A 72,089-nucleotide genomic window follows, 5' to 3' on the forward strand; every position below is an offset into this window, starting at 1 on the left:
AAGAAAAATGCATTTCAACGACCTAGGATCAAATTTGGTGAGTTGGGGGCGAACATCCCAAACGAAACAAGTGCAACAAAATATTTTAGGTTTAAGAGAAAATAAAAGTTGTGTAGGACATAGAGTACCATAAGGTATCTCACCCTTAAGAACTGATGAACGCATGCGATTAATCAAGAAGCAAGTCGTCGAAACAGCATCGGTTCAAAAATATTTTGCAACATGCATTTGAAACATTAAGGCCCTTGTTGTTTCGAGAAGATATCTATTTTTCCTTTCTGCAACTCCATTTTGAGATCGAGTATCCACAGACGAGGACTGGTGAAGAATACCATATTCACTCAAATAGGAGCCAAGAGCACTAAAAAAGTATTCTTTAACATTATCACTTCGTAGAAGTTTAAGACGACCACCAAATTGAGTTCGAATTTCAACATGAAAGTTACTGTAACGCCCCCCAATTTCACTACGAATAATGAGGTAACGATGCCATAATATCTATTCACCCTTTTTCCATTAAAGAAAACATAAAACGGAATGCCCCCGAAGTTTCAACCTGAATCAGAGGTTCAAATAATAATAATAACCAAAACAAACAACAACTCGCCCAAAAAGTATGAAATAAGGAAGAACGTCCCGAGAGTCAACCAAAACCTAGTACACCACTAACAACAAGTCTCTAACGTTACTAGCAATGAAACCTCAATCCAGCTATCCTAGACAAAATGCAGCTAGTGGTCCCTCCTTGGTCAGGTCTCCTCCACGTCATCACCACGGTCGAGGGTCCTGTTTACACCTGAAATAATCAACGTAGAGGGGGGTGAGCATATAAAATACTCCGTAAGTAGTCCTCACCAACCAGTCACCAAACAGCATGCTCACAATCACAGCGACATTATACACAATAATTAAAGAAACAAACATCAAGAATTTATTAACAGTAAATTGACATTTCAACACACCAACCAAACTTCAGGACTCTCGTGACTTTAATTCGCACGACCCACTAGCCTCTAACCCCCTCAAGCTACCACTCATACTAAACCCTGAGTTAGTACTCCAAGTCTAGCTCTTCGAGACGTATCGGCCCTTGAAATTTATCCCCAAGGTACGTACATCTCTCTACCAAAGCTTGGCGTTCGACCTTGCCATTTATCCCCAAGGTCTTGAACTGTTGCTCATAATCACCACCCCATGTTAGTCCTCCAAGTCTAACTCCTCGAGTCGTATCGACTCTTGACATTTATCCCCAAGACCCCGACACTCATCTATGGAAACTTGATGTTCGACCTTGCCATTTATCCCCATGGCCTTGAACTGTGCATCGGTCCATGACATTTATCCCCAAGGCCCCCGACGACTACTCAACGTATTGATCCTTGGCCACCACCTCGTATAGACCCAATACTTATCCTCAATTAGACTCATCATGCCGACTCCCGACCCTTTGTACCCGGAGCCTCGACACTCCTCTCTACCAAACTGGTGTATCGACCCTCGACCTTTTGTACTCGGAGCATCGACACCCCATAGAGACGTATCAGCCCTCGACCTTTTACTCACGGGGCCCTAACACTCATCCAACATCCTTTTCGTAACAAACCAACACTGACGTTCCACTCCTAGATTTCAACGGGGGTTCTAGCACAAGATATCACATCATGCTAATCACAACAATCTTCACAACAAAGAGAATCCAACATGCTTATAACTAGTCAATAGTAACCACAATCAGTCTTTCCATAACATCAGACATTCTACTCACACGTTTAGCAAAACACCCCACTTTCTACCATGCTAACAGATGCAACAAGACCATCATATTACAATCGACAAGTATAATGTATGCTTTATGTACATATTTCATTTCAAACGAATCCACAGCAACCTGTACATATTACTCAACTAGGGATAGCCATAAGGAACCATCCAACATACCTAAGAAAATCGACACAGCAGTCACACTCAGAAACATAAGATCCAACAGATGCTTCACAACATTCTAACCAACCACAACTAACAAAGCTCGGCAACAGCAGACAACAATTAAGCAAAATCGAGTCTAACGTTGACAAATATAATAGTATCATTTTTCCAGAGTCAATACAACAAGACATAAAGCCGGCCAGATTTAATGAAAGCAGACATACGAATCTAGAGTAGCGCAGACAACAACGCAAGGACTTATTCAATATGATCAGCACACAATCACTCATACATACACACCCTTGGTACTACTTACACACTGCTATGCTTCCAAAACACTCGTCGATTCAACACCTAAGCACGAAGAGACAAAAATAGCAATTAAAACAGAAATTTACAGCCATCGAAATTAGTTATAAGGTGCTTTTAATGTTTCGTTACCGTCAAAATCGATTTCGTTCAAGTGCGGGTAACTTAAATCTAACTAGATGGGGCGTGGGTTACATAGATCGGGCTGTTAACAGACGTGGGTAGTCACCGAACACAAACAAAACTATTGTTTGTAATATTCTACTGTCAGCGGCGCACGCCGTTGTCACGAACGGAGCCGCCGCACCTGCTGCACGCCGCTGTCACCAATGGAGTCGCCGCACCTACTGCATGCTACTGTCACAAACGGGAGCCGCCACACACGATACTGTCCCGAACAGAAGCCGCCGCACGCTGCTGTCACGAACGGAACCGCCGCCCTACTGAACGCTGCTGTCGCGAACAGAACCGCCGCACCTGCTGCTGTGGGTTGCGGTCACCGTGTCGTCGCTGGGTGAGGTCGTTGGAGGGTGGGTTTGCCGAAGAGGCCGTCGTGGTGGTCGTGAGGCAGCACAAGAGGTGAGGTAATTTTTGTTTTCCTTGGGGGGCAACATGTGAAGGTGTGAGAGAGGCTACGGTTACTTTTCCCTTTTTCTCTTTTTTTTTATTTAGCAATGAGTTAAGGAACTTAAAAGATTTGTTTAATCCAACCCATGGTCCTATCCTTCGATAAAATTGGGCTTTTAGGTAGGCACACTTAACTAATAATTTTGTTAAAACAAAACAAGGTCCATTGACTTAAAGGCTTAGAATTCTATTTCCCACCTCCTTACACTTAATTAACTCCAATATTAGAAATAAGCAATCGGCCCAACGACTCAGGACAATTGCCACGGAAAACAAACTCTTTGTCAACAACAACTAAATACATACATAAAAACCAATAACTCACAACAATTACCGCAATAGTTCAAAATAACTTAAATAGAGCAATTAAATTAATTTAAAATAATTTCTAAGAAAAGAACCCCTAGGACTCGAGGGTAACCTGACCTGAGTAATGCGGGGCGTTACAGTTACGAAAAGGAGAAAGTAATTTAGAACGATCTTTCATTAGATATAACCAAGTTACACGAGAAAAATCATCAACAAAGGTAAAAAAAAATACAGAAACCCATTTTTGGACTCATTAGGACAAGGACCCCAAACATCAAAATGAACTAATTTAAAAATAGCGGTAGCTCGTTTATTGACTCTAGGATACAAACAAAGACGATGAAACTTAGCAAATTGACATGACTCACAATCTAAAGAATGCAAACTATGAAATTAAGGACGAAGACTTTTTAACACGGAGAGAGATGGATGACCTAAACGACAATGTTCTTCGAAAGAAGATGGTACTCGAGTGCAAACAGTAGTTGTAGGGATTTGTGTATCAAATGTGTAGAGGCCATTGGATTCACGCCCTTTACCAATAGTCTTCTTCGTCCTAAAATCCTGAAATAAGCAATAACCAAGGAAAAATAAGACACAACAATTGAGATCACGAGTAAGTTTACTGACATAGATTAAATTAAATGAGGATTGTGGTAGATTTAAGACATATGTCAATGAAAGCGATTTGAAAAGATACATTGTACCAGAGCCAAGAACAGGAAAAATGGTGTCATCTGCTATGGTAACATCAAGAAATGATGTAGATGGGGAGAAATTAGCAAATAAATTAGGGTTACCTGACATATGATTTGTCGCGCCAGAGTTAATGTCCCATTTTGTCGTGATTCAGCGATTCAGTTATCGGATTAGAGGACGATGCCGTCAATGACTCTTGATACTGTTGGAACTTAGCAAACTCTTCCGCAAGAATCGTAACCAACTTGCCAGTATTATCAGGAGTAGATGCAACATGTGCAGGCTGTGTTCTCTGACCTTTATTCAACAGCTTTCTACATTCTCGCTTTGTATGTCCAGGCTTATGACAATAATTGCATATAATGATATCTCCTGAATTTGACTTTGGAGCACTAGAACTCCATCGTTGAGTATTCGAGGTCGTGAAATTTCCTTGGTAGGTATTACCTCGGTATGCATTTGTACTACGTCCAACCAAAGCACTGTTAGACTGAGATGACAGGACGGGTTGTGACTTCTCAATGCCTCCTCTAAACCTAGAATTTCCGAACCATAGAGTAATTGATCTTTGCCCACATCAAATTTAGGTGGAAGACCAAGAAGAAAACTTATAACTGCTATTTGTTCGCGTTGGACAAGCCGAACTTTTGCATCATTACTATTTGGGAGTAATGCATTAAACTCTGCATAAGTATTTTTGTGTTCCATAACGTAACTCGTAAGCGATTGGTCACCACACTCAGATTGGTAGAAGCGCTTGCAGATTTCAAATATTCGACTAACATTTCCTTTTCCAGAATAAAGGAATTCAAAGTATTTAAGCAATTCTTTAACAAACTCGCACTCGTTGACCATGCCAATAATGTCACCCTCAATCGAATTCTTGATCTGCAGTATCAGTCGACCATCATCCAGCAACTAAGCTTTCTGGTTCTCATCCTTAGGAGAATCTTCAGTTATGTGATTGTCCATATCAAATACTTCGCAAAAAAAGACGAACATTTACTTTCCATGAAGAATAGTTTGATCCATTCAACTTATGCTCTGTAATCTTTTATAGCATTGGGATCATCTCAGATGCTACAGTTAATTTCTTCTCTGCCATAACAAACAATCGAATTGATGCGATCCAAACAAATCAACCGAACCAAACCGTATGAACCGGGCCAACTGAACAAAATCGGCTGAACTGGGTCGACGAATCGAACCAACTGAATCGAATTGGCTGAACCGAAATAACTCAAAAGCAGAAACCCTGACCCATGACACCAAAAGACCAACAGTGACGGTAGCGCACGTTGATGGCGACAGAGGGCGATGGCTAGTGACGCAGGCGCATGTCAACGGTGATGGGCGGCAGCTAGCGGCGACAGAAGCGTGAACGATGGTGAGACGGAAACCCCAAACAGCAACGTCGGCGACGAAAACGCACGACCAACAAACAGCAGTGAGCGACGTCGACGATGGCAATAGTGGCGGCAACGGTAGTGGGCGACGACGACGGCAGTAGTGGGCGACGGTGGCAGCGACAGTGGTGAGTTGGAGTTGGATACTAATGAACAAAACCCTAATGGGCACAAAACCCTAATGGGTACAAAACCTAATGGGCACAAACCTTAAGTTCAAAATTTTGAGAAGAATGGCTCTGATACCATGTAAACACTAGGGTTTGAGAGAATCCAAATGTTACTTATTCTCATTATTAAAGTCTATATATATATAGACAAATATACAAGGTTGGTTTAATCCTATAAGAAGAAGGTAAAAGACAAATTAATACATATTAATACAAGAGAATGAAATATACTAATATATATATATATATATATACTCTAACAGAAGCCTAAGAGCTGCAACACTCCTCCGTTTCTTTCCCCTCCTTTTTGGCTCGTTTTTCTTCGATTTTCCACTATCTTAGGCCAATTTCATCCTAGAATCACATTTTCTACCCTCTATTTCAGGTTTGCATGCACTATTGGGGTGATTTTGAGCGTTCAAGTTGTGGGTATTTTGTCAAACCCACAAGTTCTCCACAACCAAGTAAGATTTCGTTGTTTTGGGGTGATTTACACACGGATTATTGGTTGCTACTGCTGTTATTGAAATTTTTCCACTTTGTTGACTCATTTGTTCGATTTTTGCATTGAAAATAAATTCCTACAGCACTTCTTGTGAGTCTTTATTGTGTTATTGCTGTTATGGATCCCAAAAAAGTACGTGGTGCCTCCTCCTCCTTTAGTCCTTATGATAAACATATATTTGTTAGTGATGAGGAATTCACTTGGTTCTCTACTGTAGCAGCCACAAAAGCATTATTTAGGAACGGGGCCTACTGCCGGATGAGGTCCAACAACAGGCCTTGTATGAAAATATTGTATCTAGAGGATGGGTCAACTTCGTCAAGTAAAGTCTGATGTTGCCATGGTCTCCCTTGTTCATAAATTTTATGTAAACATTTAGGAGGGGTCCAATATTTCTTTTGTTCGAGATAAGCAGGTGGCCTTCGATAATGGTACAATCAATGAATTTTATGAGCTACCTAACATTGATTGTAACGAGTATAATAGGTATGTTAGTGAGGAGCTCGACATGGATCAAATCATTCGTGCATACTTTATATCACCCGAATGCTGAATGAAAAATGTGGGCATGGTGAAACCATTACCTTTAAATCTGCTGATTTAAGTGTTCAAAATAAAGTATGACACAATTTTATTAGTACAAAGTTACTTCCAGTGACCCACATGAGCGATGTCACCAAAGAACAGGCTATATTGTTGTACACCATCATCACTGATAAGTCTATCGACGTTGGGCGAATCATGAAACAAAGCATCAAGCATGCTAGACGTGGTAGCACGACAAGTGGTCTTCCCCACGCCAAGTTGATAACTGACCTCTGTAAAAAGGTTGGTGTTGTTTGGGACCCCATGTAGACAATATTGGGTCTCAAAAGTGTTATGGACAAGAATTAATTATGTCTATGCGTGGGTCAGAACCCTTTATGGAGATTGACAAGACTGTGGAAGAACAACCGGCAGTTCATGTCAATCCACCTCCACCGCCTCCCACCCACCGATCACTCGAGGAGGGTGTTTGTCTTCTGTCAGGCGAGTTTCATTGATTTCAAGTAAAGAATCAGCCACAATTTGACTACCTCGTGCAATGCTTTCAGGCTCAACAATCAGCGCAACCTCTTCCGCCACTTCCACAATTTTATGATTCATTCACGAAGGACGAGGACCAATGATGCTGCATCACCATACAAGGCGATTTCCTTATAACCTCTCCATATTTTTGTTTGGACTGTATTCCCTATTTTTATTATTATTATTATTTACATTGGGACAATCTAACTTCTAAGTCTGGGGTGGTGGAATCTAGTTTGTAATAATTATTTTTAGATGATATGTTTAATCTGATTCATATATGTTGATTTCTTTTTTTTTTTAACTTTGAATTCTGATTAATACCCTTGACTATTTGGTGCATTATGAAATCATCTTTTGGTTGTTTTCTTCTACATGAAAGAGATAAGTTTGGTCGGTTTTTATTTAAAAATTAAATGATGGTATCTCAGTTGATTTTTTTTTAAATAACTATTGACTTGATGCAATTTACACACCCAGTGAGCTTTTTGAGCCTAAGAGCAATACATTACATCCTGCTCAATATGTTTTCATTCTTGTGTGTAGTCGAACTTAGCATAATTATTCTAGAACTTGCTTGTGATTGCATTTTGTGACCACTTGTTTGAATTGATGTCTCAATATGATAAGGGCAATTTAGGCTTACCCAAAATTTTTTATTTCTAAAGAGTCGACCTTTTTATATCTTCTTTAGAAAGCCACTTTTGAGCCTAATTTTTCATTTTTTCTTGGATTACACATCATTTTTAACCCTATGTCCTGTTTCGATTATTATCATCGATAGTTTTACCGGTGTGAAGACAAGGGAGAGAAAAAATTGCATGATCTAACATCCATTTGTTTAAGCCATTTTGAAAGTAGAAAAAGAAAGAGAAAAAGAAAGAATGAAAAAAAAATGAAAAAATATAGAAGAAAAAAAATATAATTTGTTGACTATTAAGGAGAAGATTTTTGGAGAACAATCAATTGATGTTACCTCTCCATTGTCGTGATTTTGAGCCTCTTAAATTCTCATTAAGCTCTGTTACAACCTTTATTAAAGTTCATTTGATTTTGTGCATTTAATTCATATTTGAGTGGAGAGATTTGATTCATTTGCAAGCTTGTGGCGATAATGTGTTAGGCTTTGACTTTGAGAGTAAAAGCAACCTGAAAACACTTTGAGATATTTGAGTGCAATTCTGTGAGGGTGTCAAGTCTTTGCTTTTAATTTCAATAATTCAATGAGATGCTTGAGTTTTTATAAATTAATATTGTTCAATGCTTATTCTCTCGATTGATATCTGGAATCATCTCATATGATGTGTGATTGACTTTACTGGTTTTCTTGGATATTGAAAAGATGAAAAGGTTTTGCAAGGGAAGTTATTATGTAAAGTTATGAGATATTCAGAGAAGAACATGATTTAGGTGTGAGAAAATTTTGAGATGTTATTTACACCTATATTCAGCTTGTCAGTTTTATGCTTATGTTTGTCAAAGCATATGTACACTCGGTGACCGCCTACAACGCGACTTAAATGAACACTCGGTGATCGCGTCGCGGGTACCCTCCAGACTTCTTCACTGGTGTTTTGATAGTGTACTTTATAAGTCACATTTCATGACATTTAGGTGGAAATTATTTGGCAATTTTTGGTTGTTCATGGCATATTTACGTACATAACTTATATTTTTACACGATCGAGCCATTAGAAAGAATTGGAGCATAACTGATCAATTGAGAGGAAAATTAGAGTCAAAGAAAGCTTAATTCACTTAATTCAATAAAAACAATGCCATCACTTAGCGCCATGGCACCTATAGTTCAAAGATGGGAGCAAAAATCCAAAGAAGCAATGCCACAGCGCCATCACACAGGGCCATGGCGCCTGTAGATGAAAGTTGGGTCTTTTTCCATGATGACAGTGTCACAGTGCTGTCTTGTAGTGCCATGGCACTATGAACTTTACACGTTTGTCAATTTTAATACAGCACCATGGCGCTCACTAATGAGGCTATGATGCTGTAACGATGCCCTTTCATAAATAAAGGGTTTCGGCACTGTTTTCGAGGGAGTGGGGGACAGTTTTTGTTGGAGATTTTGAGAATTTAGAGGATCAGTTCGAGAGACCAAGGGTTGAGGGTGAGGATACTATTTTCTCGAGATAGTGGAGATTGGGTCGGGAACTTCTCATTGGTTGTGATTCAGGAATTCTTGCTTATATATTAATTGCTTATTCAATCTTGACATATTTAATTTGTCAACTTGTAAGTTCAGTTGGTGAAGTCAATTCCCTAGGACCTATTCTCCATAAAAATTTTCCTTAAAGTCTATTACTCACATTGCTATTTGGTCTTTGTGTTGAAAAGAAATTTCTTGTTGTTTCTTTAGATAAAATTGGACATTAATATCTGTAGTACTTGAGTGGCTAGAAACCTAATCATGTGAATTATATCAGTAATTACTTACCATCTTATTAAAACTTGACCTGTACACTTGCAGTAAGCAATTTTTGCTAAAATAATTCATCCAGTTGATTTACTTGTTGGTCACTTGTTTAAATCACATTAGTTTGAATTTAATTCTGAAAAGGCTAAAGTCAAACGGAATTCGTTAAGGTAAATTCTAGATAAACAAAAAGTGGTATGAAATAGGAGTCGAACCAGTTTGCATAAAATGAGCAAAAAAATGCGTCTGGCGACTGAAAACTCCATCTTTAGTATGTTTGTGGCTTATCGTCACCACCTACCTTTAGTTTGCTAAGGTTTTGCAGGTCAGTCTTTGACTCAACAATATCATCAATCACTGGAGCTTAGCCTTTTAATGGATCTCAGAGCAATGAGGGTTGCCTTAGATCTTGTTGTTATAGGATGTTCAAAATGAGGGATAAGTTCTGATGCATTCCCTCAACTCTTTATTCCAAAATAGCTAATTTACCCTATTATCGCTCTCGTTCTTGGGCATGTTGCTCTTCCTGATCTATGATAGGTCGACTAATTTCTCTCAAAACTTTAGTGGGTAAGACCAGTTCTCAGCTCACCCTTCTCCTCCGATGGCACTCATCATTGAGCCTTCCTTATCTTCATGTTGATTGCTCATTCCAATATTTATGTCGGTAACCGTTTGGCTTTGGATTTTAGTTGTTTTCCACAGACAGCGTCAAATGTTGATGTGTAAATTTGGTTAGGTTGGTGTAGTAGAAATTGCTTACGCAAATGTTTGGGTCAAGTTTTAATATAATTGGTAAGTGAATACCGATATCGTCCTCTAGATCGGGTTTCTAGCCCAATCAAGTACCATAGATACGATCACTAAAATTTATTTAGAGAATCAAAAATCAAATGGGGGAATAGAATAAAAACAAATAAACATGCACTAAAATTAAGATAAAAACAACAAGGAGAAAGATACCCTAATTCATTTCACCTATTGAATCTATGAACCAATTTAATGAATTACCCAAGAATGAATGAGTTATTAATTGTATAGGCCAAGAAATATTAAATCTCAACTGCCTCTCTCGAGCGCAAGCTAAATCTCCTTACTAATTAAGAAACCAATATCCCTATTTAATTTCTAAAACAAGTTAAGGCTTTATTGAATAAGTCTTTTAACAATCTCAAAAAAAACTTCTAAATCTCCTGATCTTAAAACCCCTTTAGTTATGCATCCAAGTTCTAACTCTGAACCACCTCTCCCGTGTAAGATTTCAAGTCTAAGATTAATCAATGGCTAGTAGATTAAAGGAATTAAGCATACAGATGCATATATAAAACATTCGTAATCATTCAATCAAGAGAATTAAACAATCAATCCATAAGATTCAATGGCTACATCAATCCCTAATATAAAAGACTAAGTTATTCATATTCAATGTAAAACAATAAAATCTCAACGAGAATTTCATAACAAAACTATAAAAGAATAAGGGAAATTGGAAGAAACTAAATTCAGCATGTCAATTGTCCGTCTCCAAAGCAACATTCACAATCTCGAGCCTTGAAAATCTCTTTTCTAAACTCTTCAATGGTCTCCTTGCCCTAAAAATTGGTCAAAAATGTAAACTACCAAAAAATCTCTCTAAAATTGTTCCTCCTTGGCGGCTAAACAACCCTATTCTTATAAAAAAAAAAAAATTGTGCAACAACGTCGAGATGCTATATGAGATTGTGACTCGTTCTGGGTTCTGATACCATATTAAAATTTATGAGATTACATCTCAAAGCTAATTGGCTATAAGAAGAGTAGTTCGTGTCTATTATAAACCATTGTTAGGTCCTTATCTTATCAATGTGTGATCCTTTAACACTTTGCCTGTCAAGTTCGCTTTATTTCTTCCATAACACTTCGATCCTTATTCTTTATTATTCTTGAATGGTATGGTTTCTATTTTATAATAATCATAATTCGAATTTTTAAATTTTTTCAACAAGTCAAACCGATGTAAAGACTGATTTCATCTCAATTCTATAATTTACGAAATCAAAGCTCCATTCGGAAAGTTTCCATCTAGTAACAAAAAGTTTCAAAAATCTATTGCACACACAAAGTTGCAAACCAAGCTCTTGCATTTTTTTCTGATTCTTTTATTTGGGGAAATGATTTCCCTCTGTGGATCATTAATGCCACTAAGGAGGAAAATTTAAAAGACATAATATTTTCAAGTTGGGAAGAAACTCTCTCACAGCTTCATTTCATACCATTTTGTTACAACCAGATCATCAGAGACGCAAATATTATTAAGAATATTTATCCAACAATTTGCATAATAATATCAATCAAGTAAAAATGACACCCACAACAAATAAATTCATCCCTACGCAATGCATATATATGCATTTCACAACAGCCTCTTTCAATAAGAGGCACATAAAAGTTCATTTTTCTATTACTTAGTGTACCCCCAAAAGTCCATCTCTCCCCTCAACGGCAGCTGATTAATCTGGCCAACCGACGACGATCCGTTCTCATTCTCGTTCTCATCCTCGTTCCCCAGATGAGACGTGACGAGTCGATCCAACACCGCCCACGATTCGTTCATCCCATCCCCCGCTTGCCCGCTCTCCGGGTTTGCCATGAGCTGCTTCACCATGAGCGGTGCATCCGGGGGCAGGGACAGGGCTGGGAACTCGTAGCCACCGCCGAGAGGCTTGTGGGTGATGGCGGAGATCTGAGGCTGGAAGAGGTGGTGGGGGTAGTGGGAGGAGGGTGCGGCGGCAGGCATGTAGTGGAGAGCGAGGTCGGATTTGTTGAGCTCGAACGCCGGTTGGGAAGCGCCGCCGTAGCTCTGCGGCAGCCGGAGTTGGTATTGGGAATCTCTGTGCATGAAGGTGCGAGCCGCCATGGCGATTGAAGCTGATGAACTGTTGTTGTTTAGGTTCTGGTCGGAGTTTACACTGGACCCTCCTCCTTCGTGATTTGAGACTTTGAACAAATTTTTCTTCTTAAAAACTCTGCAAACCACCCACCCATCTTCCTGCATGACAAAGAATTGAGATAGAATTCATATTTTTTGGGCTAAGTTTTTATTGTCACCAAATGTTAATCTTGGATGACAAAATGACAATATTAGGATAAGAGAGACGTTATTCAGATGTTAACTACCGTTGGACTAAACTCATTTTGAGAATTAAAAGATTGTCAAAATAAACCAATAAAATCATATATTTAGTTAAAGAAGCACACATCATTTTAAAAAAATATCTAGACTCAGAAATCCTTGAACCTAGCCACGAGATAAGGCAATACAAAAGGCTCAAAACTCAACTATAATTAAGATCATTGAATACAACGAAAACATCAATACCAGCAAAAGTAGTCTCGTTTTGATCGTAAAAACTAATCATAAATGTCAAAGCGAGCCTAACTCAGCGGTAATTGACATATATCTCTAACTAAGAAGTTATGAGTTCGATACCCCAACGCTCACATATTACACTAAAAAAACCTACTCATAGCTCTCTAGTTATAATTGCACCATTTATTCAGCCTTAATAGATTAGATAGATTACTATACTTTATTCTCCAAGTTAAAAGAGTATAAATTGTTTAAGTTGAATATCTATGGTTATAATTATCTCACTACCCAAGTTTAAAGGTAAAAGTCAAACTTTCCTCAAAATTCAAATAAAAGACACCGAGATTAGAAACTAAAACATATATTCACGTTGAAGTTGAAGTGAACGTGAAGTGGAGAGAGTAATGAGAGGCGGTGCTTACAGTGTTGTTGGTTTGAGGGTCGTCAGCATCTTCGAGGCGATATTCGTGCATGATCCAATCAGTCTTCTGGCCATGAGGAGCTCGGCCCCGATAAAAGACGAGGGTTTTTCGCATGCCGATCTTCTTGTAGGAGTTTCGGATGCACTTGTCACGGCCGGTGGCCTTCCAGAAGCCGGCGTTGGTAGCTCTGTTGGTTCTTGATCCTGTTGGGTACTTCCTGTCCTTGTGGCTGAAAAAGTACCACTCGTTTTGTGGCGTCGACCCAATCCTGCATTTCTCTGTTCATAGTATATAACTTTAACACTCTTGATTATAAATTCTCACGGATCACAACCAAAAATTGAAGACGTCTCATATTATATATAATAATTTCAATATAAAATTGTCAACATAGGCATCCTATTCGACCATTCAATTGGTAAATAACATCTATAGATCAGATGTTCAAATTTTCATACTCCATATTTGTTAGAAAAAATCGAATAAAACTTCTTACACAATGAGTATTGTTTTAGCTACCTTTTTCAAAACCTATGTTTTCTAAGCTTAGATATCAAACGACTTCATTGTCATTTCACTAATATTTTCTAAGTTTTTGCTAACATCACCTAGATACCAACCCATGTTTTAGAGCGAGAGGGAGAGATTGATAGCAAGAATGAGAGCCGGAGAAATAGAAGAGAGAGAGGAGAGAGGAGAGAGAGAAACAGAGCGAGGGAGAGAGAGAGACAGACAGGAGAGGGAGAGACAGAGGAGAGAGTAGAGAGTAGAGGAGTAGGAATAGTCATTTGGTATCCACCCAGTATTAGAAAATATAGGTTTTGAAAAACGGTGACTACAAAACAGAAAATGCCTATTTATTATTGCAATTTTCCCATATGTTATACTTAAACTAACCCTCTCTTATTGCCTGTGTTTAAGTAAGTATATTGAGTTGAAGATAAAATTGTAATTAGAAAATAAGGTAAGTATACACATATATGTATGTGCATTGGTTCAAGATAATTATGAATATCATTTAATGTTTCTAAATTTTAGGTTAAATATTATTTTTTTAGTACAACATATGGGGTGTGAGTTTAAAATAAACATGGGGTGGGAGATTGAACTTACAATATTTTTGATTGAGATATATATACTAATTATTGTTGAGTTATACTCGCTTTGATAATTAAATATTATATTTTAGTTTTTAATGTTAGAGATGTTTTTTTCTAATTTTCTCTTTCACTGTTGATAAATGTGTTAAAATTGACCGATGATAAGTTTACTGCATAATGTTCAATGGATTTTTGAAAATTTTATGAAAAAAAATTTATCAAAGAAAGAAAACTCGAAATTTCTATATATATATAGAGGAGAAATTAGAAAACTATCCTCTTATGTGACGTTTTTTTTCTACTAAATTAATTTATGTCAGTTATATTTATAAAAGTTTATCATTAGCTAACTTTAACAATTTATCAACACAAAATGATATAAGTGATCTAATTGAGACTCTGTAAATGATAATTTAAAAAAAATTTAAAAAAAAAAAAACTCAACTCCAACATTACAGACTGAAATATAAATTTGCCCAAAATTTTAAAGTTAGAATTCAAAGATGTGATTTTGAGTAATTGAAAGGTTGAGTGGTATATTTAAAATTTTTAAGTTTAATTAAAAGTAAAATTGAAACTTGATAGTTTTTAGTTCATTCATGGAAAACCTACAATTAAATGTGTAAATTACTAGAATAATTCTGCATAATTGGCTTTGGCTAGACAATTATTCATAATTAATTAAAAAAAAAAACTCACTACCATGAGGGTTAAATTTATATATATTTCATCAACTCCACCCATTAAAAAGGCATTGGAATTCACAACTTCTCTTTGACCACACTTAAAAATAATTCGAATTGGTTTAATTTCAACTTAAAAACTATTAATTTATACACATTTTCACATCTAAATTTTAGCCCAATTATGTCATCTTTCTCGAGTTTTCATGGAGAGAGTTTCATTTTCAAAAGGAAAAGGAAAAAAAAAAAGTCAAAAACTAGCAATCAGAAATTCAGCAAAAGCATAGAGAAATGGGAAGATTTGAGATGCAATGCACATATTACAAGAAAATTAGTGTAGAGCCAAATATAATTTATGCAAGAAAGTAGTCCAAAATTGAACTCATGAGCAGAAGCAGCAGCAGTTTCTTTACGTTACTGCCGATAATTAATATCGTAATAAATTAAATATACTATAAAACGAGTTCCACCCTCTCATCATTTTAACTAATTTATCCTACTTAGATACGATTGAGTGACAGTTCGTTTGGTATTGTTTCCGTTTCTTGTTTTTCATTTTTAATTTTATTAAGAAATCTACATCTTTGACAAATTATTTAGGTTTATTATTTCTTCTTTTTTAGAATATTCTCAAAATTGTATAGGTATTTTTCCAAACAAATTTCTTATTTCTTATTCCAATTTGTTCTAGTATAAATAAAAGTTTTGTTTTATCATTCTTGAATCTAGGGATGTTAAGGTCATGCAATTCTGTTTTTCTTTAAAAAAAAAAAAAAGGGAACATACACCATAAACAAAAACGGGTGTTTCTTGTTCACTTTTCCTAGTAAATAGAAATAGAACGGTGTATGGCAATTATTTCTTTTGGTAACTATTTATTATTTCGTTTGGTAAAATTTTAATGAAATTTAATTTTTTAAATTAAATATTCAAAATTTTTATCTTATATCTATTATGCATTTTGTAAGTCCATAATGGTAAAACAATAATTTTATTTATGTTTTGAAAAAAAATTGGAAACTAAAACAAGAAACTTAATTTTTGTTTCTATAAATTCTACACAATTTTAGAAAATTTTCTTAAACATGAAAATGAAGAAACAAGAATAGTTACCAAACGTCTATATTCCTCAAAAGTTGGAAATAAGAAACAAAAGCGTAATAATCATATTTAAATTTGCATAGTTTCCCATCAAAATTTTTAGGAAAAAATTTAATCCTTCAACCTCTTTTATACCTATGATCTTTCAAAGAAGGTAATTTAGAAAGGAAAATTCTTATAAAATTTGTTTAATATAAGACCAAGTATAATTAGGGTAATTGTTCCTTCCTTTTTTCTCCACCCATATCTTCGATATATACACACACAATCAATCAAGTAACATAGTAATTACCTTGCAAGTCCCAAGGTTCGATCTTGTTTAGGTCGACCTCGCGGATGACCTCCATGTCGAACTTTTGAAACGACACCTTCTTCTTGAGGTAGTAGTGGAGGAGCTCTTCGTCGGTCGGATGAAACCGAAAGCCCGGGGGAACGCCACCGCCGGAGGAGCCCATTTACATGCTAATGATGAGTACAAGGAGTAGTAGTAGTATGGAATTGGGAATGATTGGTAGAAAGAAAAGTTGAAAGAGAAGTTTTGGAGGAGGAGATTATTGGGGGATATAAATATGGGATGAGAAGTCAAAAGGGGGAGAGGGAGGGAGGTTATAATTGCAAAAGGGAAACGTTGACGGCGGAGACTACGGCGGCGGAGACGGTTAAAGAAGGCTATCGTAAAATGGAAGCATAGGGAAAAATGAGAGGGGAGATGGTTTCTCATTTGCTAGCTGTAGTTTACTCCATAACGAACTGTATTCTATTTTATGTGCTCTACTGTCTCTTCACCCTCCACTTTAGGAGCGTGGCACACCAACCCCACTCTCTCAATATCATTTTAATCAACTTTATCTATATATATATTTAATTACGGTGGATACGACAATAGCTCATCGGTTAAGATTATTGAATAGGGGTCTCCAAGGGATAGTTTGGGTGGTTTAGGGCTGAAAGCAATATCCTTGAAGTCTTGAGTTCAAGTCACATAGAATGCAACTTTACCACCTTGCGTATGTATGGATATGGGGACACTGCACATACCCCCAGGTACAGGGACAGAATGGCCAAAGGGTCGCCGATCCTGGGTAATAAAAAAAAATTATTGCATGGGATACCATGAAAAGATAAGAGATTTAACAAAAGTTTATGATATAAGTGGGCTACTCCTCTCTTTCCCAATTGACTTTGAGATCAAATTTCATGAATATTAATAAATATATCTTACTCCTTTTCTAGTGAGTCGACTTTCGTAATAATGGGTTAAATGTCAACTTAGGGTATGTTTGGGAATGATTGGTAGAATGAGTGATTTTGAAAAAAGAGATTTAAATATAATTGATTTTTCAAAATTATCATCCAAATGATATCTTGAAAATCAATCTAGAGTGATTTAGAGCGTGTTTGGGAGTGATGGTAGAATTAACGATTTTGAGAAAAGAGATTTAAGTATAATTGATTTTTCAAAATCACCATCTAAGTGATCATACCTTAAAAATCAACTTTAAGTGATTTCAAGTTTTCCTAAGATCAATTTTTTAATTTGTCAAACATCATTAATGAAAAGAAAAATGATTTTGACATGGCAAAAGTGATTTCGGCCATGCCAAAATCACTCCCAAACACACCTTTAAACTTACCTAAAATCAATTTTTTAATTTGCCAAACATGATCAATGGAAAGGGAAGTGATTTTGACAATGGCATAATTTAAATGGTTAAGGCTAATTATATTCCGACCAATTCAAATATATCTCAACAAATAAGATAGTTGTAATTATTAATATTCATGATGTTCCATCTCAAAACCAATTGGCAGTGAGAAGAGTAGCCCATGTCTATTATAAATTTATGTAAGGTCCCTCATTTTATCAATGTAGGATAACCGAATCTCATTTTTGGACCGGTTGCTCGTGTGAACATTTTGGATTCTGATACCATATATTAATAATCATGAGTTCCATCTCAAAATCACTTATTAATGAGATGAGTAGTCCATGTCTATTATAAACCTATGTAAAGTTTCTTCTTATATCAATGCGGGATCCTTAATGGTAATTAGTTGTAATTATCTCGAAGGTTGGTGGTTTGATCCTAAGCACAAAAGAATGATTATCAAATGACGTGAAATATTATATTGGCATTGTGATTAGTAAATTCTTGTTATATTCTTAGGTTTATGTTAAATTATAAGCTTTAGCCTCTATGCTTCCTATTTGATACGTATTTTGTTTGTGAAAATTAAGATTACAAATACTACTCCCACCCACGTGTTTATTTGTATTGTGATTTACTTTTTAAAATCGTTTTCATAATGTAAGTCGAACCGTGAAAACTAAAGTAGTTTTTTTTTTAAAGGTTAAAAATTCAAATGTGTGTTTAAATGAAATGTTAATAATATATTAAAATAACTTTTAGAAAATAAACATATATTATAAGGTTTATAAGGGAAATGCAAATAAAGTACCACATTGGTTAGGAAATGAGTTGATATATAAGATAAGACAATTATCTTCATTGTTACGTGGTCTTTTGGGTAGAACCAAAAGTAAAGTCATAAAGGATATGCCCAAAGCGGACAATAATATTATACCAAAAGCCCAGTCTGCGAGTCTCCCGTCCGTGATCAAATGATTTCACTCAGGCCCTGCAACGCTATGAATTAGGGTTTAGCTACAGAAGGTTCTGGAATTAACTTCACGGCTATAAGTAGCGGTCCAATCCTAGAGGTAAGGGAACATATGAAGTTTACTACTTTCTCAGCTTTCTCTTGCTAACTTAGACATCGGAGTCCGTCAGCCCATGTGACTAAAGTCACACCGATCTAGTTCGATTTGGTTTTTCAGGTATTAGTCCCAAATAATCAAGTTAGGTGTGTGCGAAGAGGAGAACCGGAGGACCAAAATCCACGCATCAACAATCATGTTTATGATTAGGGTTTGAAAATCATGTTAGTTGAAAAACATGAATTAATGTTATGTTTTAAAGTTGTACTTAAAAAAATGTTATGTTTTAAAGCATGAATTTAATTGAAAAGTAGCATTTTAGATTGTGGTGAGTATAATTGTTCCCACGATCAATAAAAGTGCAAGCTAGTATCATTACTTTATATGATGTAGAGGATCTTCATTATCATGTATATCTCGCTATGTTCTTCCCCTGTTTCTTAATATAAAATATAAACGCCTTCAAAATTCCAATATGGAATAAGTTGAGACAGGTGGATTAATTTAGTATTGTAATTGACTCAAACTGAAAAATTAAGCTCAGAGTTTAATCTATGAAATTAGGTAAGGTTAAAATACTATTTTGGTCCATATACTTTCAATCTTGGTTTATTTTAGTTCCCGTATTTTGAAAATGTTTATTTTGGTTCCTGTACTTTGAACATTGGTTCGTTTTAATCTTTATACTTTGAAGATGCTCGTTTTGGTCCATGTACTTGTAAAAAGTGATCACTTTAGTCCCTTTTTACAAAATTTTAACACAAACTTTACACGTAACATAAATGTATAAAATAATGTTTACCTTTTAAGAAATAGATTGAATTTAGTGTCATGTTGAAATTGTGATAGAAAAATGAGATTAAAATAAAATTAAGGGACTAAAATTGTCACCTTTTTAGAGTACAAGGACCGAAATGATCAATTTTCACAAAGACAAAAATGAATCAAAATTGAAAGTACTTAAATTATCCTCAAGGGATAGCTTGGGTGATTTGGGGCTTCAAAGAATACCTTTGAGATCTTGAGTTCAAGCAACAAAGAATGCAACTCCACCAAGCAATGATCTCTTGCGTATGTACGAGTATGTGGAGGGAGGGTTTTAACACACATATATTTTAGTATAACATATGGAGTATGGGATCGAATTCACAACTTTTTAATCGGAGATACATGTCAATTATCGTTGAACTATACTCGCTTTTACCTAGAGTTTTAACATTCTACTTGAAAAGAATGAGCAAAATAATTTAACGATGGAGTTGGACGATAATTGAAAATTAAGGCGAGTGGAGAAATTGCATGCATATAGGGAGGAGAGTAGGCGCACGCGCCAGGTGGTTCAAAACGGATGTATATGCAGGAGTTGGACCGACTGGGGGTATAATATTATTAGGGTTTGCAATTTGAAAGGAAATGGAGACGATTGATATGATTTATAATTAAAAAAAAAAGGCAATAAACGATCCCGAGAGAGGAAAATGAGAGTAATAAAATATGGGATATTAGGCGCATTAGATTGCTCCAAAGCAATGTTATCTATATTATATTATATATTTTTTTTTTATATTATGATATTGGCCTTGGGATATTCGCAAGTATTATTTTCATATGGATACTTTATATTAAAAAAATATAGAAAGCCGAAAGAAAGAGGAAGCGAATCCATTTCTTGTTTCTCGTTTCTACTCTTATTAAGAAATTTAAGCATTTGACAACTATATTTAGACTTATTGTTTCTCAATTTTTTTTTAAACATTCTCAAAATTGTATAATATAGTTTTGAAAGTACCAAAAACAAGTTAAAAGGTGAGAGCTTACAGTGTTCAAATACATAAAATAAATAAAAAATTCTTCTTAAATTATTTCCTTCTTTCTTGATATAGTATTAGAGTTTAAAAAGCTCAAACGAGCATCCAGTCTAAAAATGAGATCCGACCAAGACTAATAAATCAAAATAGTCACGATCTTGAGGGATCATGTTAAGGATCTTATATTGAAAAGAAAATGAACTTTACAAAAGTTTATAATAGACAAGAACTACCTCTTTCATAGCCAAATGTGATTTTGAAATGCATTTAGAAAAAATTCACACTTATTTCTTGTTCCTATTTCTAATATGTTCCAATATAAATGAAAATCTATCAAACCAGCTCGAAGCGAATTACAATTAAAAAAAGTGGAAGGGGCAGCAATATTATTCACTATTCAGTCGGGATTGCACATGTGACAGAGGAGAACTTATGGTATATCCTCGATTTTGCCACTCATTTTTTGGGTTGATTCAATTCCACGCTTTATCCCCTCGTGCCCCTACCATGCCTTCTCCTTAATTTGTCAACTCTAGTTTTTCTTCTGCGGCTCTCCCCCCAATCAAACTCTTCCGTTACTCGGGACGGATCCAAACGACGTCTTATCTCGATTAGAAGAGAGGAAGATTCCGAGTATCTAAGTACAAATAACGTCTCTACTGGTATGAGATATTTTATGCGGTATGAGATATTTTATGCATAAAACGTGTAACTAAAATTGAATTCAAGTGAGTAATATATCATGAGGTATGTAAGCTATCTAATAATGTCTAGAAATGATTGTGAAAATTAGTCTATTAATTGAGTTCTTCCCTCATTCTCATATACTGTTTTATTTAAATAAAGAGGGTTAGGATTGCAAAGAGTACAAACGGCGTCTTATATTAATTAGAGAATGGAGAGAATCATGGTATATAGGTGAAGATAAGTATCTTGATTGATATGAGACATTTTGTTTGAAATCAAAAGCAAAGACGTGATCGTAAATCACTCATCTCTTGATTAAACCTAGTTTTTTAGAGCCTCATTAGATAACTCTTTTTTTTTTTTAGTTTTTGAAAATTAATCAAGCTAATTTTAAATATTTGTGTTAATTTTTTGTTATCTAATTTTTTTTTTAAACATTTTAAAAATTTAAGCTAAATGTTGAAAGCTAAAAAGAAAAGTAGTTTTTAATTTACAAGTTTTTATTTTTGAGATGTGATTAAGAATTCTAACATTAATCCAAGAGAGAGGTGAGAAATATACCAAAAGTTTGTAAGAAGAGCATAATTTTTGAAAATAGAAAATTAAAAAGTAAAATTATTATGAAACGAGAACCTTAGTTTCAAGTTTCATATTACAGCGAAATTTTATAGAACAGTTTTTTTAGTACAATTATAGAACAGTTTTTATTTTTTATTTTTTTGACTTCCCAATTATAGAAACACTTATAGGTAGATAAATTTGTGCGGGAAAAATACTATACAATTATTTATATAGTTTGTTGAATGTTTATTAAGTAATTATAAAAAGTCAAATCGAACATAGCTCAAGTGGTTAAGACACCTATCTCTGATCAAGAGATTACGAGTTTGAACTCCACCCCCACGTCTTGTATTAAAAAAAAATGAAGTAATTATAAAAAAAAATTAAATATTTATTTTACAAAATGATTATTCAAAAAAGTTTTGGCTCGACAATACTATTAAAATTATTTTATCATTTCTTAAAATTTTTAATTAATAATTTCTTTAGAAAAATATTATTATATATTCTAATCAAATTTAATGTATATTTTATTTTTCATATATTAAACAAATAATACGTTAACTTTTTTTTAATCTTTTATATAGTTTGCGCGATCTTTTAGATTATTACAACTCAAATAAGAAAGGTGAAAGTTCGAATTTTACAACTTATTAGAAAAGTTATTAATGTGTGTACTAACTATCAAAGTAAATTAAAACCTATGTATAACAATAATTTTTTATAAAATAAAAAAAACAAATCTACATGTATTGAGAGGCGAAGCCAAAAGAAATAAATAAATAAACAAACAAAATAATTGCCACCGCTCTATAAGCTTATCGTAAATTTAAAAAGTCGTATATACAAAATAGTTAAGATTCCGTAGTTTTTCTTTCATTTAAATTTGTCCACCTTAATTTTTAAAATTAAAATATTACATATATAAAAAAAATTTTAAATAAATTTTTTGTTGTGATGCAACAAAAGTTCCATATTAGTTAAATAAGGGTAAGATATTTGTACATAAGTGAGAATGCATTTTTTGTTCGCCTAAAAGCAAAATTACGAGAGCTTAAACTTAGGGGTGACAATGTCGTTGTGGAAATTAATTAGGAAGAGATTGTTGAGTTTTGTGGAGCCCAAATCATCACGAAGACTTTTAGAAAGGTTGTTTTGAAGTGTCTTCTAATTTTGGAGCGACCTGATGCTTAATTATAGGGTCATGGTGCAAGCTCATGTAGCTAGAAAAGCACTAGGCGTTTCCTATTTAGATGAGGTTTCCCCTTTCTTTAGGTGTGAGTCGCCAATTGCTAGTCGCCAGGTAGAAGTGAAAGAGATATACAACAGCGGTTCTTTTCTAGGATTGTTAGAGATATACGACAAAGAGTTCCGAAAACCTTTATGTTGTGGTTCCCTAGAGAGGCAGGTAGCTACTGTAGTTATATATTGTAAGAGAGAGTTTTGTATAGCGTTGAGAGATCTCATTGTAATCTTTATATTATAGAACTCGCAGTTGCAAAATACATGACGTAGTCCCCAAACTTGGAATGAACCAATATAAACGCTGTGGTATTAGTTTTTCTATTGCCTTACTTTGTCTTTCCTTCTATTATTATTTAAGTATCATTTATTTCACATGGAGGAGGAAGTTGGTAATCATGTTCCAGTTGAATTGCTCTAATTTGAAGATGATAAATATCGTGTTATCCCAACCGTTTTAATTTTAGTGGACACATATGAAACATATATTCTAACTTTAACCAAAATGCGCCCTCGTAACTATTTTATTTTGTTGTTATTATTATTTTTTTAGTACAACAATATACGAGTAGAGATTCGAACTCACAACCATACCTTAATCCATTGAGCTATGTTTCGTGTGACGAATTATTTTATTTAATAGTTGTAAAGGGAGAGACTAAAGTGCCACAATGATGATGGGATGGGAGTAGAAACGTAGGAAGATGGAGTCCTTTTTGAGTTTAAATTGTGGGAATTTTAGAGAATAATGAAGCAATGGTTGAAAAGATGAATTACGTAAATTGATGAGCCTTCAACAGAACAATAACGGAAAATCAGGAAATGAGAAATGAAATTAAAACTGACGCAAAGAATGTCAGCACCAACTGATCATCCCAACTCCAACATTATATAGCCTTATACCTAATTAATAACTTGTAATTTACTACACATTTTAACTTACTCTTGCTTTTGTCTCATTCCTTAAAATAAGGCAAAACAGTAAACTGTGATAATTTATGGTAATAATAATCAACTCTTCCTTTTGCTTTTTATTTTAAAAAATTAAACCTACGAATACTAATTTCACCCACGTGTTTCTCTATTTTGTTTCTTACTTTGTCTTGTTAATTATCAATTTTTAAAAATGTTTTGAAAACTAAAAAAAAATAGTTTTTCAAAACGTATTTTTGTTTTTAAAATTTTAGCTAATGTATTTTTAAAAAATGTCAACAACGTAATAAAACAAAATTGTGAGAATGAGAAGAACTCTAAAATTTGGTAAAAATTCAAACATATTTCGAATTAAGGGTAAAATACATATCATTTTAATTTTTTTTCAAATAAACCATTCATTCTAAACAAGTGAAAATTTCTTTACTATTAATATGTATGACATATATTAGTGATATTTTATTAATATTTTTAATATTTATTTTGCCGATATTTTTACGGCAGAATGAAAATATTGTTGAGTTCGTCTCATTAGAATGTAAAAGAAAATAGTGACATGTCATAAATATTTAATTTGTTGATGAAAATAGAAAGGAGAGTGTAGAGGCAAAGCAAAAATGGATCATTTTTGCATATTCTCAATTAGGTGTTCTTTGTGGTTATTTAACTTTAACAAACCCCTTTCTCTTCTAAATAGATACATTAAACGTCGACGTTCCATATTGCCCCCTTGCCTTCTCCACATAAATTATGGACCTCCTTTATCCTGTCTACGGATTCACAGATCCCACTGCACGACCAATCAAAAGATGCCACGCACACGTTCCCTCCATTTGCTTTTGGTTCGCAATCTGTTTCACCAATCAGACCAATAATAGAAATATTAATAAAATGTTCTAAATTATTTGATAGTTAAATTAGTAAATAATATTTCACAAATTAATAAAGGTTTTTTTTTTTTTTGGAAAAAAACTTGGTACTATTTGGTTCAAATTTTAAAAATTGCTTTTAACAAATTTAAATTACTTGTAAATTTTCTAAAATAAAGAATAGTTTTAGATATTCATAAGATAGATAGAAAGCATTTAAACTACTTGTAAATGATGCATTAATTAGTATTTTTTCAAAAGTATTTAGAAAATAGATATTTAACCTAACCACATTAAACGTATTCTCGCACCATTAATCTATACTTGCATCCTAACCTAACATTTAAGCATCTTTTATTTTGATTCTCAAAGTTTGACGACTTTGATTTTGATCCCTCGTTTTATTTCTACCAATTTTTATATTTTTAAATTTTAATTTGAACTAAGTTTTAAATCTCTATCATCTACCTACCGTCTCAAAATCACTATTACTTTTATAATTAAGGGCTTAAACTATAGTTTGAAATTCTTAAAACTCCTAAAAGTTCTGTTGTTTTAATGAAAACTATTTATACCTTTTTTTTTTACCTTTCAAAAAATACTTTTAAATTTTTAGTCAAGATTTTAGAAACTAGGGTTTTTTAGTCTTCAAAATGTGAATAAACACAAATTTCTTTTTTTTCTTTCTTTCAAATATCATACAAGCTTTTAGATACTCTAATGGGGAAGGGATGAAAATTCATAAATAAAAATAGAGATTTTAAAAGGTACAGCTACTAAAAAGGAGTTAAACTTCAATTACCAAAACAAAACTATATTTGAAGTATATATGATACGATCAAATATTAGAATCACCTGGAGGTGTCCCACAACACATGGAACGATCATCGACATGTTCGACTTCCAAGCCAATGAACCACGCTCCCAATGACACATCTTCATTTGCATACCTATGTAATATTGGGCTGAAACCAAAAGAAAAAAGGTATCATAAGGGGGAAGGAGAGAAGTTGCAAGCCCTTGATAACGTTTTCGTTTATGGTTTCTTGTCTTTTGTTTCTAGTTTCGGAGAAACATAGACTTTGTTAGAATCCATATAAATGAATTAAATTTACCCGATCCATCAGCTTAAGCTTTTGGGTTGAGTGGTGATTTATTCATTCTTAAGATGATATCAGAGCGGGAGGTTGGGTTGAGTGGTGGTTTGTTTATTCATCCATAAAATAACTGTTCTTATTTTTCATTTCTAATTTTTAAGAGATGTTTCCAAACTTTTGGAAACAAAGAAAACAAGTTTCTTTTTTTCTTGTTCTCGGTTCTAATTTTTTTTTCTAGAAAAACGTTATTTTGTCATTCTCGACTTACAAATGCATAATAAATATAACATAAAAAATGGAATATTTAATTTAAAAAAATTAATTTTCATATAAAATTTACTCTTTTTTCATTTAAAATTTAGAATAGAAGAAACAAAAAAAATATTAGTAAATATGTATTTATTTTTTTAATAACAATTTAAGAAACAAGATAAATAATTATCCAATACAGTTTTACTTTTGTTAAGAAAGAAGTGAGAGAGAAAAAAAAAGGAAAACGTTATCAAAAGAAAACCAATAAGAAGATTGGCTTACAAATTAAGTGAAATGTAGGTTGCAAGGTCCTTGGAGATGGCATAGATTTGGCCAGTGGCATGCCTGAAATACTTGTTCCCTTCTTCTCCAAATTTCCAGTACTCTGGCTCGTGATACTTCAATCCCCTGCCCATCCATCCATCCATCCATCCTTCCATAAATTTCATAAAATTATACAAAATATAATCTACTACTTCTTTCAATTTTATCCTTAATCTTTTCAAAATTCATTCTACTCAAAAGTTTTTTCGTTACCCAAAAAAAAAGAAAAGGTCTCATTAGTAATTTTTGATATAATTGAAACCACTGACGTCTTATTTGATAATAATTTCGTTTTCAATTTTTTATTTTTGAAATTTAGGATAGCTTCTTTGTAAACTTTATAATCTATTTTTCAGACACATTTTAATTCTTAGCTAAATCTCAAATATAAAAAAATGTTTTTAAAAGCTACTTATTTTTCGAATTTCCAAAATTGACTTAGATTTTGAAAACATTTAAAAAAATACATAACAAACATAGAAACACATTATAATTTGTATTAATACTTAATTAAAATTGTTTTTTACTTGTTTTTTTAATATTTTATTAAATTATGCTAGATTTGTTGTTACCAAAGAAAGTAAACCACTTACTTTTGAAAGAGAACTGGACCTGACTTCATGCACCCTATGTAAGTTCTGGATTTAGATCGATGCCTTCCAAGTGTTGTCACCAATGTACCTTGTCAATACGTTGACATGTTGACTTGAATTTTAGTATGTCTATCGATTTGATATTGACATAATAGATAAATTGAAATTCACCATTATAAAATAAATCAAATATAACTAATGTCACAAAATATTAATTATAAGAACTTTTTACTTATTTAAAAAAAGCAGAACGTGTATATGTTAATTTAAATAATTTTTTTATAAAAGTTTTCTGTTTTTATAATTTTCTAGAATTACCTAGTAAAATTTTCGTCTATATTAGCATTTAAAAAAACTTACAAAATATCAATAGACATGTTCATAATAATAATTTAAAACATTTAAAAATATTGAAATATTTAATTGTTAATTTAAATATTTATTATAAAATTATTTTTTATAATTGTTTTTATAAACATAAATTTATTTGTCAAAATTTTTTACTTATTTCCATAAAGTCGGGATCCCAATATTTTGTAGACTTGATATTTAAAACTTTGCTATTAATTAGAACAAAATTTCCGTTGAATAATAAAGTAACGAAGAACTAAGAAGAAGATAAGAAGTGCCAATATGAGCTTAATTTAACAGTAATTACTATACTTGAAGAAAGAAGAAAAAGATGTTATTTTTTTTTTCAAAATCTATCCAATTTAAGAGAGAAAAAGAAAAAAATCATATTTCTAAAAAGAAAGAAAATATATATTATATAAACTAAAAAAATTTGTTTACCCAAATTGACATGAACATCGTCGTCGACCTTGACGTAGAACTCGGCCTCCCACAGCGCCGCGGCGGTGCTGAAATAGAGCCGCGTCTTGGTCGACAATTGGTGGTATCCTTCGACATGCCTCAGCCGCAGAAAGTCGCCGTTCTCCGCCTCCTCCGCGTCTATGGCTCTGTCCATCTTCCCCCCGCCGCTCCCGCTCTTCCCGATCACGAACCGTATCACAATCCCCTTCTCCTTCTCCAGCTTCTTCAGCGATTCTCCTGCACAAAAATCATCATCCATCCATGGATGGATCTATCATTCGTTCGCTTTTCGTCTCAATCCAATGCCGTTTTCCCGGTGAAATTTGGCTAGGGTTTGCAATTTGCGTGCACCTACCCCGAGGCATCCATGTTTCTCGAACCGAGTCCCGCCGCTTCTTGCTACTGAACGCCGTGTTGATTCCGATCACCACGAACGCCTTCTGCGGCGGCGGCGGCTGCCTCTGCTTCGTTCGAGATAGCGCCAGCTCCATCTCCCAATTCGCGATCGTTTTGTCCAGAGATCTGATTTCATAATCAGCCAAACAAAAAATTACGAAAACAGAGCAAGAGGAGAAGAAATTTCACTTCGATGGATTGGCCTTACTGAAGAGCTTGGTGCGTTTTCGTGACTTCCACCATAATGTCCTGAGGGTTTGATTCAACTAGTTTCTGAAGAAAAATGAAGAATCACATTATTACTTTGCAATTTTCTGCATCACAGAAGAAGATTACAGGTTACGAAACTCACTCGTTTGCGGTCACAATCTGGCGTTGCTGTCTCAAGAAACTGAGGGTCTTTGGTCTGGATCCTGGTGCGGCCAGTGAAGAGCGATCCTGCAAGAAAGCTCGCAAAGCAGAGGACCAAGGTGAGTTTACCAGTCATTGGCTTTCCCCTCATTTTTCTGGCTCACTTTCCACCGCCCGGCCGCCGCCCTGTTTGGGAACTAAAATATATTCAGGCATAAACACCACTTCACATACACATTGCATTGCTTGCATTTTGTGTTTGAATTTGTTTATATATAGATCAGAGAGTTGGTTGGGAGGGGTAGAGAAATCATGTTGTTTGAACCACATTAAGCAACTAAAATGAATGTGATCTTTATAACATATGCCATTTGAGCAAATGGCGAGCCATATTAAATAATTTCTGGGTCATGGTGGGATGTTTGAACATGTCATATGGCAGAGAGATGGGGGATTTTGAAGATGGGAATTATGATCAAGGAAAATGGTGATGTGGGTTGAAGATTGATTGAATTGGGTGTGAGGAGATCAGCAAAACTAATGGGAATGCCTGCAAAAATTGAATTAAAGTTGGAAGTAAATGCGATTAGGCAAAGCAGGAGGAAGGTTGGGCAAATGGAAATAAGAAAAGTAAAAAGCATTGAAAAATTCGAAAAAGGGAAAAGTGTAACACACAAGGAATTAGGTAGTGTACCTTCAAAAGTAATTGAGGAGTTAATTGGGGGGGGGGGGGGGGTTGTTGAACTTTGAAGTTTGAGTTTTGGAATTGAATGATTAAAGATTATAAGAGAAGAAGGGTGGAAGGGGAGGATCTGAGCATATAGTTTAGGGAGGTAGTTAAGTCATGTGAAGTATGTGGCCCAACAAACTGTCTGCTAAATTTTGACACTTAACTTCTTCAGCTAATTCCTCTGTTTTCGGGGCTTTTGGTTTCGGGCAGCACTAACATGAGCTGGTCTTTCCATCTCTCTGCTAACATCTGGTTCAAGAATGGATTTGTTTCCCATTTGTGTCTCTAAAGTTTTTGAAATGTATATTTTTGAACTAAAACTTTAAAGTTTGTTTTATTTTAGTCCCAAAACTGTAACCATGGTGTATTGATATATAGACGTGAACGTGTATTGGAGTCATATTGGTTAGTTAAGGAGCAGCTATTGAATGAACGGACATTAGGTGGCAAAATAATAATAAAGTTCAAAATCCTTTTTTTTTCTTCGTTTAGTTTAGAGATTAAGGCCCCGTTTGATGTCTATTTGATTTTTTTATTTTTCTGTTTTTAAGAATCAAGTCTAGCAACACTACTTACTTTCGTGGTCCTTTGTCTTGTTATATATTTTTTAAAATCATTTTCTTTTCACTAAGCAAAATTCTGAAAATTGGAAAAGTAGTTTTTAAATACTTCATTTTGAAATTTGGCTAGGAATTCAAATGTGTTTTTAAAAAAAAAAACGTTAAGAGCATATGTGTTTTAAAAAAAAAAAAAATGTTAAGAGCATATCAAGAAATGGCGAGAAATGAAACATTAGCTTTTAGAAATAGAAAACGAAAAGCTAAACGATTATCAAACAAGGTCTAAAACAAACATTTTGAAACTTTATGAATCAAAATAAAAAATAATTAAAACCTTAAGGGATAAAAGAGGATTTAAAACCAACCCATATCCTCTTAACTATAAGTTGGCGTTCATTATTTTCTTCCCTATTAGATGTTTGTTTTGGCCATGATTGTTCAAAGTTCTTGTAATTATGTTGTTGGCACTTATGTCAGCTGATAGGTTTAATAGTTTATTAGTTGATTTTTAGATAATTTTCTTAGAAATGATTTGTCAAAATTGTTAAAATTATTAAGCGTTGGAACACACAGTGGAGCAGCGCATTTCGGCTTAGCCACTGGCTAAGGAGGTTGAAGTGGGTAACAAATGCGTGGCGTGCTTCTTAAACTTAAACTTCTATTTTATTTTTTATTTTTCTCTTTTAAATGCTTTTTTCTCGTAAGAATTGCTTCCGATTGCTTTCAATACATAAAACACATTTTTTTTTTGGTTAACAATAAGGTTTTAGATGATACAAGATTTCTAGACTTTGACCACTCTATTCTAGGTGATATAATATTTGTACTTTGGAAATTTTTTGGAAATTTTGTGTAATATTACTGATGTCTTCTATACTACTGTACTGTCTATTGTAATGGGTCATGTGGAACAGTTACAATAGAAGTCAATTAATGGCCTCTACTTGATTAGTTGTCATTTCATTCTTTTTTTTCGGTCATTGGATTATGGATAATTTTCCAATAAATTCATCTATCACTAATTAGAGATTGACATGATAAAGTACAATAAGGGCTCGTTTGGTTCACGGTTTTGATATGGGAGTTTGGATTAGCGTAGCTGATAACTCTTGAATAAAGAGTTATCTTCTACAAAAGTTTTGCTCATCTCTTGCTAACTTGGAGTTAGAGACTAGGAGTGCTCATTAATCACGCCTTAATTTCCTACAAATTTTGCTATGATTAGAACCAAGTTGCTTTGGTCTTGATTTGAACTTACTTGGCATGAAATTGATTGAATTTGAAGTATGGTTCATAGCTAAAGTAAATGAACCAAGTTGTAGTTGAAGCCTTGATTTCCTTTTTGCTGCTGGAAATATTTGCTTAAGTGAGCTGTAAGCTCATCAATTGAGCTGGCAATTCAACGACCTTGCCGAGAAGGACGAGTGGTGCAATCTCGCTTAACCTAAGCTGGGATATGTAAAGAAAAAATATGAAAAATCAAGGGAGCTGCAACGAGTAGCACGAAACGATCTTCTTCGAGAAAGGAAAAAGTACCTACAAGAGGAGGAGGAATATCAAAAAGTACAAAGGAGAGAACGAAGGCATCACAGAGGCTGCGGAAAAGTCCTCTCTTAGACGTATTGTCGTATTTTTAAGGTTAGTCATGAGTTAAACTTACTAAAACTTGGTTTGGTAGTATATTATGTAACGTTTAAAAGGTTGATGTTGATAGAAATGTTGATATAAACTTCGGAAAAAATGATTAAACTCATGGAAATTGATGAGAATTGTTTTAATTTGTGAAGGATATTTTGACTGTGGCTTAATTAGGCACTGATGGATCATTTTCAATCATCATATTTAAAAATTTATTTAAAAGCAGAAGTAATATTTATATAAAAATTTCGATATTAACAAAATTTTTGAGAAAATTATATAAATGAATGGAAATGATTTGAGTAAGTAAATAAAACTTTAATCTAGTGAATAATTTGGGAGATTAAATGAGTGTTTAAAATTTGAGATTTAGCAATAAAAAAATATTAAGTTATCAATTTAGAGTCCGTTTGGTAACGTTCCTGTTTCTCATTTTTCGTTTCCAATGTTCTTAAGAAATCTAAGCATTTTACAATTAACTTCGTTTCTTTCTACTTTTTTGGGAATATTCTCACAATCGTAGAAAAATTTTGGAAACAACAAAAAATAAGTTTCTTCTTTCTTGTTTCTATTTTCAATTTGTTCCAAAACATAAAACATTTTTATTTTCAATTTGTTCCAAAACATAAATAACAGGATTGTTTTATCATATTTGAATTCTTGGAGTTTGAAACTATGCAATACATTTTTCTTTATTAAAAATAAAGAAATAAGAAACATGAACGTTATCAAATGGGCCTTTAGGTGCCATTTAAAGCATTTGATTTTTGTGTTGCATGTATACTAATATAATGTTGATGGATGTGTTATGTTATTAAACTTAAAAAATGGGATAAACCCTAATCATATTTATTAGAAACTAAGGGTTGTTTGATAACCATTTTGGTTAAACATGTTTGGTAACTATTTTTAGTTTTCTGTTTTTAAAAAGTAGAAATTCTATGTAGAGTAGAGATGACAACGGTGTGGGTGCGAGTGAGGATGCTCTCCCTCATTTTCGTGCTTGTGAAAATTTTTAGTCCTCGTCTCTACCTCGTTCTTCGGTCTGAGAGATGTTGTCGAGAAAATTATCGGTTTTATAATTGTTTTTAATTATTTTTAGAATTCAAGTATAAAAAAGTGTAATAAATATATATTAATTATTTAAAAAATGAAGTTAGGACGAGGACAGGGTCGAGACATGCATTTCCTATTTTTGGGGTTCGACCATGCACATAAATATACAAGTTTAGAGAGATGTAAATAAACTTTTGGAAAGATAAATAAAAAAGATTTAGAAAAAATATAGTGAAAGAAAATTTAAAAGACAAAAAGAAAAAAAAATTAGAGAAAAAAAAAGTAAAGTTGAGAGGAAAAGATATGTTAAAGAAAATAAAATTATAAAGAAAGAGAACAATTATAGTGGAAACAAATTTAAAGGTAAAAACAAAAGATTCAAAATATAATTTTTAGAGAAAATGAATAAATACAAAGATAAATAAAAATTAAAAAAATTAAACGAGAAAAAAATAGATTATGAAGAGAAATAAAAGTTATAAAAGAAGAAATTTTAGAGAGGAAGAAGTTAGGAAAAATGTTAAATTCTTAGAAAGAGAAATGAACTTGATGTGTTAGAAAAAAATAAAAAATACAAATACAAAAAATTTTAGATAGAAACATGTAATAATAAATATTCAAAATATGAAAATTTTAGAGAGAACAAAATAAATTTTGCAGTGAGAAATTTAGCAAAAAACAATGTTAATGTGAGATAAATAAATTTTTTAGAGATAAATATGAAAAAGTAAAAAAAAGTTGAGTATTAGGAAAAAAAAATCAGATTTTGAAAAACAAAAATTTGTTTTGAAAACTATTTTTTTTCTTGAAATTTATGTAGAATTTAAAAATGCTTTTTGAAAAACAAAAAACTGAAAAAATGAATTGGTTATTAAACGATCCTATTTTCAAAAAACTAAAAATAAAAAATTAAAATTAAAATGGTCAACATTAATTCAAGAAAAAATATGTTTAATGGGTCATTTTAAAATTTATATTTCATTAATAGCTCAAGTTTTCGAATTTTAGATATTTGGATTCTCAAATTTTAAATTTTCATTAATCTCAACATTACCCTCAATTTTATTTTATTGATTTAATCATTAGATTTGATTTTTATCACTTTTTTTTTCATATTAAATTTAAACAAAAAAAAAATCCCATATTTTTCTCATATCACAATTAATACAAAATCCTTATTTTTTTTAATCAAAATTAAAAAAATTCATCTCTCATTGATTTTTTTTTATTTTTTGCAATAGCATTATATAATATATTTTTATCTCATAATTTACAATATGATAAATATATACTACTTAAAAACGGTTATATAATGTATAGCATTTAGTGGTATATACTAAAATATTTTAGGTTATATAACATATAACTTTTGGTGGCATATACGCAAATATTAAGTTATATAATATATACTTTGAAGTATTGTGTCATATATTAAAAATCTAATCAACTTCTTAACACGATTTTTATGATTTGGAAAAAAAAATCAATGAAAAATTGTAGTCTTCTATGTGAATCCATGAAACATGGCTGCATTTATTTTAGGTATTTCAAAACAAAAATTATGAAAAAAATTCTAAATTTATTCCATATTTGATTTAATTTTTATAATCTTTATTTAACGTATATTAGAAAGTACCTAGGAGTAATTTTTCTAATGGATTCCACCTATAATATATGAAAAAATATAAATGGTTTAAAAGTTAAGGTCGCGGTGTAATTTGAATCCTAAAATAGGTTTAGTCTAACAAATGTTGGGCCGTTCTTTCATCAACACTTATGGTATTCAGTTTCAAACCTTGAAGCAATCCTTCTCTTGAAGGGAGAAGTGCAAAATCAAAGCGAGACGGGACCTTTGGTCTTAAACATTTTCGAAATAGGAAAAAAATGTTCTGTCTCATTTTTGTCCACATCAATCGGGAGATGAACAAACTAGTAGATTGTGCAGCAAAAAAAAGGGACCAATTTCTTCATTTTCTAGATGTCCAACGTCTACAAATGTCTAAAATTTCAGGAGATGTCCGGTATCTTCACTTAACCACGTTTGTTTTGTAGGAACATTTATAAAGATATTAATGAATATTTGAATAGCACGTTTTGGAGGATTTATTCAAAATGTCATTACGAATATTCATATAATTTATAAATTCATTTAATATAATAGATTTATTTGAAATAAAGATTTTATGTTTTATATGTTATTTTGGATAACAAATTAATCATATTAATTTAATATAAATTTCATTTTCAACTTTAATATTTTTGAAAAATGATAATCATATAATTGATGTTATTTTGGGTGAAATTCATTTATCTTATCATCCATTATATTTTTTCAAGAGGAAAAATATCACATATATGTAGGTCGTAAAAAAGATGTTGCTTTAAAATTATATATTTATGATAATAAATATGATTAATAATATAATTCCTTCCAAATATAAAAAATAAATAGAGATATTATATAATTTAATTGCAGTTTATTTTATATATAAATATAATGTACAAATATACTTAACTGCATAAAGTTGTTAATTATACGATGAGTACATTAATGTATTTAAATTATAAATATAAAAATAAAAATCTTTGGAGGGAAAATAAAGAAAATTGATGAAAGAAAATATATGGAAAATATGAATGACAAAAATGTAAAGAGTGGATATCCTAACACGCGAATCTTGGAAACCTATGTTTTAAAATGGAATCCAAAACTGATGTCTTTCGTATGGGCCCAAGATGTACAAGTAACCTACATTCCCATCAAACAAAGCGTGAGAATCTAGATATTCGTCTAATGAGAATCTTACATTTCCACGAAACAAATCGCGGCTAAAGGAGATGAGAGTGAAAAAAAAATTTTAAGGTTGAAAATTATGGCAAGTTGAAAATTTGTTTAATCAATTTCTTCCTCAAATCATGACATAGGCTATATACGCAATTTAAAAAAATCTCCTCTCCAACCAAAACATATGTCGGCTTAAAGTTAGGATTTTTATTTTTCTTGTCAAAAGACTTATGGCCATCAATGCTAAAGTCTCGAGCTTGAAAACTTTGATGATGAAGTAACACCTCCAGAACAAAACAAGATTCAAGTGTTGATCTCTCTCTATCTTTCGCTCTCGGTCAGATTTCGATCTTGTTGGAAAATTGATTGACTTAAATAATTTTCCCTTCAACAGAAAATATCCAACACGACCAATAATATACAAATAAGAAGAAAAACAGTAAACACGAGTAAACGACACAACAAATTATACTGGTTCACCACTAACGGCTACGTCCAATCTTCCACTCACATGTAGGTAATTCACTAATAATGTTTAGGATTGGATACAATAACACTCCCCAAAATATCTCCTAGAGGTCTCAACAAAACCCCCTACTTCTAAGTATTTTACACAATCAATACTTAGGAAATGGAATGAAAAACTCATAAAATCAAGATACAATTACCCAATAATATTGATCTTGATCAACCCCAAAGCTTCTACCAATGCCTGAGTCGCTGCCACTGGTTTGTTGCCAAAACCCACTCCAAAACGGCTACAAATAACCCCTTGTTCGGCTGGTAAAATCCTAAAACCCGAGGCTTTGTATTTATAAACATCGAAACAGCGCCATGGCGCTGTCCCCGGGCCATGGCGCTACGGACGGAAATCACCCGCTTCCCCTATCTGGACAGCATCGCGCCGCTGCCTCCTCGGCCCGAGTGGCCTGCAACGCTCGCCCGTCGCTTCCTTTCTCGATCAAACCCAATGCCCTCTAAAGGAAGATTCCTCTGATGACTTGGCGCTCCCACCGAAGTCTGTCGCCACACTAGAAACAGAACTCGTACCCTTTAATGCACTAATTCGCCTATGCGACTTCACCAGCTCGCCTGAACGTTTGACAGCTGAGGTATGAACTCGTTGGCCTATCAAATTCCCGTTTCCCTTTTTTGTACTTCTCAACTATTTTACTTGAGCTGATGACAGATTCTTTTGATCTGTTCTGGCCATCATTGCTGTTGGTCCTCTAAGGTCTTGCCCTGAACTATCTGCAGCTACTCTGTGCATAGTCCGTCTCAGTGAACCCTTAGCAACCCCAAACTCTGACACATAAACAGAAAATTTCTTGTGGCCTGTTGCCACCACCTTGGATTCCCTTTTGAGCTTCCAGCAACTCCCACTAAACTCACTGCTGTAGCTATCGTCATCTAGCTTCCCTGCGGATAACAAATTAAATCTGAAGCTAGGAATATACCTGACGCCTTGTAGCACCAACTCGGCCCCTTTCGCATGTCTTCAAACAAACATCTCCAATTCCTCTCACCTTGGAAATACTCTCATTCCCCATCTTCACTGATATTCACCTATAGTAAGAGATGAGAACCAACATCTGTCTGAAGCAAAGTGCGCTGATGCTGCAGTGTCCACAACCTATTGGTCTACAGATATGTTCCTCTGAACATAAGCCAAAAACTCTTCAATCCGTTCTTCTTCTGTTACAACGTTTGTAGAATTGTTCCCCTTCTCACAATCTTCTTTGAACTTTTTATAGAAACGTTTCACGTGTCATTTCTTGTGGTAGTAAAAACACTCCACTTCTCCATTGGAAATCCCACTACCCCTGCTATATCTCCGCTGCTGCTTCCCATTGTAACTCATCTTTGCTTTCCCTATGTTCTAAGCTACTAAAGCTGATTCAACCTAGTTTTCTGCCCCTGAAGTAGATGCAGACATTTTTCCTAATTTTCTTCGAGCTTCCTCAGATAAGGCGGCATCACAAATAGTTGTAAATTTCAAGCTATTTTTCCCTAGCGAATTCGACACTGTGATCTTTATCGTCTCCCAACTGTCAGGCAAAGACGTCAACAGCCTCGTAGCTTTTATCTCCTCGTCAATCTTGACACCCATCTCTTCTAACTTGTTCAAGATATCGGTGAGTTCATTAATGTGGGAATTCACCGAGGTTCCCTCCTCCATGTTGATATTAAAATACCTCGTCCATAGAAGTATTTCTGTATTGGCAGAAGGCTTCTCATACCTGTCTTGCAAGGTCTTCAACAAATCTTTCGCTGTAGTCTCTTTCGCCACCAGACTACAAACATTCATTGATAATGCTATTCTGATGATTGCAACGGCCTGCTCATCTATCTCATTCCAATCCTTGTCTACCATCCCTGTTGGTCTCTTCCCTAAAGTCTAGTGTATCTTCTTGCATGTAAGAAGATCCTTTACCTGCATCTTCCAAAAAACTGAAATTCTCCCCATCGAACTTCAGGACCCCTTCATAATAATGGTGTGCTTGATATCTGTCACCCATGATACTGCAACCTTACAGCTCTGATACCACTTGTTGGGAAATTGATTGACCTGAATAATTTTCCGTTCCACAGAAAATATCCAACACAACCAACAATATGCAAATAGAAAGAAAAGCAGTAAACAAGTAAACGACACAATAAATTATACAGGTTCACCACTAAGGGCTACGTCCAGTCTTCCACTCAGATGTGGGTAATTCACTAATATTGTTTAGGATTAGATACAATAACACTCCCCAAAATATTCCCAAGAGGAATCAACAAAAGTCTCCTAGCTTCTATGTATTTTACACAATTAATACTTAAGAACATGAATGACCAAATCCATTTTTAGGAATTCTAAAGAATAGATGATTTACGGTTTTACAACCACCTATGGATTTGAAACCAAGTTCCTTTTCCTACATTTAAGTGATTTTTAGTTGTTTTGTGAATTAATTTAAACGTTTTCATTTTAATTGTCTCTCGCTCTCATCAATCTGTCATTATTTTATCATTTTAGTATCTCTCTTTCTTCTAAGCTACCTGATCTTCCCTTTGCGAAAATAGATTGTGTACTAATCAACAATTCTAAATGATGGTACTTTGGACGGAAATAATGTCTATAACAATTTTAAAATCTCATAGATGTCAATTTGCAATGACTCTACGTTGTCCCATCTCATCAAAGGCATTACTACGAATATTCATCTAACTGATGAGAAGAAAGTTACATGCCTATCGTTGGTTAGGAATGATGTAAACAAGTCTCTTATTATTAGGCTATCTTAAAGATAGCAATGTAACATAAGTTTTAATGGTTACGTCGAATGAGGGGGAGCAATTGCTACATTTTGTTGTCGATACTGCTTCCATGGATGCCAACCTTGGCTGCAAAAATGAGAGTGCAACATAAGTGTAGACCACTGTGTATTCACATATTGATACTACAAATGGAGGTGAGACACAAATGGTCCTATTTGAATCGATTCAGATAGAACCAATCGTGTAACAATTAGAAAGTAGATCGTATCGATTTGTCTTTAAGCTATCTACTACTATCAAACTTGATCATCTCGTATGTCTGTTAAATGCCAAGTTTGAGACCATATCTGATAGCTTATGAGTGATTAAGCATAGGAGGTCTATTCCCTAAACAAAATGCACAGGCCAGTTATTAAGTTTATTTTAGCTATATCCAAGGGTGTGAGATTAAGATGATTTTTTTTTTTTAACTTTTAAATTTCTGATGTTGAAATTTCCAAATTTGACCAAAATTAAAATAATAAATTTTTAATATATCTATTTATATTATGTTAACATTTATGTTTGTTAGTTCAAAATATCACAAAAATGGGATTAGGGGACCAGGAGTCACTAGCTTAAGTGGTTTATACCGATCATACACACAAAATGGGCAACAAGATTCAATGAAATCACATCAAAAGCTTGACAAAATGTCAATTGAAGTGACGATCAATATTGTTAGATGCTTGTAAATATATTAATTAGAAGTAAGGAGGCAACAACAAAATGTCTTCTTCATCCGAGGCTGCTACCAAGCCCAGCGAACCCAGCCTTAAAGGGCTCAACAATGGCGCCTCTTTCACCTCCTCAAACGCCGTCTTCTCCGCCGCCTCGCTGCTGCCCGTCCGCCACCCTTCGGACTCCATCTCCCTCTCCCTCATCTGCGCCGCCGCCTTCGCCGCCGCAGATTGGATGTCCTCTCTCGAGCACGACTCCGGCCGTGGCAGCGAGCCCGCAGAGTCTGGGAAGTTGAGCACGGCGGAGCTGCCTCTCAGAAACGCCGCTGCCGAGTCGTATGCACGCGCTGCCATTTCCGGGGAGGTGAAGGAACCGAGCCACACGCGCGTCTTCTTCCCCGGCAACCGTATTTCCGAGACGTAACGGCCCCAACTCCGCTTCCGCACCCCTCGAAACGGCTTCGTATTAACACAACCATCGGCTTGAGTACTGCCGACCGGCCGCCGACGAGGGACTCGCCGGTGAGCTTGAGTCATTTGGAGAAGGAGAAGAAAAGTAAGAAAGTGAAGGAGTTTGTTGCATTTGTTAGTTTAGTACATTGAGATTAATAGCTTAAAAGTGAGTGAAAATATAAATGGTGAGTTTGGGAATGGAAATGGCTGGTCTCTGTTTTTTGGCTTTTTGTGTGGATTAATTTTAATTTTTAAGCACATATTTGGTAATGTAGATAATGAGAAACGCGTTTATTTAATACAAGACTCTGCATGAATTGCATGTAGAGTAATTAATGGTTAATTTTTTGAGACCTACCTTCAAATGCATCCTTTGACTTTTATGATCTCTTACAAATTTTTACTTTTACTTGGTGGAATTTTTTGTTTTAGTTTATTTTCGTCTTTTTTTTTCTTTTGTTCTTGATGTAAAATATGTTGTAGAGGCTCATTAAGGTCTATTTACATGCTAAGGCGATAAAAGGATCAATTTGATTCCACCGTACATATCAGTACCTAAGGAAGAAATATGACAAGAGGCTGAAATAGATGTTCCTTCACAACACACATCTGTTCTATGTATCGTTCACAAGCCCCGGATAAAAGTCTTTGGAATTTGGTTCTTTTACGAATTTCCTCTCTTATATGAGACCTACCTTCAAAAAAATATTGAAGCTGGCCCTATGTTATATGGTGGCATTTGGAAGGACCACTACACAAAAAAGATCAAATTCTTTCTTTGGGAGATTAGTCACGAAGTCATTAACATTCATGACAAGCTCTCCAACATAGGATGCCTTACATGAGTATTTCTCCACATTGGTGCTCCATACGTCCGAGAGGCCCTGAAACACAACAACACATCTTTATCACCTGTGAGTATGCTTCATGATTATGGGATTATCTTTTGACCAATTTTAGATGAATTTTATTATAGCCTAAAAAAAACACGCACGAAAGGAGTTGAGCCGAGGTGGTCCCCCCCGATTGCCGGGATCCCACGAGTGAATAGAAAAAAAAAAGACTTATTTAGATGAATTTGACTAAAGCTTTCTTATGGATCACTGGGCAATAAAGGAACCAAAGAATCTTCAAAGAAAAGGAGCTTCTTATGATCGGTTTTTTGATACTCTAGTACTCTATTGGTTATTATTTAGTGTAAATGTTCTCCACTTTTCCATTACTAGAGCTTTTCTTCTCTTATCTCTAATCGGAGAAGTTTTTTTTAATTCTCTTGGAGGGAGTTTTCTATCTTTTGTAATTTCATGATATTAATGAAATTGCTTCTCATAAAAAAAATTTAATAATAATAATAATTGCCCTAATCAACTCTCGACCAACCTTACTAAAGGGACAAATAAGCTAGTTAGAGACTCCTTTTGGGATGGAGGAATCATGTAATGCCCCAGACCCAGGATTCGAATGCTCACCGAATATTGCTCCAAGCCAATCACGCTTAATTTTGGAGTTCTTACGATTGAGCAACCGAAAGGAATGTGCACCTTGTTGGTATAGGTAATAACTATCAATTCTTGTAAGCCTTTTCTTAACCATGCTTACATGATCTCAGGATCTCTCTCATTCGAATGTGGTATCGGTTCATTCATGTACTCCTCATCTCTAGTCGGGCGTCACAATGTTTTCACCTAATTAAGAAAGTAAAATAGCAAGAAGTTGATTTCCTATCATCTATCAATCCTGTATAATCGACATCTATATATGTTGGTTAGATATAGCAACATATCTAAGAGATAGGTACGACATCCCTACATCAATAGGGATGAGGTTTCCTAGGAGAGGCGAGACTGTAGAGAACACTCCTGAAGGGCATGTCGCCTTTTACGAGAAAATGTTCGAGTTCGGGGTTAGGCTCCCCCTTCACCTTTCGCGCAAGAGTTCCTCGAGATGATTAACATAGCCCCCGTGCAGTGTCATGGTCATGCTCGTCCAGTGCATGTCGCCCATGGCTGCATGCCCATGATAGCCTCTTCCCTCCTACTTTGATGTCATGTATTTACTTTTGCATGTTATTTAATTTTCATTGTACTTTTGGTGGCGAGTGACTCCTCGCCACTTTGCATGTTCATGCCTGCCAAAGGAAAAATGCTTTATAATCTACCTTAGGGGGTACACCTAGTCTCCCTCCTACCTTGAGTTGTATCTTGTCTTGCCGCTAATCTATTCTCTTTCATCCAAGCATACAACTAGCTTTCTAAAATGTCTTCAAACGCTTTCCAAACCTTTTTTCTCTAAACCCGTTTTCCAAAACCGTTTTCTCGAGAACGGGGGTGGAGGTTGCGATATATAGCAGTGGTGCAGCCGGCTATCCGATTTTCCTTGGCTGACTTGCTCGTGGGCTGGAGCAAGTGCCGCACAATCGCTTTGTGAGTCCTTTGAAAGGTGCGATTGTGACAGTTGGTATTTGAGCCTAGTTGGCTCATCGGATCGAGATCAGTAATCATGTCGGCAGTGAAACAGTTGAACAAGACACATGTCGAACGACTTGTAGAAATTGAGGAACAACTGTTGTTCCTGAGAGAAGTCCCTGATCATGTTCGGTTCCTAGAAAATCGGCTAGAAGAGTTGGCTAGTAAGGCCGATGGAATCGATGCGGCAAATGCTCGAATTGATGCTTTGCCAGTGAAAGAGTTGTTGGTTAAGGTTGAGACCCTAGAAAGTAAAGCCAGGAAAACGGCTAGTTTCGAGCGAGAGGACAGCTCGACGAGCTCTGTTGCTCATGTAGAGGACCGTGTCGAAGAGTTAGACAGCTCCCAGAAGGTGATCATGCAAATGGTCAGTGATCTTTCCGACGACTTTCGAGCTGCTATAGAAGTCGTGCAGGCAAAAGTTGCCAAGATAAACACAAAGGTGAACCTCACCATGAGAGCGGTGGGAAACCAAGGCCCAGCAGGGGGCAATGTCCAGTTTAACAAGGTGAAGATTCCAGAGCCTAAGCCTTTCGGCGGGGCTCGCGATGCCAAGGCCCTCGAGAACTTCATCTTTGACGTCGAACAGTACTTTCGAGCTACGAGTACCACGATGGAAGAAGCCAAGATCACTTTGGCAACCATGCATCTAGCTGAAGATGCAAAGCTTTGGTGGAGGTCCAAATATATGGACATCCAAGAGGGACCATGCACTATAAACACATGGGACGAGTTGAAGAAAGCCCTTAGGGCGCAGTTTTTTCTGGAAAATGTTGAAATTCTAGCGAGATGTAAACTGCGAGAGTTGCGACACACTGGGTATATCAGAGACTACGTAAAACAGTTTGCTGGACTGATGTTGGACATACGAGACATGTCAGAGAAAGACAAAGTCTTCTACTTCGTGGAAGGCTTGAAACCATGGCCCAAGTCCAAATTGTACGACCAAGGGGTTCAAAACCTCGGCTCTGCTTATGCTGCGGCTGAACGCCTGTTTGATCTTGGTAATGAGCAGTCTCAGGATTACAGAAGGAACCAACCCTCATCGAGTAGTGGGAACAAAACCACCAGAACAAGCTCCCCCAAAAGTGGGGGAGGAGACAGGAATGGAGGGACGGATTGCAGACCCTATCAGAGGAGTGGAACCAACTGGCGCGGGGCAAACCAACAGAACAACTTCAGTCGAGGGCCCCTCGTTTGCTTTCTGTGTAAAGGGGCTCATCGCGTAAGCGACTGTCCACACCTAGCTGCCTTAAAGGCACTCAAAGCTACCATAGCCAATGGCCTTGAGGTCGAGACAGAAACCACTGAGATAGATGTACCAACCGAAGAGCCCACTGATAACCCCCGCATGGGGGCACTGAAATTCCTGTCGGCTCTCCAGAAGAAGGTGGGAGATGCAAAAGAACCACTAGAGAGAGGACTCATGTATGTGGACATGTTGGTTCACGATAAGGCTGCCAAGAGTACTATGGTGGATTCTGAAGCCACACACAACTTCATGACTGAGACCGAGGCTCGCCGTCTGAATCTACAATGGGATAAAGATCTAGGAAAGATGAAAGCAGTTAACTCCGCGGCTCTCCCCATCGTAGGGATAGCAAAAATGGTCCAACTGAAGATCGGGACATGGAGCGGCAAAGTGGATTTTGTAATTGTTAGAATGGATGACTTCGACGTCGTGCTCGGAATGGAATTCCTTCTAGAGCACAAAGTCACCCCCATGCCCCTAGCGAAGTGTCTAGTTGTTACTGGGTCCGATCCCACCGTTGTTTCGACGAGCATAAAACAACCAAGTGTCGCTACCTTGAGTTGTATCTTGTATTGCCGCTAATTTATTCTCTTTCATTCAAGCATACAACTAGCTTTCTAAAATGTCTTCAAATGCTTTCCAAACATTTTTTTATCTAAACCCGTTTTCCAAAACCGTTTTCTCGAGAACGGGGGTGGAGGTTGCGATATATAGCCGTGGTGCCGCCGACTATCCAATTTTCGTTGGCTGACTTGCTCGTGGGCTAGAGCAAGTGCCGCACAATCGCTTTGTGAGTCCTTTGAAAGGTGCGATTGTGACACGCAGCTCGCGCCCAATGGTTGGGGCATCCTTCTCGGTTGTTGGATGCTATGGTGGCAGCTCGGGTAGATACCTTAGGCACTGACTACCTTTCCCCAAGTCAGTTTCTTTCCTTTTACACTATCAAGAACCTTCCAAGGAAACCAGGTCGGTTCTACCTCACAACTCGACAAGGTCTCGGGAAATTAGTCAGATGACTTTTTTCCATCAAACATTGGCAGGAGGACTGGTTCTACGTGTACGGTGATTGGCTGGCTAGGGGTCGTGAGGGCGAGCTGAGTTGGCGGGTCCCCCGCCAATTCAGCAACTTAGGTAATGCCCCATTCGCCTCAGTCATTCTAGGTTTCCTGGTCTTACCTCGTTTCGTAACCTTTGCTTTTTTGCTGTGCAGTTCTGCCTAAACCTGTCCCATGACTTGATGAGCTCACTCGTGAGTACTTAGTGAGGATCTCCAAAATCTACCGAGCCGTTCGGCACTATCTGGCTCTCATCGCCGACGACAATTTGTATGACTGCGGCTTGCACATTCTCGAGTGGGTGAGCCGGAAGAGGTGGAAGAGTTCGAGGAGTTCGTACCGGAGGAGGTTCCTGAGGAGCTCGTTCTAAATGAAGCTGTGTTCTAACCCACGCATACCAAGCCCCTTCAGATCTCTTGCGCCCCTCCTCTCTCCCATCTCTAAAGGTAGGTTGTCTTTGACCTTAGCTTCGTTAAATCCTCCTTTGTCGTTATTTGATCGTGCAGTGTTGCCACAGATATGCTGCCCGCATTTCTCCTTGGCTGAAAAAGGAGGGTTATCGAGCTGGGTAGTTACTCGACACCCATCGAGGTTCCTGACGAAGAGGCTCCCATGGGATATGTCCTCGTCACTCCTCGCTCTAACCCCATCGAGGTGGCCCCTCTCCAGACAGTTCACATGACCCCCTTGAGATGAAGAAGAAGGAAAAAAAACTCACTAGGGGTCGAGCCCAAGCTTGCGGGCTGTCGAGGGGGCTGAGAAGGTCGGCCCCTCTGCGGTGCTGACTCTGGCAGGTCATAGCTGTGTGAAAGATCGACGAAGTAAGGGGCTGCGACTCAGGTTCTGGAGCTACCCCACCTCCAGTAGTACTAACGCCCTGTCACGGAGGATTAACTTGGAGAGCTTGAACCGAGCTCTGGGACACCTCAGCTCGCCTATTGGGACAGTTAGGGAGACCCTCCAGCTGGCCATCAACCATTCCTCTGAGGTATTCCTCTGGAGCCCTTCCCCTGTACCTTTGTATTTCTATGTTGTAGTTATTATTCCTTACCCTTGCTTTTTCAGGTGCATGCCCTCATGTGAAGGTCGGTGGCTTTCATGGCTGTTGAGCTCCTCGGCCCCAAGCAGTGGGTTAATAAAGAGACTGCCGCCCACGCTAAAACTACCGAGGAAGCCAACCTTGCTAAGGTCGAGCTGGAGGATGCGAGAGCTAAGCTCCTTGAGGTGACCTCCAAGGTGCCTGGAGGCAGGCAGTGAGGAGTTGTAGGGGGAGGTGAGCTCACTCCAAGCCCAACTGAGGTCGGGAACCTGAAGAAGGAGGCTGGGGGCCTTCAGGCTGAAGTGGAGGCTCTATTGCGAGCTGAGGTCGCTTATTCTATTGCATTTATGTTGTTTTTCCCTTTTGTTAATGTATTAAAGTCTGAGGCCTTCTCCTCGGTATTATGAATGAAATCTCGACAGTTTGTTTTTTATCTCGTGTCTTGTCCTTTTTTTAGCGACTTATCACTCTGGCAGTTCACGCTTTTGTACCATGCACATATTTGGCCCATTTAAATGTAGCTCGGTTTGTCGATAAAAAGGTGATAACTCTCCAAAAGATAGTTATTCTGGTGATTATTTGGGTGAAAATGTGCATTAAAATGTCAAAGTATGTAAATTTTAGGTCATAATTAGCATGACTATTGTTCAATTGCAAATTCTTAGCTAAATGTCCATAGCCTTGAGAACTTTGGCCCAAAATAGCATAAACTTTCGTATTTGTGGTTCATTTGCACAGGTTTTTAAAGAAGAGCTAGGGAGTGCTGAACCAGAGCAGAGAAGTTAAGGCATTTTCAAGAAAGAGCATATAAATGCTGGAGCATTGCAATGCCAGAACATGAGTGTCCGTACAGTTAATTCAAGAACAAGAGATTCACTTATGTCTGTACAATCTCTATTCGGGTGCCCTAAAAATGAGATCCGATATTTAAAGGGTATGTTGCCCTAGCTGACAGACACGCAGATCCCAAGAGAGACAAAAATTGAGAGATGAAAAGACAAGGGAACGAAATATACCCATTTTCGGGAGGAGAGCTGACGCCAGAAAGGGGAAGCTCGCCTGTTGGAACGAGCTGACTGCTTCTTCTTCTTTGTTATTTAACTATTTTCTGCTATGTGTTGTATTTCTTCTTCTTCCATTTTGTTTTCTTTACCCATTATGAGCTAAACCCCATTTTGGGGGAGATTTACATGTTGTAACTGATTTGAGACCGAACCTCTAGCTGCTACATTTATTTTTAAGCAAATCTGATTTCATTTCTTAATCTTCGCGTTACTGTTCGCCGCTCTTTCGTGTACGCTAACTTCTGTATTGACTCGGAAGGGCTTGTGGGTGCTGATTTGTTTTTCTTCTAATTAGCGCTTTTCTATAGCTATAGGGATACTCAGGAATGGAGTTCCCTAATCATGCCTATAGCTTGGGTTTATTGCTTGGGTATTTAGCAACGAAAGTTGTACATACTCATGTTTGGAGTGTCTCGGAAGGGAACCGAGTCGAGCTAGGGACTAATAAATGTTAGCTACGCTAGAGGGTATGTTGATAACTTGTGACAGTATGCTGAATCTCCCCCGCCTTTTTCATATATGTTATCCCCCCATTATCGCTTTCTGTGCTACTGCTTTCTCGTGTTGACAGCTTCAATACTATCGTCCCTTGCAAGCTTCTGTCGTCTTGTTATTACTTTGCTTTTCTGTCGTCTTGTTATTACTTTACTTTATTTCTCCTAGATAATATACATACTCAAACCCTGTACAGTTTTATTTGTTGGTATATGTTTTTATCGTTAAAATACAACCAAAAATCCGTGTGGATACGACCTCGTTGAAGGGATCGAATCCCAAGCATAAGCGGTTGATCGCTTGCCATTCAATTCGATTTTAGAAATGGAACGATATCAGTTTTCATAAAACTAGAACCGTTCTATTTAAGTGTAGAGGTTAAGCCTCTTGGGAAAGAAAAGAACTTACATTTGAAGACCATTGGAAAAAGTTCTTCCCCGAGCACAGATCTTGTGATAGCACGAACTGTCGTTCTCGTATGCGTGATTGAACACCACCACTTAGTAACCTTGCTATCCTCAAGGATTAAGAACCGGATTGTGGGATCTAAGTTCTTGGAGAGAAAAACTCAAGGAATTAAATTTGAGATCTTAAGAGAGTGATCTAGTTTTTGATCAGATCGTTAACCAAAAAAGAGGGAAAATCCGTGTGTTTTGTAAAGGATGAGGGAGGAGGGAAAGGGGAAGAAACTTTCCACTCTCCACCTCACCATTTTCCTAGCAAAATTGCTCGGGGGTGGTGAGTTTGTTAATTATGGTAATTACCATAATTAACAAATATATATATATATATATATATATTAATTAATTTATATTTAATTTAATTAATTAATTAAATAAATAAACATAATTTAATTAAATCACATTTAATTAAATTAATTAATATTTGAATCATTTTCAAATATACATATCCCTCGTAACCTATAGTATTCAATATGAATCCAATTCACATTAAATTTAACCTATAGCTATAATATGAATCTAATTCAAATTAAACTTTAACCTATAGTTTTAATATTAATCCAATTCATATTATTCTATCATAATATATAGTTTTGTAATCCATCATCATACATCATATTAAATTGTGTCATACACAATTAACTCAAATTCCTTGTAATTAAATTTGAACAATTCAAATTCTTTCCAAGACTTAATGTTCTTAATTACCCTTTACGAGCTAGCAATGAGACCTAATGGACCTATAGATCAGAAGCTCCAAGGTTACGAGATTAATTGGTTAAACTCATTAACCACTTTAATCAACATACGTTAACTATAGGTTACTCCACTAAAAACCCGCAGCTGAACTCTTCTCACTATAAAGTATTTCTGTGTCTACGGATATTGACCATTGACGATGAGTCAATCCTTCACGAGTATTCGTAACCACAGATGGGTCAAATTACCATTTTACCCCTGTGTTACATCTTATACCTTAAGTAGCGCTGATCCTCTAATGAACAATCTGGTTAAGGTTTGACCAATAACTGGAAGTCTCTCTTGGGTCAGTGAGAGGGTGGGGCCCCTTGTTCAAGTCCCGGAGTCAGCACTAAAGAGAACACTCATCTACTCCCCTAAAGTCGGGGAGGAGTGAATTTCATCTTGTGAAGTTATGTTCCCAACTCCCCACTCCGTCTCGTCCCCAAAATGGTAGGATTTTTGAGTCGGTGACTCAAGCCACTCTCACCCATACATATCAAAAGACAAGTCCTCACGGGCAGGAGTCCATAACTCACTCAGGATTGTGAATGAGTTGCCTGGTCATCCTATGAAATAACAATCTGTTAATCAGTGGTGTTACATCTAAAGATTGGCTATTTCGCGGTCCGATCTTATACAAACTCATTGTATAGGATACCCCCACTCGCATGTCTCCACATGAATAACTTGGATCGGGTCGTCTATAACATTTACAAAGTGGGCCGTATCCATAGTGTTGCCAGGATAAGGTACCCAACCTTATCCATATACTATAGACCCTTTAGGTTATTCTTGGGACATTATCCACTTGTATATCAAGGGTATACGAAATATATACCCAGTATATTAGGGGTATATCAAATATATACTCAGTATATCAAATATATACCCAATATATATACTGTCCCGATTACATGATAATAACCTTGGATGTTTATTTTATTGGATTTTGGACAATGCAATGCTATGAATTCAACAAAATGATTGAATAAAACTTTATCGAATATAAATTTGTTTTTACACAAATACAAACTATGAGTTTAGGACAACACACCCAACACTCGTTACGTGTTACAACCGACGAATCGTGTATACTTGCACGTGTTGTCAACACAATTGTGTAGACATAACAGGTTTTTGGCGCCGTTGTCGGGGATTTTTGCGATTTTATTTTAACATTGATATTTGTCAATACGGTGCTAAAGTGATTTTTCTTGTTTTTACATTTGTATTTTGCTATGTGTTTTTGCGAGGTGCATGAACAACTACGAAGGATTAGAATATATTATTGACCACGAAATAGAGCGTACCTTCCGCAGAAATATACGAGAGTAGAGGCGACAACAAGCGGCACCCAAAATGGACAGAATGAATCTGCCAGTTCAGCCCAATGCGCCTATAAGACCCATTGTGAGGATAGAGGAAATAGTAGATGAGGTTCCTGTCGCTGCTAACCCTGATGTAGTAGTGCCCACTCTCAACGATGTACACTTAGCAGACGACATCGATAGGGAAATCCGAGCATATGCAGCTCTGGCATTTTACAATTTCAACCCTGTTGTCACGGAGCCAGAAATTGAAGCTTCCAAATTTGAGTTGAAACCAGTGATGTTTCAGATGCTCGAGACAGTGGGTCAATTTCATGGACATGTTACGGAGGACCCGCATTAACATCTGAAATTCTTTATGGGAGTTTGCAATTCATTCAAGGACGATGGATTGAGCAAAGAAGTGCTAAGGCTTAAGCTATTTCCGTATTCAATTAGAGATGAAGCCAGAACATGGTTGTAGTCCCTTCCTTCGGAGTCTATTACAAGATTGGATGACTTGGCTGAGAAGTTTTTGATGAATAATTCCCACCCAGCAAAAATGCTAAGTACCACAGTGAGATCAATAATTTTCAGTAATTTGCTAGAGAATCAGTTAGTGAATCCTGGGAGCGTTTCAAGCGATTGTTGCAGAGATGTCCGCACCATGGGATCCCAAGATGTATCCAGATAAAGACATATTATAAAGGTCTGGATGATGCCACACGCTTAGTAATTGATGCCTCCGTAAATGAGGCTTTGCTAGCAAAACTCTATGCTGAAGCATTAAATATTTTAGAAAGAATATCATCAAACAATCACTCATGGTCTGATCCTAGAGCTGTTCAAGGAAAATCAAGTAAGGGGCTAGTTGAGTCTGGATCATAAACTACATTGAATTTAAAGATTGAGAATCGGACAAACTTGGTAATGAGGAGTATAACGCAGCAAAGTTCTGCTAGAGCATCAGCTGGTAAGGCTAATGTCAATCAAATTCAAGGGATTTCTTGTTCTTTCTGCGAGGGAGACCACCATTATAACAACTGCCCTGGAAAACTTAAGTTAGTTTATTACTTAGGGAACCCGCAGAATAGTAGAAACAATCCGAATTCGAACACTTACAATCCTGGCTAGAGGAATCACCCCAATTTTAGTTGGAGCGGCAATCAAGGAGGACACAATGCTGGAACATCCAATGCTCCAGCATTTCAGCATAAGGTAAGTTATCCTCCTGGTTTTGTGAATCAAAGACAGATGGTAGCATAAAGGCAATTAGAAGGATCATTTGCATCATTGGAAAAGCTTATGAAGCAATACATGGCCAATAATAACGTCACTGTGCAAAGCCAGGATGCATCATTAAGGAACCTAGAGTTGCAAGTAGGCTAGTTAGCTACGGGTTTGAAAAGCAGACTGGTTGGAGCATTGCCTAGCGATATAGAAGTGCCACAGAGAGACGGTAGGGAACAATGCAAGGCCCTTACTTTGCGAAGTGGAAAAGCATTACCTCCGGTACACCCAAATGCTCCAGCATCAATCAAGGGACCTACTCAAGTTGACTAAGGAAAAACTCAGTCAGAACATGACAATGAGCCAGCAGAAGTAGTTGTATTTACTCCACCAGAGCAAATAGCTAAAGAAGGCTGAGCAAAACATAGTGCCTGAGCAAAGAAGGCTGGCAGAGCATGAAAATGCCCCAGCAGAATACAAACCAGTGCCACCATATCCTAAACGGTTATAGAAGAAAGAGAAGAATGTTCAATTCAAGAAGTTTTTAGATGTCTTGAAGCAACTGCACGTGAACATACCGTTAGTGGAAGCTCTAGAGCAAATGCCAAATTATGTGAGGTTCGTGAAAGAGATACTCACAAAGAAGAGAACGCTGGGAGAGTATGAGACTGTAGCAATGCAAAAGCTTGCAATACCATACTCACAAGTAAAATTCATACAAAGACGAAAGATCCTGGGAGTTTTACCATACCAGTTTCAATTGGAGGACAACAGATAAGACTTGCCTTATGTGATCTGGGCGCCAGCATCAATCTCATGCGGTTATCAAACTACAGAAAATTGGGCATTGGAGAAGCAAGGCCCACAATAGTGACATTGCAGCTGGGGGATCGATCCATTACGCATCTAGAGGGAAAAATTGAAGATGTTTTGGTACAAGTAGATAAATTTATTTTCCTTGTTGACTTCATTATTTTGGATTATGATGCAGATAAGAAGGTTCCTATTATTCTTGGAAGACCATTCCTTGCAACTGGGAGAGCTTTGGTAGATTTCCACAAAGGAGAGCTGACAATGCGTGTGCAGGATCAAGAAGTGAAATTCTCAGTGCATGACTCTATGAAATTTCCTGCTGAATCAGAAGAGTGCTCGGTATTAAAGATATTGGATGAAGCATTCATGGAGGAGTTAGAAACAGAAGCTATGCTGGAGCATATAGAAGTAGTTAACGCTGAAAGTCTTGCCGACGCATTTGAAGAGGAACTAGAAGATGTCCAGTCAAAATGCATGAATGCCAATGAAGGATTTGTGAAGAGAATGTATGAGTCCTTAGACCATACAAACCCGGAGCTTAGATTACTTAAGCCATCTATTGAAGAGCCGCCAGTACTGGAGCTTAAGGTATTGTCGCAGCATCTGAAATATGCTTACCTTAGACATTGCCAATCATCATAGCAGCGAACTTACCCTTGGAAAAGGAGCAAATGCTGTTGAGTGTACTCAAGGCACATCAGAGAGCAATTGGATGGACTATTGCTGATATCAAAGGGATAAACCCCAGCTTTTGTATGCATAAGATTGTGCTAGAGGAGAACTGCAAGAACTCTATAGAGCCCCAGCGTAGACTTAATTTGGCTATGAAGGAGGTTGTAAAGAAAGACATTATCAGGTGGTTAGATGCAGGAATCATATACCTAATTTCAGATAGCAAATGGGTAAGTCCAGTGCAATGTGTTCCTAAGAAATGAGGCATGACTGTAGTGGAGAACGCGAAGAATGAGCTGATACCCATGAGGACAATATATGGATGGCGTAACCGCAAGCTGAACAAAGCCACAAAGAATGACCACTTTCTTCTCCCCTTCATTGACCAAATGCTGGACAGGCTGGTAGGTCAAGAGTATTACTGCTTTTTAGACTGCTACAATGGTTATAATCAGATTACAATTGCTCCTCAAGATCAGCAGAAGACGACTTTTACATATCCCTATGGAACATTTGCTTTCAGAAGGATGCCCTTCGGGCTTTGTAATGCTCGAGCAACGTTCCAAAGGTGTATGATGGCTATCTTTTCTGACTTGGTAGAATCAGTGGTAGAGGTGTTTATGGACGACTTTTCGGTGTTTGGAAGGTCATTTGCAGAATGTTTGGACAACCTGAAGAAGGTGTTGCAAAGATGTGAAGAAAGAAACTTAGTCCTGAATTGGGAAAAGTGTCTCTTCATGGTGGAAGAAGGAATTATGCTAGGGCACAGAGTCTATAGCAAGGGCATAGAAGTGGAAAAAGCAAAGATTGAGGCTATTGAGAAATTACCCCCACCCATGAATGACAAGGGCATTCACAGTTTCCTGTGGCATGCTGGTTTTTATCGTAGATTTATTAAAGAGTTTTCAAAAATCTCTAAACCTCTCTATCTTTGCTTGAGATTGATAAAGAATTTAACTTCACATTTGAATGTTTGCAGGTTTTCAATACGCTGAAGAATGCTCTCACCCATGCTCTAATAATAACAGCTCCAGATTGGAACCAGCCCTTTGAACTAATGTTCGATGGCAGTGACTATGCTGTGGGAACAGTTCTTGCTCAGCGCAGAGGGAAGCTGCTGCATCCGATATATTACGCCAGCAAAACTTTGATCGAGGCATAGATTAATTACACCACAATAGAGAAATAGCTTTTAGTAGTGGTGTTTGCATTTGAAAAATTTAGAGCATATCTAGTAGGGTCAAAGGTGATTGTTTACACGGACCATGCTGCTCTGAAGTATTTACTGACAAAGAAGGATGCTAAACCAAGGCTCATCCGCTGGATTTTACTACTGCAAGAATTCGATATAGAGATCAAGGACAGGAAGGGAACAAAAAATTTGGTTGCTGACCACTTATCTAGGTTGCTTACTCTAGAATGCTCAAAGCATGAGACAGAAATTAGAAGGACCTTCCTAGATGAGCAAGTGTTGGCTATTGGAGTTCTGAATGAAGATGAGGAACCATGGTTTGCAGATCTAGCCAACTATATTGCTAGTGGAATTCTGCCAGCGGACAAGAACAAGCAACAACTGAATAGGTTTTTGTATGAGAGTAAGTTTTACTTGTGGGATGACCCATATCTCTATAGGATTGGCCAAGATAAAGTGATCAGAAGATGCATCGCCAATGCTGAAGCACGACAGGTGCTAGCTAAATGTCATTCGGCACCATACGGTGGCCACTTTAGAGGGCAGCGCACAGCAGCAAAAGTTTTCCAGAGCGGATACTTTTGGCCCACCATTTTTAAGGATGTATATGAGCTAGTGCAACATTGCAATGAATGCCAAAGAGTTGGAAATATTTCCAAGAGGTCAGAGATGCCTCTCACAAACATCTTAGAGGTGGAGCTTTTTGATGTATGAGGCATGGACTTCATGAGACCATTTCCTCCATCTAATGGAAACCTTTTCGTTTTATTAGCGATCAATTATGTATCAAAATGGGTCGAGGCAGTGGCATGCGCCAACAGTGATGTCAAAGTGGTAGCAAAGTTTCTCCACAAGCAAATATTCTCGAGATTTGGTACACCCAGAGCTTTGATTAGTGACCAAGGCTCCTACTTCATCAACAAAGCTATAACATCTCTCCTTGCCAAGTATAACATCAGATACAAAGTATCCACAACTTATCACCCCTAGTCAAATAGGCAAGTTGAGATATCTAATAGAGAGATCAAGAGCATATTGGAAAAAATGGTTAGCATAAATCGAAGAGATTGGGCGATGAAGTTGGACTACACGTTGTGGGCTTATCGCACAACATTCAAGACACCTCTGGGCACATCTCCATACAAATTAGTTTTTGGAAAACCTTGCCATCTTCCATTGAAGCTGGAGCGTCAGGGCAGGTGAGAGCGTCAGGGCTTGGCAGACATGCAAAAAAGTTCTTGAATGTTCTTGAAAAAGAACAAGGTAGGTGAGAGCGTCAGGGCTTGGAAGTCGTAACCTTTTGGGCTGTGAAAAAGTTAAATTTGGATTATGCTGCAGCAGGAGATGTTCGTCGCTTACAATTGCTAGAGCTTGAAGAATTACGCAGAGACGCTTACGAAAATGCCAAGTATATAAGGAAAAGACAAAGCGATGACACGATGCAAAAATCAATCCTAGGAAGTTTGAGAAAGGATAGCAACTGTTGCTTTTCAACTCAAGACTCAAACTTTTCCCAGGGAAGCTCAAATCGAGATGGTTAGGTCCAGTTTTAGTTTCACATGTATTCCCACATGGAGCAGGGAAGGTACAAGAAATGGATTCAGGAAGAGAATTTACCATGAACGGGCAGAGGCTAAAGCATTTCTTTGACGAGAGCGTGGTGAGAGATGCTGGAGCTCACCACTTGGTCACGGACTAAGGAACCAACAACGGAATAAAGAGAGCAGGATTTGATGATTAATTATTTTATTGCTGCAGTTTTAAATTTAGAAATTTAGATGTTTAATTGTTTTATCTGACATTTTGAATTTAAATCGGCTTTCATTTTTGTTTTTAGGGGGGAAATAATTAAAAATCAGGTTGAGTGGATAACTTTCAAAAAGGGCATGCAGTGATGACGCCATGATGCATCTGACACGAAAGAACAAGGTAGGTGAGAGCGTCAGGGCTTGGCAGACATGCAAAAAAGGTATTTATAGCAAATTTCGACTTCCAAGGAGAGAGGTAAGTAAAACTTTCAATTTTTGGGAATAAAGCATAATTGCTAGAGATTTGAGGGGATATTATTTTTAATTTTGAGGGGAAATTTTATTTCCATTAATTGGAAGAAAATCATGAGAGATATTTTCTTTAATGAGCCACAACAACTTTATGTTTTCCTTTAAGACCCACGTTTCCCTCATTCTTCTCTCCGTACTCTGCACCATAACCGTACCACCCCCTTCTCCTTTTAAATTCCCAAAACCCTCATCTTCTTCTCAAAACCCTAATCCACAATGTCTTGAATCAAATACAAGGCGAATAGGAAGAGAGCACTGAAGTTGGAACTCTCAGCAAGTTCTGGGTCGAGCGGCAACTTCAAGGAGGCCGTTGAAACCATTCCGTCGGAAACCTCTAATGAGCAGAGTCTTGCCCAGCAAAGCCCCATCAGCTCGGAGAACACTCCGGCTGACTTTGAGCTTCCACCGCCGCCTCCTCCAGTTGACAGTCGTCAGGTAAACGCCCCTGACCCTACTGCCTCCTCCTCTCAGACCCAACCTGACAAGACTTTACCTGCTGGTGAAAACCCAGAAAAGCTCACCGCTCCTCCACCTCTCACTGAAAATCCTCCCGCCATTACTGACAATCCGCCCCCTTTACCCACCCTTCCACAGACTCCACAACCCACGACCACACCTCCTTCAACTTCCACCATCCCTCTCCCCATCCTTGTAGAAGAAATTCATCCTCCTGTCTCCTCCAAATCCACAACGATTAATGGATCGATCTCGCGAACTCGAAAAAGCAAGCGGCAAGCACAATTTGTCCCAAGCCTCAGCCCAGCTAAGAAGAAGAAAACACCAAAAGTGCCTCCACCGCCTCATATCAAAACAAAAGCCACAAAATCCGCTTCCGCATCTGAAGCGACGTGTCGCAGTCGGATGGTCTCTATTTCCCAGATTCCTCCAACCCGAGCTCCTCCAAGCGCATCACGGTGGTCCCTGCTGGCCAGGTGGCATTCCAGAAGTTCGTTGATCCGGAGGCGAGGGTGAGCTACAGAACGATAAAGAACAGGGACTTGTACCTGGAAAAAAGTTTTTTGGAGGCGGAGATGCCCCAATTTCTGAAGGATGGAGCCACGCGATTAAAGTGGGAGCATTTCTGTGCTCCTCTTATGTCGGTTTTGCCAACGCTTGTGAGGAAATTATATGCCAACTTTGACCTTGATAGAGTGGGACACTGTTAGGGTTGACTTTTTATTGCAGAAACATGTGTCGGTAGCCCTATTTGACCACATTTTTAACCCATTTCCCATTATTATTTGCCAAAAAGGACCACATATTCTTAAAGTAGAACATACCTAGATTATTTTTGCATAAAAGTCAAACTATGGTACTTTAGGAAAAATATGAGATAAATGCGGTCAAAGTTGGAAGAAAATAACAGAATTCTGTTTTTGTAGAAGTGCGTCCGACGCATTTTTGGAGGCAATTTGTGAAAACACACGTTTTGATTAATGAAGGGCAAGGAGGACATTTCCCACATGTTCAAAACCGTGAGTCCAAGTCCAAGTGAGGTGGTTAGGTGAATCTAAATCCTTTTCCACCTAAAATGGAGGGGAGTTTCGACCAACCTATGGTGCTATAAAAGGAAGCCATCCATCCCTCAGAAAATCATCTCTTCCAAGCTTCATTTCATCTTCTTTTAGATGCTCTCTAGTTGTAGAACACGTTTTTAGGGTTTATGTTCTATGTTCTAGTTGTTCATTTCTTCGTTTTTCACGCTTTTACCTTTCGTATTGATTTTAATTTGAGTTCTTACTTCCGTTCTTTGTTCATTCTATTCTTTTAAAGTTTTTTAGCGAGTTTCAACTCCTCTCACGCTCGAGAGAGAAGAGGGTCAAGCTAGAACTCCTTATACGGCTTATTTATTCATTTAAATTCAATGAAAAATACTTTCTTTATGCTTTCATGCATTTACTTTCATTTAATTATGTTTTAAATTAGTTATCAACCTCCTTGTGGAATGCCTTAGTGAAATGATATGATTTTCAACACGCTCGGGATTTTTGCCAGATTGCGCCTATCACTTTTTTTTGGTTGGATTCTAAAAACTTCTCTTTATGTCTTTTTTTCCATTCGACTAGTGGCAACACCTAAGCCCAACCTTGAGAAAGGTAAGTTAGGTAAAATAATAGGAAACCAATATGGGCTGTGACTTAGGAATAAGCATAAAACATTGTCGTAGGCATAGGCCCTCTAACCCATAATGCAAATGAGTTGGTAGATATTCTCTAGGATTGTAATCACACATAAGAATATGATTGTAGGTCACCCTAGCCTCTGCAACAACCAAAAGCGGTAGTGAAAGAGTAGAACTCAAATCCCAAGAAAAGTCAGGAATTGCGCTTGGTGCATTTTCCCAACATAGTGTGTTTTCCATGTTTTGCATCAAAACCAAGGTAGGAGACAAGGAGGTTGAGTTTCATTAAATTGCTTGTTAGTTAAAACCCCAAACAACAACATTTCACCACTATGTTTCTCCCTAAATCAGAATTGCATATTTGAACCATTTCACTACATTACTTGATTTTGAAAAGCAACAAGTCCCTGAGGATTCGACCTTGGATTACTTCCGAGTATTACTTGTGACTTTGTGTGCTTGCACGAGTCTCTAATCTTTTTAAAGGTAGAGAAAGTCCCAACAAACAAACTACGGTGCAGGAGGTAGAAATTGAGTGGACGCCGGAGAGGACCAACAAGCTGCTTAAGTTGCCCAACAATCTAGAGGCTCAATTCAATGCGATGATCCAGCAGCCCTCTATGCGGGAGCTTGATAATGCCCTACATTTGGTAGGAATTGAGGGTGCGGTTTGGTAAGTGACAGACAAGGGTGCCTGATCGATGAAATCTGGTCAACTCACAGGGGAAGCTAGCGTTTGGCTGTACTTCGTCAAGAGCTGGGTCATGCCTACCACGCATGATTCGTCTGTTATGAATGACAGAGTCCTTCTATTGGCCTGCATTTTGCAAGGTCGCTCAGTGCAACGAAGAAAACCGACCGTCTGTTTTTCCCCAGCCTCATTAGCAAGCTCTGCCTTCGTAGAGATGTGCCCGTCTTAGATGATGAAGAGCCCATCAAGAACAAGTTGGTGATAGATAGGATTATGGTGGAAAGACTAATGAACTAGGACCCTACTGGCCATGGAGCTGTGCAGAATGTGGCCATCAATGAAATGATGGCCTAGCTCACCAAAATGCAAAAGCAGCTCTCATAAATGGAGGAGACCCAATCTGCATCTACTGAGAAGGCAAAAAAGAGAGATGCGAGTATCCTGGCAGCGCCGGAGCATTTTAGAGCAGTAGCCCCATCCCCATCCCTTGTGCCGGCCCGTCTGAGGGAATTGCTAGAGCAATCCGAAAGCTTTAAAGAGGAAGATCAGCCTATGAGCGACTCTTCAGAGGAAGAAGAAAGTGAAGAAGAAAGTTCTGCTTGACCGAAAAAGGAAGTCCCTGTCCTTTTGTCTTGACCAAAAAATTGACCCCCCCCCCCCACAATATTAAATGTAATAGTAGAAGTTTTTGAAAATTTTGTGTTCTCATCATCTGTCTGATGCTTCACTTTTTATAAATAGTCGTTATGTTAGAGCCTGCTAATGTATAGTATATCTGCTGATGCTGGAGCTTTTTAATGCTAGCTAGCTTTCTTTTGCCCCAGCATTTGGTCCATGCTTGCTCAACTATGCCCTGCATCCCTCTAGCAACACTGACCCCAAGTAACGCTTACCCTAGAGAAGAATTTCAAAGGCCACCTATCCAAAGCCACCCCTTATCTTTGTATAGTTGGCCTGGATTTCTCTTAGTTCCCCTTAGTTGTTAGCATTAGCCCTTCATATTCTTCAATATTTCCAACTAGCGAATTTCATTATAATTTACACTACATTTTCGCTTTAAGTTTGGGGGCGTGCTAGAGCATTGTAATGTAGATGTCCTTAGTCGCATCGAGAACAATGCAACCTTTTAAGTTTGGGGAAGTGAACCTTTAGTTCTTAAATCTTTAGTAACACTTGTATATAACCATGAATATTTTTAATCCTGTAATTCAGCCCATCTTTTTTCAAAAAAAAAGCTCGCAATAAAGGAAGGGCTAATAGCCCATATCTAGAGCATAAAAAGGCTACAGGATTAGGAAGGGCTAGTAGCCAATGGTTGAAGAAACCCAAGTTGGCAGTGCAAAGGTTAAAGGTTTAGGCTAGTGAAATGGAGCTTGAGAAAGGACTTTCTAGGAGAAGCTAAATTTGAGGTTGGGAAGTAGAAGGAAGTTAGGGTTGAGTAGAAATAGCATCTTCAAAAGTTTGTGCAAATCTAAGCTGCTCTCATTCCCTTGCTCCAGCTGATGTATTTTAGCAGAGCTCTTAAGCTTTAGCATAGTTGGCTAGACGTAGACGGTTGAGGAAGAAGATTAGATTGTTTGAAGTACAAATTTCCAATGCCTTTTTTATTTTATGAACTGAAATGCATGCTCTTGCTTGGGGACAAGCAAGATTTTAAGTTTGGGGGTGTGATAACTCTCCAAAAGAGAGTTATTCTGGTGATTATTTACGTGAAAATGTGCATTAAAATGTCAAAGTATGTTGGTTTTAGGTCATAATTAGCATGAATATTGTTCAATTGCAAATTCTTAGCTAAATATCCTTAGCCTTGAGAACTTTGGCAGAAAAATAGCATAAACTCTCGTATTTGTGGTTCATTTGCACAAGTTTTTAAAGAAGAACTAAGAAGAGAAGGAAGTGTTGAACTAGAGCATATAAATGCTGGAGCATTACAATGCCAGAGCATGAGTGTCTGTACAGTTAATTAAAAAACACGGGATTCACTTATTTCCGTACAATCTCTAGTCGGGTGCCCTAAAAATGGGACCCGATATTTAAAAGGTATGTTGCCCTAGCCGACAGACACGCAGATCCCAAAAGAGACAAAAACTAAGAGATGAAAAGACAAGGGAACGAAATATACCCATTTTCAGGAGGAGAGCTGACGCCAGAAAGGGGAAGCTCGCCTGCTGGAATGAGGTGACTACTTATTCTTCTATGTTATTTAGCTATTTTTCTGCTATGAGATGTATTTCTTCTTCTTCCATTTTGTTTTCTTTACCCATTATGAGTTAAACCCCATTTTAGAGGAGATTTACATGCTGTAACTAACTTGGGATCGAACTTCTAGCTACTACATTTATTTTTAAGCAAATCTGATTTCATTTCTTAATCTTCACGTTACTGTTGGCTGCTGTTTCGTGTATGCTAGCTTCTGTATTGACCCGGAAGGGCTTGTAGGTGTTGATTTGTTTTGCTTGTGATTAGCGCTTTTCTATAGCTATAGGGATACTCAGGAATGGGGTCCCCTAATCATGCCTATAGCTTGGCTTTATTGCTTGGGTATTTAGCAACGGGAGTTGTACTTACTCATGTTTGGGGTGTCTCGGAAGGGAACCGAGTCGAGCTGGGCACTAATAAATGTTAGCTACGATAGAGGGTATGTTGATAACTTGTGCTAGTATGCTGAATCTCCCTCGCCTTTTTCATATCTGTTATTCCCCCATTATCGCTTTCTACGCTACTGCTTTCTTGTGTTGACAGCTTCAATACTATCGTCCCTTGCAAGTTTATGTCGTCTTGTTATTACTTTACTTTATTTCTCCTAGATAATATACATACTCAAACCCTGTACATTTTTATTTGTTGGTATATGCTTTTATCGTTAAAATACAACAAAATATCTCTGTGGATACGCCCTCGTTACGTGCTACAACCGACGAATCTTGTATACTTTCACGTGTTGTCAACACAGTTGTGTGGACGCAACAAAAGGGAGTTACAATGAAATTCTTCACTATATGTACAATATTTCTAAGCAGTTTGCTCGCCCGTATTTAATGATAATATATCCGTAAGTGCTGCGCATTCCATGAGTGGGGTAATTGCTTCCCTTCCAGGTCGGTCAAGGCGTATGTCCCAGCTCGCTTTTCGTACTTCACATGGAATGGGCCTTCTCAGGTCGGCTCCAGGGCTCTACCTTTTTGTATAATTTTGTGTAGAATGAGGTCTCCAGGTCGGAAACGGCACAATTTTACCCTTGCATCATAATGTCGCTTTGCTCACCTCTGCTATTCAGCAAGCTCAAGCTGCGAGGTCTCCCTTCTCTTCTCAAGGAGGTCGAGGTTTAGGCAAAGCTTTTTGTTGTTAAACGGTGCGTTGAGGGCTTCGGTCTGAGTTGTCGGTAGACCGATCTCGATTGGCACTATGACTTCTGTGCCAAAAGCCAGGGCAAATGAGGTTTCCCCAATTGAGTTCCATGGTCGTCCTATACGACCACAACACGTCGGGCAACTCCTCAACCCATCGGCCTTTGCGGTCCTCCAGCCTTAACTTCAGACCACCCTTAAGGATCTTGTTGATAGCTTCAACCTGGCCATTGGCCTGCGGATGAGCTGGTAAGGAGCTAAAATGCTTTATCCCGAGCTGTTCACAAAACTTGTTGAACTTGGGGTTCTCGAACTGCTTTTCATTGTCAGTTATAATGGCGTGGGGTATGCCAAACCTGAAAATGAGACTAGTCCACACGAAGTTCGTGATTTTGGCCTCGGTTATAGTGGCTAACGACTCGGCCTCCACCCATTTAGTGAAGTAATCCACGACCACTACTGCAAATCTTGTTTGGCCTTTCCCTGCGGGAGAGGTCCAATGAGGTCAATCCCCCATTGAGTGAATGGCCAGGGGCTGAGATTAGCGTAAGGAGCTTGAGCGGCTGGTGCATAGCTGTAGCAAACCGTTGGCATCGATCACATCGTCGTGCGAACTCCATTGCATCTCGTCCCATGGTGGGCCAATAATAACCCTGCTTAATCAGCTTAGTGACAAGAGATTGGCCCCCTGCATGGTTACCGCAAACCCTTTCTTGGATCTCTCTCAAGGCGTAATTCGCCTCTTCTAGGTCCAGACACCTCAACAACAGAAGGGAGAACCCCCTCTTGTATAGCACATCACCTCGAAGAACGTACCCCACCGTCTTACACCGCATCATCTTGAGATCGACCTGTTCTGAGAGTTTCTCTCGGAGGAAGGCTTTTATATGGTCCATCCAGGTCAGTATCACAGTTTGGATATTCATTGCCTCTGTCTTGTGAACAGAGGGAGCCCCCAAAATTCGACTAGGACAGACCTGGGCTACTCGATTGGATAAGAGGATGCCAGCTTTGCCAAGGTGTCCACATTAGCATTTTCTGCACTCGGTACTCGTTCTATGGTGTACCCCTGAACTTGAGACAAACAGCCCGTGCACCTTTGGCAACGTATCTCTACATCCTGTTGTCTTCGGCTTGGTACTATTCGGTAATCTAGTTAACTACAAGCTGCGAGTTGCTCCTTATGTCTAAGTACGTGGCTCCCATGCCTTTAGCCACACTTAGGCCTTCTACCAGTGCTTCATACTTGGCCTCATTGTTGGAGGCAAGGAAGTTGAATCTTACTGCATACTCAAACCGATCTCCACTGGGTGCCTAAAGAAGGACTCTGGCCCCATTCGAGGAGCCATCGACATTGAGGACCCACCTGCTCGAACTCTCTTCCCCCGAGCTGGTAGTAGAGTGAGCTTAGCTATGAAGTCGGCCACGGCTTGACCCTTCAATGCAGCTCCTCGCTCGAACCTTATGTCGTACTCACTTAGCTCGAGAGCCCATTTCATGAGTCTCCCCGAGATTTCGGGCTTCTGGAAGACCTGTTTTAGGGGGAAGTTAGTGAGGACCTTCACCCTATGAGCTTGGAAGTAAGGTCGAAGACGTCGCACGGCCACAGTTAGTGCCAACGCTAACTTCTCCACCTGCAGATAACGAGTCTCAACGTTCGTCATGGACTTGCTCATGTAGTACACCAGGCTCTGCTGACCATCATCTTGCCTCACCAACGTTGAGCTTACTGCATTTGCGGACACTACTAGGTACAGTGTGAGCTCTTCACTAGGCAATGGTTTTAATAGCAGTGGTGCCAAGCTCAAGTAGCTATTGAGTTCGTTAAATGCCTCTTGACAGTCTGGGTTCATTCAAAGCGATCTTTCTTCCGTAGCACCTTGAAGAAACGCAAACACTTGTCCGTAGATTGTGATACAAATCGATTCAGTGCGGTTCTCGTTGAGGCACTAAAGCTGCTTTAAGTTCTAAGGTGGCTGCATATCTAATACAGCTTGGATTTTCTCGGGATTCGCTTCTATTCCCCTCTGGTTGACCATAAACCCTAAGAATTTGCCAAACGAGACTCCAAACACACACTTTTCTGGGTTGATCTTCATCTGGTACTTTCGGAGGACTTCGAACATCTCTATCAAGTCGGTGACACGAGAGGTCGTCTTCTTACTCTTTACGAGCATGTCATCTACATACACCTCCATGTTCCGACCTATCTAGTCTGTAAACATTTTCTTGACCATGTGCTGGTAAGTCGTTCCAGCGTTTTTTAGTTTGAAAGGCATCACTTTGTAGTAGTAGAGCCCATGTTCAGTGATGAATGAGGTGTGCTATTGGTCAAGGATGTGTATATTAATTTAATTATAGTATGAGTAGGCGTCCATGAAGCTGAGGAGCTCATTCCCTACCGTCGTATTGATCAGCTGATCGATCTTAGAGAGAGGGAAAAACTATCTTTTGGAAACGCCGTGTTTAAGTTAGCGAAGTCTACGAACATCTTCCATTTTCCATTTGGTTTTTTGACTAACACTACATTTGAGAGCCACGCAGGGTAATTAACTTCCTTGATATATTCAGCTTTCAAAAGTTTTTGGACTTCTCCTACAATAGCTGCAATTCTTTCAAAGTTTACAGGTCGTCTCTTTTGTTTTACAGGTCGTGCAGAGGGGTTTACATTTAAATGGTGTACCATGATGCCGGGATTGATTCCAGGCATGTCCTCGTGTGACCAAACGAACACGTTAGCGTTGCTTTTGAGGAACTGGATGAGCTCTTCCTTCTCGGTGGCCCCCAGCTTCTTGCCGATGCTTGTGCACTTCTATGGGCCAAGTAACGGGACGAGCTTCAAGTCTTCTGTAGGCTCCCCACAGCTCTGCTTGTCAAGTGACTTGTCTACCTAGAGCTCGGGGCCCCCACTGATGGCGTAGCAGGTGGGCTTGAGAAGCTACCACGTAGCATTCCCTCGAGGTCTTCTGCTCGCCCCTTATTGTCCCCACTCCCTTTGGAGTTGGTTACCTCATCGCTTGGTGTAGTGTGGACCGCACGACTTGTAAGTCGTGGGTGACAAGTCAACCAAATATGGCATTATACGTTGACTTGGCTTCAACAACCAAAAATTCTGTCATCCTTGAGATTTGATGGTCTCCTTCTCCTAGGGTTATCGGAAGGCTGGTGCACCCCTTAGGTCGGACTAGTTCTCCTGCAGAACCGACCAGCGAGATGGGGCCGGCCTGAGTTGGCCTCACTCCTATTCCAGAGCAAGGTAAGTAGAGAATGATAATATGTTAGTGGAGGCACCTCCGTCGATCAAAATCTGCCTGATCGTTACTTGGTCGATCTTAGCCTTGACGACCAGGGCGTTATTGTGCGGGGTGTACAGGCCCTTAATGCCTTCGTCTGAGAATGAGATCCGATAAGGGACGAGCTGCATGTAGCTCGCGCATACCTCATGGCGGGCTTCTCGCACCAGTGCCTTATGTTTGTTTCCTGATTGCCCCCCGCTCGGTCCTTTGAAGACCATGTTGATCACAGCAGGTCGGTCCGTGCATTTCGGGGAAGATCGCATCCTCTCTCTCTCTGTCTTTTCTTCTTTCGAACAGCCTGCCCTGTTCCCTCCGCCGTTAGGAGCTCGTCCCACATGCTTCTTGAAGTACCCTTTCTGAATGAGGCCCTCAATCTGCCTTTTCAGGTCATAGCAGTCGGAGATGTCATGGCTGTGGTCCTTGTGGAAATGATAGAACTTTGACTGGCTGCGCTTCTCAAGATCTCGGCCAATGGGATTGGGCTCGGTGAGCAAGTCTAGCTTCGAGTTTTTTATGTTGGCTGGAATTTCAGCCATTGGGACATTCAAAGGTGTAAAGCGATCATGCCTCTTAAGTCGTCCACGCTTCTGGTCCTGCTTCTGTCGAGGCTAGTGGTCGTACTACCGTTGATGTTGCGGCTACCTTCTAGAGCTGTCCCGACCCCTTCTTTCACGCGTAGGACTGGTTCTTGGAGGGTGCTCTCTCTATTGGATGAGCTCACTCGCCTGCATGAACTTCCTAGCTCGATCTATGCTGGCTTTGATAGTGAGCTTCGATTTCTTAGCGAACGACCACTTCAGCTACTCATGTCGAACTTTTTGTTATAGGACACTGTGATCTGTGCGACGAAGAACCTTCTCACGTAGTCTCTCAGGCTTTCCCCCGCCTTTTGCCTTATAGTGAGCAAATATTGGGCTGGGTGTTGAGTTTCCTACTGAGTTGCGAACTGGGCCACGAAGGCCTTGCGGAGCTGCTTCCAAGAGGAAATGGAGTGGGGCAAGAGCCATCGATACCATTTCCTCACAGACCCTTCTATGGCCACAGAATACGCCTTGCACTTCATTGCGTTAGGGGAGGCGTGGCAGTCCATCAACAACTCATAGGACTCCACATGGACAACTGGATCCGCGGACCTATCATATTTGTCAAAGCTCGGGACCTTACCTTTGGACGTTATTGACACGGTCAAGATAGCCTGAGTGAAGGGTGGCTCATCGGGCTCGTCATCATCCGAGGTTGGTTTTGTAACGCCCCAGGAATTTCACCATTTCCAAACAGGGACCGTTACTAAGACTACCTAAAATTTTCACATAAACAAAAGAATTATCTTCACCACAATACTAAGCAATAAAGCTACCACGCTACGCTACTTTAATTTTCAACACTCACGAGAGCTTGAACAATTAGAACAGCAACACTAAAGTTTTAAGAGAAACTCACATCCTATACAGATAAACCATTTAATACCGACTTCACATTAACCAAACCCTTCAAGGAAACCTTTACTAACTATAAACCATCCACTAAATGAATATTAACATCTCGAATGGCAATGAAGCAAAAACTAAATCAAGTACGATCAACTTAAACAAATGTATTCATAAATATCCTAAGTAGATTACAATCCCGTAGTTCAAGAGGCTAACAAAATTAATGCTCTAAAAGAATAATGAATCGGCAACCTTACAACATCCTTTAGACAGTAAAACTAAACAAAACCAACCACTACCAACTCAACTACAGGATTAAATGGCCACCACTATCCTAACTAAAAGAAATTAATTGCACGCAGCATAGCTAATGGTCCTTCCGATCAAGCCTCCTCCTCGCCATCACCATCCCAAGAGCTAGCTCGATACCTGCAAACTGGAGGGGAAAAGAGGGATGAGTACAACCACAGTACTCAGTAAGCAGCCCCTATCTGAAGGGTCACGCACAAATAGCATACTTATCAAGGAACAACGTGTCATGCTTATTAAAGGATCAACACACACACATCATGCTCAACCAAATCATGAAACATTCCCAGTCATACTTTTCATCACATTATGCATTCAAACATAGACACATTCTATATAATTCGGTGACAACCACAACCAGGAACACATTAACTACCAGCACTAACCTCTAGTCTCCCTAACATCTCAAGTACCTCTACGCTTATTACAGCTACTCTAGCCTTCCACAGTTAACTCCTTCGAGTAGAGTCGGCCCCTGACCATTTATACCCAGAGCCCCGACCTTGCAGCATCGACCCTCGACCATTTATACCCGAGGCCTTGAACTCTGCATCGACCCTCGACCATTTATACCCGAGGCCTCGATGTCTTACAATCTATTGGCCCTTGACCATTTATACCCAAGGCCCCAATAGTTCTCCTTTCGAAAGACTCCTCGCATCGACCCCCAACCATTTATACCCGAGGCCTCGACGCTCATCTTTATCCAATATTGGCGTATCGACCCCCGACCATTTATACCCGAGGCCTCGATACCCAATTAGTGACGTATCAGCCCTCGACCATTTATACCCGAGGCCCTGACACTCACCCATTCACTTCGTAACTTTCATAACTCCACATATCATTTCTACCCTCCAACCAGGATTTCAGTACTACTTCCCTAATAACACCAACCACCACAAAGCCCAACAACAACACAACCACTAGTAAGATTTCAATGCATCACGGGTCTCCATGACACAAAGTTTGACAACAACCAACCTGCTCACAGCATAGTGCACACAAAGCTTCAACAAACAACCCTATGACATTCTTCACATAACATGCTTTTCACAACATAACAAATCCTAATCACTTCCAACCAACCATACAATATCAGTAAGTTCCTAAAGTTGCAGACAACAAACATGAATACCAGTCATATACATATCCAATATATAAAATAACCGCAAGTTACAATAACAGCATCGACCTCACAAACCTGTCCAACAATTAAAATAATAAGAGAAACATGTTTATAATGTAAAATCAGCAAGAACAATTTCTATTAACACACATCAACGCACACACCCGCCCCGTGCTACTTACTTCGTTATGTCTCAAAACTCTCACAAGAGTCCTACTTGCTACTACGCCATGCCTCATGCTTCAATAATCTCATAACAGTCCAGTATGCGATACACCAAATGATCATATGTAAAACCAATCAATTTAAAATAGTCCAACGTGGCCCAACAGCTCCAACAGGCTTCGTTCACAGAAAATGCACAACCAACAACTTAACCAAAATATAATTGATAGATACCCAGCATTCATCAAACACTACCGACTTCTCATAAACATTCAACATGCTTTCGACACAACAGATTATAGTACCGGTATACAAGTTTCATCATGAAAACCAATTAGAAAATAACAACAATTCAATCATAGTTGTTTGGGGAAGGGAATACCTTGGACACGTGGAGGACCCCTATTGGTGCTCCAAGATGGCTCATGAGTCATGCCCAGCTCGGATAGCCGAGATGGCCGCCACTAAGGTCGACAAATGCTAAGTATGAGGGCCGAGGTGAACCTGGCCCAGGTCTGACCTACCGGGGAGCTCGGTAGGGGCCGATGTGAGCAACTGTCAGCGGCGTGATTATCGGGCGTAACCGTCGGTCCCGAGATTAACGGGTGTAACCGACAGTCCCAAGATTACCGAATGTAACCGTCGCGAGATTAGCGGGACTACCACCCATAAGTAGAAGGCCTCACTCCCCGATCAGGTACGATGATTTCTGGCCTCGAACTAAACTGGGAATTCGACCTATACTGACTTGATCGTCGGAGTGCTCACCTTTTTGTGCAGGTCTGCCCAAGTGTTCAGGTCGGTCCGGAGGCCGAGTTCGAGCTGCAATCTGCAACACACTATTGTGCATATCCTTGCATAAACATTTGGCGCCGTCTGTGGGGAACGACAATCTTAGTCATCCCAATTCTTTTAAACCAACACGCGAGCGAACATGGTTCAACCAGCGAACTCGACCAATACGACAGATCGAAGGACTCTAGCTGCCAGCGATGCCCACCAGAGGGAGGTCGGAGCAGCAGCGTCGAGGGGCAAGGTCACGACGGCCTGGCAACGGAACCCCTCCGCAGGTCGGCACGGATCACCACGCCTGCCCTACCGCCTGCGCACCCGAGGACGTCCAAGGCCACCCGTGGCCGAGGTGGGACCTCTAAGAAGGGCGCCCGGGGTCCAGCCCCGGTTCCAACAAGCGAGAACTTTGATGCGCTCAAGAGAGAGATGGAGGCAATGCGCACACAAATGCGCTCTGTGGAGGAAATGTATAACGAAATGATGCTAGCTACAGGCGCAGGGTCCCGATCTGAAAATCGAGTGACGCGCGTGGACGTACGCGAGCAAAGGGGTTCCCACCTCGGCCCAGCCGAGGAGGAACGTCCCGAAGACAACGAGAGCGAGAGGTACACTCGCCAGAGGGGAGACCTCCGTGAGCATCTCAACAGAAAGAGAGGCTCGTCTCTCCGAAAAGGGCAGTCACCATCCCGTTCACTCAGGAGCTTCAACCAGCAGGCTGAATCCTCTCACAATCCCGCAGGGATAATCACAAGGGAGGAGTTCGACCAGCTGAGGGGGGAGCTCGATGCTCAGGTGGAGGCCTTAAAGGCCAAATGTGAGCAGAAAGACGATTCACTGAACGATGGCGACTTGGGAGAATCGTCTTTCACCTCGGACGTTTTGGAAGCACCAATCCCTCCGAAGTTCAAAGCTCTTACCGTGAAGCCTTATGATGGGACGAAGGACCCCAAGGACTATGTTGAGGTCTTTGAAGGCCTCATGGACTTCCAAGCGGCATCAGACGCAATCAAATGTCGCACCTTTCAGATCGCGCTTACTGGCAGCCGCGATTGTGGTATCGGAGACTGCTAGCCTGGTCGATCTCGACCTACTCTCAGCTGAGAAAGGAGTTCCTCGCCCAGTTCTCTTCTCGGCACTATGACGAAAAGACAGCGACTCATCTCGCCACCATCAGGCAGAAGGAGGGTGAGACGCTGCGAGAATATGTCACCAGATTCCAGGAGGAGCAGTTGAAGGTTGCACACTGCTCCGATGACTCGGCCATGTGCTATTTCCTCACCGGTCTAGCCGACGAAGCCCTCACAGTGAAACTTGGAAAGGAGGCCCCGGCCACCTTCGTCGAGGTGCTTCAGAAGGCGAAGAAAGTCATCGATGGACAGGAGCTCCTTCGAACCAAAACCGACCGACCGGAGCGAAAGATCGGCCGGGGCAGAAGTGGAAAAGATGTAGAAAGGGCAGATCCCAAGTCCAAGGACAAGGGATCCTTTTCCAGCGGCCCAGCTGAGTATTGAAGGGCGGAGAACGGACCTACTAGGAGCCGACCTTACGAGCGCTTCACCCCGACCACTATTCCAATTTCCGAGATCCTAACGAACATCGAGGAGTCTGGAATGGAAAAACTACTCAAGCGTCCTGAGAAACTTCGGGGAGCCCCGGAGAGGCGCAGCAAGGACAAGTATTGCCGCTTCCATCGGGAGCACGGCCACAACACGTCGGACTGCTGGGAGTTGAAGCGCCAAATTGAGAATCTAATTCAAGATGGCTACTTCAAGAAGTTTGTGGGAAAGCCCAGGACCAGCTCAGCAGAGAAAAAGGAAGAGCGAAAGCGTTCAAGGACGCCACCTCGGCGCACCGACCGACCTGCGGTCATCAATACCATTTTTGGAGGGCCAAGCGGGGGTCAGTCCGGACATAAAAGAAAGGAGTTAGCCCGTGCAGCCAGGCGCGAGGTGTGCATCATCAGGGAGCAGGGGCCGACCTGCCCAATCACCTTCGACGGTGCAGACTTGGAGGAGGTCCACCTGCCCCACAATGATGCACTTGTGATTGCTCCCTTGATTGATCATGTGGTAGTCAGGAGAGTGCTGGTAGACGGGGGCGCATCCGCTAACATCCTGTCCTTACCGACCTACCTCGCCTTGGGATAGACGAGGTCGCAATTGAAGAGAAGCCCGACACCGCTGGTTGGGTTCTCTGGAGAATCGGTCATCCCAGAGGGTTGCATCGACTTGCCGGTCACGCTGGGGCAGGACCGGACTCGGGTCACTCAAATGGCCGAGTTCGTGGTAATCGACGGTAGATCGGCCTATAACGCCATCTTTGGGAGACCCATCATCCACTCATTTCGGGCACGGTCCGAGGAGAACAGACCGCTTCGAGGGAGTGTTATGCCTCCGCACTCAAAGGCTCATCGGTCTGCGCCCTCGAAACTCTCGCCGGTAGGGATGGGACGCTCGAGTTCGAGGCCGACCTGCCGAGGAAGGAGTTTGCCGCACCCACTGAGGAGCTCGAGCTTGTTCCTCTGCTTAGTCCCGAGAAGCAGGTAAGCATAGGAACCAAGCTGGGGGCCACCTACAGAGAGGAGCTAATCCACTTCCTCAGATCCAACTCGGACGTCTTTGCGTGGTCCCATGAGGACATGCCTGACATTGACCCGCGAATTATGACGCATCGCCTCAGCATAGATCCATCATTCCGACCTGTGAAACAAAAGAGAAGACCTATAAACAAGGAGAGGAGTGATGTAATTGTTGAGGAAGTTAACAAACTTTTGAAAGCTGAATACATAAGAGAAATTTCGTATCCCGAGTGGCTCTCCAATGTTGTATTAGTTAAAAAATCTAACGGCAAGTGGAGAATGTGCGTAGATTTTACGAAATTAAATAAGGCATGCCCGAAAGATTGCTTCCCACTGCCGAGGATTGATCAGCTCGTGGACGCCACAGCCGGGCACGAACTGCTCACCTTCATGGACGCCTACTCTGGGTACAACCAAATCAAGATGCAT

At 38.5% G+C, this 72,089-nt stretch overlaps 4 protein-coding genes, 1 long non-coding RNA gene and 1 pseudogene across 5 annotated transcripts; 2 read left to right on the plus strand and 4 right to left on the minus strand.

Annotated features, from left to right (window-relative positions):
* Positions 1-11,704: 11,704 nt before the first annotated feature.
* Positions 11,705-16,656, minus strand: NAC070 (NAC domain containing protein 70). The gene is made up of 3 exons (XM_022303346.2): positions 16,398-16,656; positions 13,222-13,499; positions 11,705-12,478 (listed from the first exon to the last, which is right to left on the minus strand). Exons 1-3 carry the CDS (start codon positions 16,558-16,560, stop codon positions 11,891-11,893), a joined length of 1,029 nt encoding a protein of 342 aa, XP_022159038.1. The 5' UTR covers positions 16,561-16,656; the 3' UTR covers positions 11,705-11,890.
* A 7,938-nt stretch (positions 16,657-24,594) lies between these two features.
* Positions 24,595-28,901, minus strand: LOC111025478 (putative beta-1,3-galactosyltransferase 8). The gene is made up of 8 exons (XM_088119779.1): positions 28,752-28,901; positions 28,608-28,672; positions 28,359-28,525; positions 27,983-28,240; positions 27,191-27,278; positions 26,556-26,681; positions 25,780-25,889; positions 24,595-24,906 (listed from the first exon to the last, which is right to left on the minus strand). Exons 1-8 carry the CDS (start codon positions 28,899-28,901, stop codon positions 24,758-24,760), a joined length of 1,113 nt encoding a protein of 370 aa, XP_087975905.1. The 3' UTR covers positions 24,595-24,757.
* Positions 28,000-31,829, plus strand: LOC148208271 (uncharacterized). The gene is made up of 2 exons (XR_015788869.1): positions 28,000-28,618; positions 28,725-31,829. It is a non-coding gene; the product is annotated as an uncharacterized LOC148208271 (long non-coding RNA).
* Positions 31,830-39,515: 7,686 nt separating this feature from the next.
* On the minus strand, positions 39,516-40,122 carry LOC148208272 (ethylene-responsive transcription factor ERF022 pseudogene; annotated as a pseudogene).
* A 9,764-nt stretch (positions 40,123-49,886) lies between these two features.
* On the plus strand, positions 49,887-54,455 carry LOC148208273 (uncharacterized). The gene is made up of 8 exons (XM_088120167.1): positions 49,887-50,156; positions 50,238-50,311; positions 50,989-51,052; positions 51,788-52,465; positions 52,570-52,779; positions 53,005-53,421; positions 53,529-53,668; positions 53,774-54,455. The coding sequence occupies exons 1-8, from the start codon at positions 49,887-49,889 to the stop codon at positions 54,453-54,455; spliced, it is 2,535 nt and encodes an 844-aa protein (XP_087976293.1).
* Positions 54,456-65,202: 10,747 nt separating this feature from the next.
* On the minus strand, positions 65,203-65,793 carry LOC111025477 (uncharacterized). Its single transcript, XM_088120168.1, has one exon. It carries the CDS (start codon positions 65,791-65,793, stop codon positions 65,203-65,205), a length of 591 nt encoding a protein of 196 aa, XP_087976294.1.
* Positions 65,794-72,089: the final 6,296 nt, after the last annotated feature.

Source organism: Momordica charantia (genome assembly GCF_013281855.1).
Source record: "Momordica charantia cultivar OHB3-1 chromosome 11 unlocalized genomic scaffold, Mcharantia_2.0 BLBB01000011.1, whole genome shotgun sequence".
Taxonomy (NCBI): domain Eukaryota; kingdom Viridiplantae; phylum Streptophyta; class Magnoliopsida; order Cucurbitales; family Cucurbitaceae; genus Momordica; species Momordica charantia.

What these genes read in the sequence shown, in the direction of transcription:
- LOC148208273 (XM_088120167.1), top strand. Translation starts at nt 49,887, where the DNA reads ATGGACAGAATGAATCTGCCAGTTCAGCCCAATGCGCCTATAAGACCC. An exon ending in AGAGATGAAGCCAGAACATG is followed by an intron (nt 50,312 to 50,988) that starts GTTGTAGTCCCT and finishes CCCCAATTTTAG; the next exon opens with TTGGAGCGGCAATCAAGGAG. An exon ending in TTCACAGTTTCCTGTGGCAT is followed by an intron (nt 53,422 to 53,528) that starts GCTGGTTTTTAT and finishes GAATGTTTGCAG; the next exon opens with GTTTTCAATACGCTGAAGAA.
- NAC070 (XM_022303346.2), bottom strand. Translation starts at nt 16,560, where the DNA reads ATGGGCTCCTCCGGCGGTGGCGTTCCCCCGGGCTTTCGGTTTCATCCG. An exon ending in CGAACCTTGGGACTTGCAAG is followed by an intron (nt 13,500 to 16,397) that starts GTAATTACTATG and finishes TACTATGAACAG; the next exon opens with AGAAATGCAGGATTGGGTCG. An exon ending in ACCCTCAAACCAACAACACT is followed by an intron (nt 12,479 to 13,221) that starts GTAAGCACCGCC and finishes TTTGTCATGCAG; the next exon opens with GAAGATGGGTGGGTGGTTTG.
- LOC111025478 (XM_088119779.1), bottom strand. Translation starts at nt 28,901, where the DNA reads ATGAGGGGAAAGCCAATGACTGGTAAACTCACCTTGGTCCTCTGCTTT. An exon ending in AAAACGCACCAAGCTCTTCA is followed by an intron (nt 28,526 to 28,607) that starts GTAAGGCCAATC and finishes TTATGAAATCAG; the next exon opens with ATCTCTGGACAAAACGATCG. An exon ending in GGTCCAGTTCTCTTTCAAAA is followed by an intron (nt 26,682 to 27,190) that starts GTAAGTGGTTTA and finishes ATGGATGGGCAG; the next exon opens with GGGATTGAAGTATCACGAGC.
- LOC111025477 (XM_088120168.1), bottom strand. Translation starts at nt 65,793, where the DNA reads ATGGCTGAAATTCCAGCCAACATAAAAAACTCGAAGCTAGACTTGCTC.